Source organism: Zingiber officinale, chromosome 7A (assembly GCF_018446385.1).
Source record: "Zingiber officinale cultivar Zhangliang chromosome 7A, Zo_v1.1, whole genome shotgun sequence".
NCBI lineage: Eukaryota > Viridiplantae > Streptophyta > Magnoliopsida > Zingiberales > Zingiberaceae > Zingiber > Zingiber officinale.
In genome coordinates this window covers 30,512,010-30,584,098 of record NC_055998.1, presented here as the reverse complement: position 1 = coordinate 30,584,098, position 72,089 = coordinate 30,512,010, and the positions used below count along the sequence as shown (strand labels likewise).

Here is a 72,089-nt window from a genome sequence, read left to right as displayed (position 1 = left end):
CACCCTTACTTTTTTACAAAACCTTTGGACCAAAACTAAGAAAGTCAAAAATAGTAATTGAGAGTATATTTGGATTCTTTGTAATTTTAAAATTTCATAGGACTAAAATGGTTGTAATATGAGATATCTAGGTCAATCGGTGAATTTTAATTGAAATCTACTGATCGACTTAGAGATCTCAAATTGTAACTATTTAAGATCATATGGATTTTTAAAATTATAAGGAGTCTAACTATACTTTTTGTTATTATTTTTTGATTTTCTAGTGGTGGTCCAATAATTTTAAAAAAATTTAATTCAAATTGAATAAAAGTCTATAGGTAAGAGGAAAGAGATTTTATAATTATCAGAAGAGGTAAAATAAAAATATTACATATATTAGTATATTCTTTCATCATTATGAAAGTGTGATGGATATTTTGATCAGTTTAAAAAGGTAAGTGCTCCTTTTATAAATTGCCACGAATTCTATCTTCACGATTAATTAATTTTAAAAATTCCAGTTATTTCTTTTACTTTTATCAAAAAAAGGAAAATTGAAAAAGAAAGCCACAGGGTCCGCCAGACCACGATGAGGGATGTGACCGGTGCAGTGGAGAGGTCGAAGAATATTAATGATTGACTTCTAATGACTGACCCGTCAAGCTAATTTAATTGCGACGATCTATTTTTCATTAAAAAATCAAAAAAAACATCGTCACAAAAAAAAAACACAACCAGTAGACTCATGGCCCATCTTTGTGTAAATATCCATATGCTTGTTAATTTGCAGTCACTACCAGACTACTCTAAAATAGTGACCGATTTAATGGTGAAAATTAAATTTTGACACTAACTTATTACTCTAAAAAAAAAGATGACACTCTTGTGTCACTAATTTGCAGCTACTTCTACTGATCGACCTCGTCAACACCGGGAGCTAACTCAAATTCAAGATTACTTTATTAAAATAAGTCCAATTCTTTCTCTTTACTTTTATCAAAGGAAATAAAAATTGAAGAAAAAAAAGTCGCAAGGGCTTCGCCACAGTGAGTATTGTGATTAAGTGAAGTAGAGAGGCCGAAGGACATTGGCAATGTGCTCACTATTCAGATAAAGACTTTTACTGATCGACCTCGTCAACACCGGGAGCTAATTGAAATGTAGGATTAATTTATTAAAAAAAAGTCAAATTCTTGCCTTTTTAGTTTTATAAAAGGAAGAAAAAAATTGAAAAAGAAAGCCATGAGCGTATATGCCACAGAAAGTGAGTGATGTGATTAGATGAAGTAGAAAGGCCTAAAGACATTGACAATGTATTAACTATCCGGATAGACTTCTACCGATCGATCCCGTCAACAGTGGAGCTAATTTAAATTCAGGATTACTTTATTTTAAAAAGTCCAATTCTTTTTCTTTACTTTTATCCAAAAAAAAAAGGGAAAAAATATATAAAAGGAAAGCCGAAAGGGGTAGTGATGTGATTAGGTGAAGTAGAGAGGTCGAAGTACATTGACGTATTAACAAATCCAGATGAAGACTTCTACTCGACCTCGTCAACACTGGGAGCTAATTTAAATTGAGGATTGATTATTAAAACAACTCTAGTTCTTTCTCTTTATTTTTATCAAAAGAAGAAAAAAAAAAGTCATGGTCCCGCCGCAATGAGTAATGTGATTAGAAGTAGGGAGGCGGAACGTCATTATTAATATACCAACTATTCAGATAAAAAAAATTGAATATAATCTCGAATTTGTCATGACTGATTTGATTTTATAAAATAATTTCATCGGGTGTTAGAAAACAATCAAAGAGCGCTTACGATGGATTAGCAGTCTAAAAGTCTAGTATATGTCATAGTTAGAAATAGAAGTATAAATTATTGGTTCTTTGACTACTGACTAGAGGGGAGTGTATAGTCTTATATAAGAAAAACAAATATCATTCTCGGAACTTTGGAAATAAAATACTTGTATAAAAAAACTGATTAATAGATAAGAAAAAGAGACACGATAATTTACTTGGTTTGCAATCAAAAGATTGCTAATCAAAGACGTTTGAAAGCTCACTAATATCTTTTTCAGGCGGAGAAGCCTCTTACAGTAGTCAAAACTCACAACTACAAAGCTAAATTTAATTAGGATCGATTACAAGTGTTCTGTCTAGCTTCTGGGATCAAGGCGGTATTTATAGCCCTGATCGAAACGTCTGGAAGAGTTCCAGACACTTGGAGGGGAATAAAATTTTATTCCCGTCGTAATGAATTGTGACAGCTGATATTTTGATAAAGTTTCTGGTCCGGGTGCCTAGACCCGGACCGGGCTGAACCGGCTCGACCAGGGCGCGAGCCTGGGGCGCCGAGAACATAATCAACCTCCGGTTCACTTTTCCTCCGGGTCTTCTGCTCCAGCTTCGCTCGCTTGGGCGATTTCGGCCATCCGGAATATGGCTCACCCAAACTCATCTTTCGGCCTTCTCGAACAATCTTTTGCTCCGACTTCTCGTCCCTTGGAAACGTCGCGCGTCTTCTTCTCGTCCACAAGCGTACTCTTCTGTAGCGCCTCGTCCCTTGGACGCACCGAGCCCGTCGACTCTCTCCCGTGACATTCTTCTCGCTAGCTGCGTTTTTCATTTGACTTCCTGTGTTCTTAAGTTTCTACACACTTAGACATAAGGATATCAAAACACAATAGGATCTAACTTGACTTGGTTGATTACATCCAAACTATCACGAGGTATTTACAATCTTCTACTTTTTGATGTAAGTAACCCAAATTAAGTTAGGATAAATCAAACATAAATAACAGTAAGGTAATAAGTATAAATTTTATAATTTTTAAAAATATGTAAAAAAATCAATGTTACCCTCCCCTAGTCTTAACCTTTAATTCTGCCCTTTTGATTACATTAAATGTCACGCCCCAGAGGAGTCCCAGCCAGAGGAAAAATCTGGCCACATCTCCCCTATACACATGACAATCTGAAACATTAATACAACCACAAGTATACATCAGTCACACACGGCTGGAAAATATATACAACTACATAATTATATATTAAACAACCCACACGGTTGTACTAAAAACACAACCACGCAGTTATATATACTAAACAACCCACATGACTGTACTAAAAATAAAAACACAACGGAAAATGATAGAAAACCATTACAAACCAAAAATAAGACTGCTAGCCGGCTAGGCTTACACAACACAACAATCAAACAAAAATACCACATAACAACACTCTGAACCAAAACCTAAATTTACATTACTAAGTAAACAAAAAACATAGACCAAATAAAGTACAAATGAAAACCAGAAACAGGTCTTCGGATGTGACGTGGGAACTGGCAGACAGGATACTCCAAACGACTCCAAAATTCTACCTGCTACCTGAAATAGAAATAGCTCAACGGTGTGAGTTCAAAGAACTCAGCGGATATCAAGCTAACATGCCTAGCAAGATATAACTAACAGAAATAATCATGCGGTACAGTTTCCTGAACAAAAGTAGGAAATACAGACTGAAAAGGCTGAAGAAACTGTACTCACCAGGGCCTCCTATCCGGAATATATGATCGTCAGACCAAATACCTCATGTCTCCTGTATGCATGTCAATCATATGCAAACGTCAAAATGCAGCAACCAATATGCAACAATCACAAGCAATAAATGCAATCATGTAATATAATGTAAAATGACATGTGTTACCCCTGACGCAGTCATCCATCTCACACGCGATGGTGAGACCAAGTGGGTAGGGCTATAACAATTGTGCACTCAACTATCACTACTCTTGAGTGATCGAGTGGACAGGATGCTGTCGGAGTACACCTATCCTCCTACCCCAAATAGAACGGGGGAACGCAATGCTCTCATCTCCCTGAGACAGTCTAGAGGAGGGATCCCTGTCGGCTACGTACCACGCTGCATCACCACTACCCATGAGCGGACCAGTGGAGCATAATAGAGCAAAACTGTCACACACCCTGCTTGATATGCCACTAACCCATGAGTAGTTGTGTGTGCAAATCATGTAACTAGCGATGTGCTCAACAATAATGGAGCCGACAATCACACAGAATGCAATCATGCAAGATGATTCATGACACTAAGCATGTAAATCCTAACCATAATCACCTCCACATAATATGTACCAAATAGGAAAATAAATCATACTATGACCTAGGTATCATAGATCTAAGTACACATGCCCGACAATAAAATCCAGAAAACTAGTCCTATACTCAGTGAAGCCTAGTATGTCACTTCCTCTAGAAACTAAGGTACACATGGTAATAATCAAGAGATATAAACATGGATACATAACAAGCAACAAACAGAACATACTATAGGTATCAAATAGTGACATACCAAGGGCAAATCTAAGCATGATCATTGCTACTAGCTATAAATTACTATGCATATCAAAGTGACAATATCATAAAAGATAAGCCAAGAGATACCCGCTTCAAAATGAAAACGTATCAAACAATCTCCACGTCAAGCGACTCGTCTCCCAACCAAAATCTTGCATATCAAACATATAATTTAGCTACTCTAATATGTATCCAGTAGCTAAATCAAATTCTTATTAAACCAGGAAACCCTAATCCATTGATCAATTACCCAATAACCAATCCATCCCTAAATGATCAATCTTCTACATAATGAATAAAACCAATCCAAACAAACTCACCCAACTTCGATCATGCTAATGCTGACCCGTTATCGGAGAAGTTTGATGCTGGAAATTGGTGGTAGGAGTTGGATGACACTGCTAGCCACCCAAACAGATTCCCCAAAGCAGCACTGTACCTAGACCTATACTTAGATCAATCAAGCTTAATTCAACAACCTTACCAACTCTAGATCAGAAGTAGCTGCTGGCTTGTGATAATGGTTCATGAAGATGACCACGCCTAGCCGGTGAGTAGGAGACACTACTTCGACCTAGTCCAAACGGCAATCAGAAGAGGGAGATCGTAGTGTAGTAAAATCGAGGGGTAACCGGAACTCTTACCTGACCTGTTCTTGTAGCTTCACCAATCCAAGCTCGCTCACAGGAAAGCCGCGATGGATCTAGCTAGGGTTGCCGACGCTAGGGCAAAGGGACAGCAGTAGGTTCTACGTCGTTGACGAAGAGGAGGGAAAGAGGAAGGGGACGAGAATCGGGGCAGAGGCGATCGACGTCAATGCCCGGCGACCGACAAACGGTGCTGCAACCTCAGGTGGCAGCGGCGACATTTTGTAGATCGTGTGAGGCGAACTCAGGGCAAAATACTCGAGGCTTCTCCTTGGCCACCGGTTCTTATCCGTGAGGGAAAAAAGGAAGAGGCGTCGCGGTGGCATCGGTTGAGGAAAACAAAGGGGGGGTCGGTGTCGGGTTGGCTAGGGCACGGGACAGAGAGGAATCGACAGTGGCGCGAGCTCGATTGGATAAGAGAAAGAGGGGTTCGGCGATGTGGCTCGGAAGAGAAGAGAAGAAAGGTGGAGATCGCAGTGTTGAGATGAGGAGAAGAGATCGAGAAGAAATGACGGGCAGGAACACGACATCGAGGAAGAGGAGGAAACAAAAACAAAAGAAAAGGAAATTGGAAAAATTGTATAAATACCTAGGGTTAGCTTAATTAAAGCCTAAGTTCACTCCTTAATACCTAGGGTTAGCTTAATTAAAGCCTAAGTTCACTCCTTAATCACCACTTAATTTGGGTATTCTAAATATACTTTTCCCAAGCCTATTAATTCATCCCCGTAAACTCGTCATACGAGCTTTAATTAATTCTAGAAAATTTTTAAAAATTCCTAAAAATTCTCTTAATGTTATTCATCCATAAAACTTTATTATTCGGTTACGCTATTTTACATTCTCCCCCACTAATAAAAATTTAGTCCCCAAATTTCATTATTTACCGTCAGCAAGTGCTAGCAATACATAACCAGTATAAATGCTGAACGAAACCTAACCTACATACCTCAAGTAAACAAATGGGGGTATCGAGCTCGAATCGTATCCTCGAGCTCCCAGGTAGCCTACTCGTAGGTAACGTCAGCCTGAATGAGAACTGAGATATCTGACAAAACATGTGCTGAATCGGATACATATCTCCTCAGCATGGACACATGAAATATATCATGAATGTCTGCTAGAGATAGAGGTAGCGCCAGACGATAGACTACCACTCCAATCCTTTCTAAGATCTGGAAAGACCCAATATATCGTGGAGCTAACTTACCTCAGAGGCTGATTTGGGTTTGTTCTCTGTTCAGCATAACTCTTCTGGCAGTTCTGCGCTTCTAACATCCTCCGTCTAATAGTGCGGACTAACTCTACCTCCTGCTGAGCTCTTTGAGGTCCTAGCAGCTGAGCCTCCCCAACCTCCTCCAAGAGGGTGGGTGTCTGACAAGGTCTTCCATACAACGCTTCAAACGGTGCCATTTGTATAGCTGAATGATAGTTGTTGTTATAGGCGAACTCTACTAATGGCAAGTGGTCCTCCCAGCTGCATCCAAAATCCATAACGCAAGACCTCAGCAAGTCCTCTAGAGTATGGATGGTCCGCTCTGACTATCCGTCTGTCAGCGGATGGAATGCCATACTAAAATGGAGTCGCGTGTCCAAGGCATGTTGCAGACTTTGCCAGAACCGGGGCTCTCTATTAGATATAATGCTCAAAGGAACACAACGCCATCTAATGACCTCCCGACCATACAGCTATGCCAATCGATCTAGAGAATCGGTCTTCCGAATCGCTAAGTAGTGTGCGGATTGTTGGATCGAGAAGCGCTAGAGGGGGGTGGATAGCGCTCGTGACTATTTCGTTCGATTCGTAATCGTAAATCGTACGAAGAGTTAACAGAGTAATAAATGCAGTGGAAATTAAAAGCACATAGAAAGACGTAAGGTGTTTACTTCGTTCGGAGTCTGGTTCGACTCCTACTCGAAGGCCCGCGGTCGTTGACCGCTTTCGATGGGCAACAATTATAGAATCATCAATAGTACAAGTATGAAATGAGTACAGAAAATCTAAGCGATACTGACAACAAAATTTACAGAAATCGGAGCGTCGGGTTGTCGGAAACTTGTCGCAGCTTATCTGGAGCCTTTCGTTAGCAGAACGTTATAGATGGATCGCTTGGTACTTGTTGTTCAGAGCTGTTGGTCGAGACCCTCTTATAAAGGGTGTTCAAGGCACCTCCATCAGGCTCCAAGGTGCCTTGAATCCCTAAGTTTTATCCCGAAAATGACTCTGCGATGAAGCTTTGACCGCTGCCTTTTATCCATCTCAAGGCGCCTTCATCACTATCCAAGGCGCCTTAAACCACCTGTTCAAGGCGCCTTGAGCTTCCTTCAAGGCGCCTCCAACCCTTCTGGACAGCTGGTTTCGGCTCGCACCCGAGGCGCCTCCAAGCTCCATGGAGGCGCCTCGGTACTGTTCATCCGAGGCTATTCTTTGCACTTTGGTCCCTGTAAGATACATTAATCCCAAATATACCCTGCAACACAAAGTTAGCACATAAAACATAATAATATAAGTGAACGACAATCATCGAACTGTCCGAGTCTGACTTCGGGTTTCCGTCCGAAAACCCTAGCTCTACTCGACGCCTATTGTTCCCTCTACGGGGAACGCGTCCTCACCTACTCCACTCAGGAGATTTACCTGATGCCAATGTGATCCTCCAAATCGACTGGACTTTTGCTCGGCGCTCCATGCTTCTGGACTTTCTGCTGGACTTCCGCTCCCCAGCTGGTCCAGTCTTTCACCTGGTTCGCGACACCAGGACTTTCCACCTAGGGTTACCCCCCTAGGACTTTTGCCTAAAGCACTCGACCCACCAAGACTTTCCACATAGGGTTACCACCCCCTAGGGTTTTTACTTTGCCTAACCACAGTTAGGGCTTTTGCCTAAGTACACTTAGGACTTTCCTGCAATCTCATTCAACATATTAGAAACCAAAACACCTTAACTTTGAACCCTTTGACATAATCAAAACATGGGTTCGATCATCGGATGCTTCCCGCACCAACACGAATTTAGTTAACTGGTCAATGATTACCCAAATCGCGTCATGGTCTCGTCGTGTCCTAGGGAATCCTACTACAAAATCCATAGTGATGTGCTCCCACTCCACTCTAGAATAGGAATCCTCTGAAGTAGTCCGTCAGGTCACTGGTGCATAGCCTTCACCTGCTGGCAGTACCAATATCTCGCTACCAACCCTGCTATGTCTCTCTTCTTGCAGTTTCACCAATAGGAACACCTAAAATCACGATACAAACGGATTCCACTTGGGTGGATAGCAAATCGAGAGAGATAAGCTTCCTGAAGTAACTCCTCCATGACCGAGTGAGATTGAGGCACGCATAATCTGCCTCAAAAATAAATAATACCCTCGTTATATCAGGTGAACTCGGTCTGCTGCCCGAAAGTTATCTGGCTGTCAATGAACTATAAGTGCTGATCACCGGCCTGGGCCTCTCGGATCCTCATCCTGATCGACAAATGAGCAACCATGGTAACAAGAATACCCTGCTTTGTCTGTCCCTGCTCCTCAAGGCCCAATTCGAAAAACCCTAAATCAAGTCCGTGCCTAAAACTCGATGGTGAGCTAAAGCCCCTCTGAACTTTCGATTAAGCGCATCGGCAACCACATTAACTTTCCCTGGGTGGTAGCTAATGGTACAATCATAATCCTTCAGGAATTCCATCCATCTCCTCTGTCAGAGATTAAGTTCCTTCTGGGTGAAAAGATATTTGAGTCTCTTTTGATCCGTAAGAATCCCAAATGTAATACCCTAGAGATGATGCTGCCAAATCTTCAAAGAAAAGATAATGGAAGTTAACCCTAGATTATGTACATGGTAATTCTTCTCTTGCTCCTTCCACTGACGAGAAGTATAGGAGACTACCCTGCCATGTTGCATCAAAATAGAGCTCAAACCCTATAGAGAAGCTCGATATAGAGTATGAACTCGTCCTCTCCAGAGGCAAAACCAGAACTAGCGCCGACACTGATCTTCAATTCAGTTCCTAGAAGTTGGTCTTGCTGGCTTCTGGCCACGTGAACTTCACGCCCTTCCTGGTCAGGCGTGTTAGTGGCCTAGCAACGCAAGAAAACCCTCAAAGAACCTCCGGTAATAACTATCTCGACAAAGGAAGTTGCGAGTCTCCTGTATAGACTACAACAACTCCCAACTGGTAACAACCTCTATCTCTTGTGGATCCATGGTATACCCCTACTGGTAACCATGTGTCTCAATCCTCTCACAGAAGACAATCAAAATACGTACTATTGAATTTCACATATAAATGTTCCCGTCAAAACATCCTTAGAACTATTCGAAGATGGTGTACGTGATACACCTCGGACTGCGAATAGATTACCACGTCGTCAATAAAGATAACGAATACTGATCCAATATCCTAAGGATAACCAAATCATCAAGTCCATGATAACATCTAGGGTACTATAAGCTTAAATGATAAAACCAAGAACTTATAATGTCTGTACATCAGACATCCTTAACCATAAGATCCCTGATAATAAACACCAAGGAATAGATCATCAAATGTGAGAGCAACGCTCCATCATAAGAAAAACAACATATATGGAAGCAATGCTCTATCATAAGCAATCCTCAATATATGGGAGCAATGCTCCACCACAAACGATCCATAATATGCGGGAGCAATGTTTCACCACAACAATCCATAAGTGATCAAGACATCTAACTATCTAACTAGAGAATGCACGAGATCGCTCTACCACAGGTCACTGTGCGCAGTCAAGGGTATAACAACATAGTAAACATATTAAATCAATTGTCAACCCTCTCAATATCGTAGTGGGCCACTCACTAGTAGGGAATTAGTTGACAAGGTATATAGTCAAAGACATAATGGTAGACCCTCAACATAGGTAGAATTATCATGATACTACCAATAATACTTACCGAACACGTGTGCATATATCAGTGTGGGTATAATCGACAATACTCTTCCAATAATACTCACCTAACATATATACACATACGCTAAGAGTATAATCAACGTAATACTTTCAATAAACATAATAGACATGAGTGCACACACTGAACTGATATAATCAACAAGATACCTCGAATAATACACCAAATAGATGTACACATACTACAACACAGATTAAATCGACAAGATACCTCCAATAATACAATCAGACATGTACACCTAACCACATAGGTATAATCCATATGAAACCTACAACAATCATAACTGGACATGTAACAAACACTACCTGCAAATGGGCAGTCTATTCTAGGACTCCTACAACATATACCAATCATGTGTACACACAACAAAGATATGCATAATCAGTATATTAACCCAATCAACCAGACAAAACCCTATGCTACCTACTCTCATGGGTTAGTGGTATACCTTAAAAATTAAGCATAAGTATCAAGCAGGAGAAATAATAATCATAAATAATCCAAGGTATGACAGCCTAATCATCCAGTAATAACCATGCTCTAAGTTCAAACGAACAAATAGAGGTCAAGAAAGAAATACTTGCCATGATTCAATATTGCACGTCTATGTCGTACCACTACAGAGACTATATCTAATGGGAAAAGTTTATTATCATATATCTTTAGTGAAACAAACCAGTCATGTTCTCATATATTTAACTCCAAATAGTAGAGATACAATCAATCCATAAGATATAAGTATAAAACCTTACTAATCCCAAGGTACATCGAGGATATCTAATCATCTCCGATCAGTCCATGAGTCAGGATCCCCCATGGAACAACCTTAGGTGAGTCGACTGGTTATCGTCTTATAACCATTATGCTACCAAAAGAGGTAGAGGATTACTCTCTCTCCAAACTCCTCAAAGTAATCACCTAGTGATGCTTGGGTCTCTAATATCATCATCTGCTTCCTTCACGTGGTACCTGATCACGTAAAAGTTAAGCAACTATCTTCAACTTTCTCATGCCAGTACAAATCATGTATCTGAATGTACTCTCCCAGTTATTCACATAAGTGTTAAGCAGGTAGCTCTACACTTTTCTACATCGGTGGGGGTCACCTAGCCGATTGTACCTTTTAAGTCATCTGACCAGGTACAGATAGTCCATGGTCAAAGTCTCCATGGAATAGATACATCGATCCTTTATAGACTGACCAAGATGACAATGGTATATGGCTTAATTCAGTCTTTTCCACGTCATTACAAGCCATGTATTGAAATATGCTTGTAATATATAACTAAGCACGAATAATCCAAAAATCAAAATCTCCATAAAATAGAGTAAGTCAATCCCCTGCTGATCGGACTAACAAAATAAATAGGTCATCTACTAACTAATCAAAAAGAATACATTAATCCTCACAAAGTGACTAAGGTAATATCGATCCATGATTACCCATGTCAACAAGTGTAAATCAGTCTTCTACTAACCGATCTAACAAGAATAATTAATTATCTACTGTCGAAACAAACTAAGTTAAATCGGTACTCTACTGGCTGAGTCAGCATGAATATACAAATACTATCTATTTCTCAGCTAATAATAGCAAAGACTAGTATGTGCCTCTAACTCCTAACCACTAGTAGTAAAAGAAGCTAAAACTACTGGTGATATGATATGAAGAATACCCTGAGACTGTAATCCTTGATCTCTATTAGAGTCGACCGTGATCAGTGGTTGACCCATCACATGTAATATATTCTATAACAACTAGACAGGTACTAACAAAGAGTACTAACATATGTCATAACTATCATAAACAGCAATGCATATACTAACAGAAATGTATGATAACAATATACCAACATACCTCCTATAGTTTGGAGATGTCCTGCTACTGCTTGGTCCTAAAACCCGAAAAGGTCACATCTAGAAAACCAAAACACAAAATCAAAACACGAAAAGCAAGCCTCGTAAACCTCACTCTTATACCAAATAAATTGTCACGCCCCAGAGGAGTCCCAGCCAGAGGAAAAATCCAGCAACATCTCCCCTGTACACGTGACAATCTAAAATATTAATACAACCACAAGTATACATCAGCCACACATGGCTGGAAAATATACACAACTACGCAGTTATATATTAAACAACCCACACGGTTGTACTAAAAACACAACCACACAGTTATATATACTAAACAACCCACACGACTGTACTAAAAATAATAACACAACGAAAAATGATAGAAAACTATTACAAACCAAAAACAAGACTGCTAGCCAACTAGGCTTACACAACACAACAATCAAACAAAAATACCACATAACAACACTCTGGAACCAAAACCTAAATTTACATTACTAAGTAAACCAAAAACATAGACCAAATAAAGTACAAATGAAAACCAGAAATAGGTCTTCGGATGTGACATGAGAACTGGCAGACAGGATACTCCAAACGACTCTAAAAATCTACCTGCTACCTGAAATAGAAATAGCTTAACAGTGTGAGTTCAAAGAACTCAGCGGATATCAAGCTTGTTAGAGTGTATACTAAAAGTCTAGCTTTTTGTATAAATATTTAAGAATCACATTGGTCAAATACCTATATTTATATGTTAAGTGTAGTTTTTCAATTAATTTATATTGTAGATAACATGGTGTGTTGTGTCACATACAGAAGATCATGTTATCAATTCCTTATAAATCATAAATAGTAGCTCATGACTAAGATGGAAAGGAACAAACCATTGGAATAGTCATAGTGTAATTAGGTATTAGTTTATCTTGACTAATAAATTACACTAGTATACTTTGAGTGTATTGAGCAGGACTTTATACTGACTTAATAAAATAACAAGACCTTAGTTATTATGGAATTGTGTGCTCTTAATCCTAATATAATAACAAGCACATATATTTAGTATTTATTTCTTTGACTTATCAAAGGATGAGATTTAGCTCGATGAATCAATAGGCCCGATAAGTTAGGAAATGATATTACTTATAGTGTGTATTGTTGATTATAGAAGGAAACTATGTCCTAGTAATCAAGGTTGATAATGTCCCCAAGAGGAGCTCATAAGGATTGTCATGTTAAACCCTGTAGGTGGACTTAGTCCGACAGGATGAAAAGGTTGAGTAGTACTACTCTTGGACTAAGATATTAATTAAAGTGAGTTGTCAGTAACTCGTTTAATTAGTGGGCATTCGACATCTTAAACACAGGGAGACTAACACACTCATAATAAGAAGGAGCCCAAAATGTAATTTGGGATTGGTGCGGTAGTTCAATAATAATTCTTTAGTGGTATGAATTATTATTGATGAAATTAAGTTGGGTGTTCAGGACGAACACGGGAAGCTTAATTTCATCGGGAGACCAAAACCAATTCCTCCTCTCGGTCCCTATTATAGCCTCTTATTTATAAATTATTATACCCACCTATACCCACTTTTCTACCCACCTTAAGATAGCCGGCCAAGCTATCTTGGAGCCCAAGCTAGGGCCGACCAAAGCTAAGGGTGGAGCCAATTTAAGGTGGTCGGCCAAAGCTTGGATCCCAAGCTTAGGTGGCCAACCACTAGAAAAATAAAAAGATTTTAATTTAAAATCTTTCCTTATGTGGATGTCATGGTTTTAAAAGAGAGTTTAAAATTTAAATATTTCCTTTTATAGCTTTCTTCAAAAGATTAAGAAAAGATTTGATATCTTTCCTTATTTATAGATTGAAAGGAAGATTTTAATTTTTAGAAAACTTTCCTTTTTGTAACCATGTTCATGATTTAAAAAGAGAGTTTTAAAATTATAAATTTTTCCTTTTATAAGTTTCTATAAAAGATTAAGAAAAGATTTGATACCTTTCCTTATTTGTAGATTGAAAGGAAAATTTTAATTTTTGATAAAACTTTCCTTTTATGAAACCATGTTCATGATTTAAAAGATAGTTTTAAAATTATAAATTTTTCCTTTTATAAGTTTCTACAAAAGATTAAGAAAAGATTTGATGGCTTTCTTTATTTGAAGATTGAGAGGAAGATTTTAATTTTAAAGATAACTTTTCTTTTTGGAAATCATCCACATGTTTTAATAGAGATATTTTAATTTATAAAAGATTCCTTTTATAACCAACCATGAAGGAAAAATTAATAAAGAAATTATTTTAAAAAAAATTCTGGAAACAAATTAGGAAGTTTTAATTCTTGTGATTAAAACTTTCTTTGCTTGGAGAATTAGAGGTGGCCGACCACTTTAATAAGAGAAAAGGAAATTATTTTCCATGGCAAAGAAAATAAGGAAGTTTTATTAAGTTTTCCTTATTTGCCAAGACCAAGGATTATAAAAGAGAGGGAGGGGGTGCCTTCATGAGAGAGAATTCTATTCTATTTCTCTCCTCTCTTCTTTGGTGTGGTCGGCCCTCTTATTCTCTCTTTTCCTTTTTCTTTCTTCTCCTTGGCCGAACCTCATCATCTCGTGGAGTTTGGAAGGTGGCCGGATTTTTCTTGGAGAAGAAGGAGAAAAAGGAAGTTTTGTTTCTAGCATCTCTTGGAGCTTGTGGTGGTGGTCGAACCTCTACATCCTTGGAGGAGTTTTGGTGACCGAAACTTGGTGAAGAAGAAAGAAGGGCTTGGGTGGTTCTCATCTCGGTAGTTCCTTGGCCACACAACGTCCGAGATAAGAAGAGGAATACGGTAGAAGATCAAGAGGTCGTTGATTACAAAGAAAGGTATTACTAGTAATTATTTTTTGCATCATTCTAGTTTTTCTTTGTATGAATTCAAAACACAAGAGGCATATGATTCTAGATTTTTAGATTTGTAATTTGAAGTTGTGTTTCTTTTATTTTATTTTTTCGATCTTGTGATTCGATTGTTCTTTTTGGTTAAACCTAATGTTATTTTAGGAAATTAAATATTGAATTTCGTTAAGAGGCTTTGTCGAGGTGGTGGTGGATGCTCACATACCCAAGAAGGCCATGTGCCTCGCCATGTTTGACCTGGGAGCCGATTTCTGAAATAAATATTTAATTGAACTTGTAACATAGGTAGATTTGGATCAATAGTGTTAAGTTCTGCTTGCATTCCAAGTCTAAACCTCTAAGAACAGATAAGTTAAATTTGGAATTAATAATGTTAAGTTCCGTTTGCGATTCCGAATTTAATTTCCAAAGAACATAATAGGTTGTTAGGAAAAGTTCGACACTTGTACAAAATTTTTGTATAGTGGAACCGGTACGATCTTCCTAGGACCAATCAACAATTTGTATCAGAGCTAGGGTTTGCCTCTGTGTGTTTGGTTTTCAGTTTAATTATGCACATGTCATATATAATTTAGGTAGGATAATAGTAGGATATGCTAACTCTGTGGTTGCAGGCTCCAACTATTATGACTTATAGATGTTGTGTGTGATTGGACCCTTGGACATGTCAAGGGCATTTTATTGTGTGTGCATGATTGTATTTAACTAATACAGCAGAAGCTATATTAACCCTATGATTTTACATTTATGTTCGATCTAGACTTGATGTACATTCCCTTATGGAATATAGGATCGATGTATGTAAAATTTTATTTTTTTATGTCGCGGATCGTATCCTTGCTAGGCGTGGTGCTATTGGAGGACCAGAGGCGTAGAGGAAAAGGAAGCTCGATGGACCCGACGGCATGACCCCTAGGGCTGGCAGCACGCGAAGGACAGTGATGGAAGAAGCCATAATAGTTGGAAAATTAATTTTTCATATTTATTGCTTTTATTTACTGTGATGTGTCTGTGTGCATGTGATGTATGCTAGCATAGTCAAAAATCCTCACCTTAAAAAACTAAGTGGGAGAGGGATTAGTAAATAAATCCCACGGTCTCCATTACTGACTTGTAAGTGATGCAACAAGCTTGCGTGTTGGCTCTGAGTGCCCCCCTCCACAACAGATGGGTTTGTTGCCGATCACTAGATCAAACTTCTTTTATGGATGGTTATAGGAAATTATTTAGGAACGTGTGATCTTCTCCAACTGAAGGGGCATAATCCTATTTAATGAATTAATTATCAAGTAATGGTATACACTTAGATGCATTCAATAGTATCCTCCCCAACAGAGTCACTACTATTATTTTGCATGACCAAAGGAATACCAACTATGAATTTGTCATAAAGCTAGGTAAAACCCCCCTCTTACAAATGTTTGAATTTGTATACGTCCATACTAACGTGGCATACAAAATTCACGGTGTTTGAGATAATTTTATTTGTCATAAAGTTAGGTTGACAAAATAAAATGGGTAATACCTCCTCTTACAAACAATTGATTTTGTATACGTCTACACTAACGTGACATACAAAATTCATGGTGTTTGAGGTAATTTAAGGTTGACAAGATAATTAATGGGTAAGACCCTCCTCTTACAAATGTTTGAATTTGTATACGTCCACACTAACGTGGCATGCATAATTCCCATTGTTTGAGGTGTTGGTGAATTTAAATAATATTGTTTGAGGAATCAATGTTATTTTAAATTCAAAGTTTTGACCAAATATTTGATCAAAGATAGACCAACTATTAATTTTATTTGTCATAAAGTTAGGTTGACGAGATAATAAAATTAATGGATAAAATCTCCTCTTTGAATTTGTATACGTCCACACTAACGTGACATACAAAATTCATGGGGATTTTGAGGTGCTGGTCTTGACCAAATATTTTTGTGAATCTTAGGATTTCAAATGTTTGTCAATCCCCTAGCTATTATAGAATAGACTTAGTAGTCCTAATTATGATTGGAAACATAAAACTTGCACTCTAAGGTGGACTGTCCTCTCAGAAATGAGAACAATAAAAGTGTATTTAATTCATTAGTTGTTGAAACATGTTTAGTGGTGTTATCTACCTGTACCTGGTGTGTAGATACGGGAGTCACTGATCATGTCTACAATTCATTGCAGGGGTTCCAAGAAACCTGACAACTATATGAAAGGGAAAATACCGTCTACATGGGCACTGCTGCAAATATAGCAGTTGTTGTAGTGGGAGATGTTTATCCTCTGATAGGAATAAAACATGGATTTTGAGAAATTGTCTTTACATACCAAGTTCAGAAAGAACTTGATTTCAGTTTCTAAACTATTCAAAGAACTTGATTTTGATATTCTGTCTCTTTGGCATCTAAGGCAAGGTCATATTGACTTGAGTAGGATTCAAAGGATAATAGCCGATGAACTTTTGGGTTCATTGGTGGTGGAAAACTTTCCAACCTGCGAGTCTTACTTGGAAGGAAAAATGACCAAGAGGTCTTTTAGGTCTAAGGGGTATAGAGCCCAAGACGTGTTGGAATTGGTTCATTCTGATTTGTGTGGGTCTATAACTATCCAGGCAAGAGGTGGTTTCAAATATTTCGTCTATTTTATAGACAACTATTCAAGATACGGGTACATTTACTTGATGCGCCACAAGTCTAAGTGCTTTGATAAGTTCAAAGAGTACTAGGCTGATGTGGAATAACGTCAAGGTAAAAAGAATCAAGACACTACGATGAGATCGTAGTGGTGAGTACCTCTTGGGAGAGTTTAGGAGTCACTTATCAGAAGTCGGGATTCAATCCCAACTAACTACACCTGGTACACTCCAACAGAATGGTGTAGTAGGTAGAAGGTATATGACTCTTATGGAAATAATTAGATCGATGATGAGTTATTCAGAATTACCAAATTCGTTTTAAGGATATACTCTGGAAACGGAAGTGAACATAGTACCTTCTAAAGTCAGAACCCTCTATTCCCAAAGAATTGTAGAATGGACGTAAGCCTAATCTGAAGCATATTCTGATTTGGGGTAGTCCAGCACATGTGCTGAAGGGAGACACTGATAAGTTGGACAGGAGTTCACTTGTCTGTTATCCTAGAGAAACGAAAAGAGGTTTATAGTCCTTAAAAATCAGAAGGTCATTATAAGCACCAATGTCCGATTTTTAGAAGATGACTATGTAATGAACCGCAAGCCGATAAGTAAATTTGTTCTTAAGGAAATAATAAAGGACACGTCTAATCTAGTACCAACTATACAAGATGAAATATCATAAGAAACTGTAACACGTATGACAAATGATACACAATTACAAACAGTGTCTCATCGTAGTGGGAGGGTTGTTAGGCAACCTAAAAGATTCATGTTTTGGGAGAGTCTTTGGACTTGATCCTTAGTGAACATAAACTTGATCCCCGGACATATGACGAAGCACTCCAAGATAAAAATGCAGCATCTTGGCAAAAAGCAATGAATACAAAATTAGAATATATGTATTCTAATAAATTCTGGGAGCTTATAGAACCACCAAATGGTGTAAAAGTCATTGGGTGAAAATAGGTCTACAATAGGAAAAGAAGGACAGACGGGAAGGTGAAAACTTTCAAAGCAAGGCTTGTTGAAAAAGGGAAACTTTTTTACCGGTAGCCATGCTCAAGTCTATCCAGATTCTTTTATCTATTGCTGCTCATATGGATTATAAGATTTGGCAAGTGGATGTCAAGACAGCTTTCCTTAATGGAAGTCTTGAAGAAAACATCCATATGAAGCAACCAGAGGGGTTCATTGCAAAGGGTAAAGAGCATCTAGTATGTAAGCTCAATCGGTCTACTTACGGACTGAAGCAAAGATTCAAGATCTTGGAACATCTGGTTTAATGAAGTAATCCAGACCTATGGATTTATTCAATGTGTGGATAAGTCTTGTGTATAAGAAGTGTGATGGAAACGTGGTGGTATTTCTTGTACTATACGTAGATGACATTTTTGGTAGTTGGAAACAATATCAAAGTGTTGTCAGAAGTAAGGGTATGGTTGTCCAAGCAATTCAATATGAAGGACTTGGGAAAATGCGCACATATTCTCGGGATCAAAGGGATCACAAGAAAATAATGTTGTGCTTATCCCAAGCTTCATATATCGATACAATTCTAGGTCGTTTTAGCATACAAGACTCCAAAAAAAGTTTTCTACTTTTTAAACATGGAGTAGCTTTATCTAAAGAGATGTCTCTGAAGACATCAAAGGAGATAGAGGGCATGAAAGCAGTTCCTTATGCTTCAGTTGTCGGAAGCCTAATGTTTGCTATGTTGTGAACGAGACCGGTTTTCTGTTTTAACGTGGGCATGGTTAGCAGATATCAAAGTAACCCAGGACCGGGACATTAGACTGTCGTAAAGCATATATTAAAGTACCTTAGAGGGACTAGAGATTATATGCTAGTTTACAAGGCAGATAATTTGATCCCTGTGGGTTACACGGATTTTGACTTCCAATCAGATAGGGACAATAGTAAGTCGACCTCGGGGTTTTGTGTTTACTTTAGGAGGTGAAGTCATAACTATGGAGGAGTGTTAAGCATAGGTGCTTTTCAGGACTCCACCATAGAAGCTGAGTATGTGGCAGCCTCTGAGGCAGCCATAGAAGCTGTATGGCTCAGAAACTTCATAATGGACTTAGATGTGATTCTTGGTTTGTCCAAAATTATTACAATAAATTGTGATAATAAGTGGTGCAGTAGCAAACTCAAAGGAACCACAAGTCCATAAGGCAAGTAAACACAATAGAGCGCAAGTACCACCCAATACGAGACATTGTATAACGAGGAGAAGTTGTTGCCGCCTAGATTGCATCAAGTGATAACCTGGAAGATCCTTTCACTAAGGCTCTTAAGGCAAGGGCTTTGATGGGCATGTTGAAGGGTTGGGAATCAAATGTATGGCGGGATATATGGCAGCATAGTCTTTTAGTATAAGTGGGAGATTGTTAGAATGTATACTAAAAGTCTAGCTTTTGATATAAATATTTAAGAATCACATTGGTCAAATACCTACATTTATATGCTAAGTGTAGTTGTTCAATTAATTTATATTGTAGATAACATGGTGTGTTGTGTCACACACAGAAGATCATGTTATCTATAACGACCCGGCCCTCTTGGCCCATTTGGCGGCCCATTTGGCGACCCTCGGGTCGTCGACCGTCGGCCCTTATGTCGTCGGCCCATTTGGCGACCTCTCATGTCGTCGACCGACGACCCTTGGCCGTGCCGTTACTCACTAGGACTTTCCACCCCGGTGGATTTTTGCCTCCCCGAGATTCGAACTCTAGACCTCCAAGCTTAAGTACTAGAGTTTATGAATCTCACCAAATGAGATCATCTCACTTGGTTGCAGGATTCATAAACTCTAGTACTAAGCCTAGGTCAGAGTTCGAACCTGGGAGGCAAAAATCCACTGGCGGTGGAAAGTCTAGTGAGTAACCGTCGGTCGACGACATGAGGTCGCCAAATGGGCCGACGACTCGTTACAATAAAAAGTGTCTTTTTATTGTAATGACCGACCCTCTTGGCCCATTTGGCGGCCCATTTGGCGACCCTCGGGTCGTCTACGCCGGCCCATTTGGCGACCTCTCATGTCATCGACCGACGACCCTTGGCCGTGCCGTTACTCACTAGGACTTTCCACCCCTGGCCAGTGGATTTTTGCCTCCCCCAGGATTCGAACTCTAGACCTCCAGGCTTAAGTACTAGAGTTTATGAATCCTGGTAACCAAGTGAGATTATTGTAACGACCTGACCCTCTTGGCCCATTTGGCGGCCCATTTGGCGGCCCATTTGGCGACCTCTCATGTCGTCGACCGTCGGCCCTTATGTCGTCGGCCCATTTGGCGACCTCTAATGTCATCGACCGACAACCCTTGGAGGCTAAGTAGTAAAGTTTATGAATCCTGGTAACCAAGTGAGATGATCTCACTTGGTTACTAGGATTCATAAACTCTAGTACTTAAGCTTGGAGGTTTAGAGTTTGAATCCTGGGGGAGGCAAAAATCCACTGCCAGGGGTGGAAAGTCCTAGTGAGTAACGGCACGGCCAAGGGTCGTCGGTCGACGACATTGGAGGTCGCCAAATGGGCCGACGACATAAGGGCCGACGGTCGACGATATGAGAGGTCGCCAAATGGGCCGCCAAATGGGCCAAGAGGGTCGGGTCGTTACAATAAAAAGGCGCCTTTTATTGTAACGACTCGGCCCTCTTGGCCCATTTGGCGGCCCATTTGGCGACCCTTGGGTCGTCGACCGTCGGCCCTTATGTCGTCGGCCCTTATGTCGTCGGCCCATTTGGCGACCTCTCATGTCGTCGACCGATGATTTTCGTTACTCACTAGGACTTTCCACCACTGGCAGTGGATTTTTGCCACAAGCTACGTAGTAGAGTTTATGATTCCTGGTAACCACGTGAGATGATCTCACTTGGTTACCAGGATTCATAAACTCTACTACTTAGCTTGGAGGTTTAGAGTTCGAATCCTGGGGGAGGCAAAAATCCCCAGGGTGGAAAGTCTAGTGAGTAACGACACGGCCAGGGGACGTGAGAGGTCGCCAAATGGGCCGACGGTCGACGACCCAAGGGTCGCCAAATGGGTTGGGCCAAGAGGGCCGAGTCGTTACAATAAAAGGCGCCTTTTTATTGTAACGACCCGACCCTCTTGGCCCATTTGGCGACCTCTCATGTCGTCGACCGTCAGCCCTTATGTCGTCAGCCCATTTGGCGACCTCTAATGTCGTCGACCGACAACCCTTGGCTGATCTCACTTGGTTACCAGGATTCATAAACTCTACTACTTAGCCTGGAGGTTTAGAGTTCGAATCCTGGGGGAGGCAAAAATCCACTGCTAGGGGTGGAAAGTCCTAGTGAGTAACGACACGGCCAAGGGTTGTCGGTCGACGACATTAGAGGTCGTCAAATGGGCCGACAACATAAGGGCCGACGGTCGACGACATGAGAGGTCGCCAAATGGGCCGCCAAATGGGCCAAGAGGGTTGGGTCGTTACATTATCAATTCCGTATAAATCATAAGCAGTAGCTCACGACTAAGATTGAAAGGAACAAACCTTTGGAATAGTCGTAGTGTAATTAGGTATTAGTTTATCTTGACTAATAAATTACACTAGTACACTCTGAGTGTATTGAGCAGGACCATTTAAGGTAAGTTCTTTTTATACTGACTTAATAAAAGAACAAGACCTTAGTTATTATGAAAGTGTGTGCTGTTAATCCTAATATAATAACAAGCACATATATTTAGTATTTATTTCTTTGACTTATCAAAGGGTGAGATTTAACTCGATGAATCAATAGGCCCGATAAGTTGGGAAATGATATTACTTATAGTGTGTGTTGTTGATTATAGAAGGAAACTGTGTCCTAGTAATCTAGGTTGATAATGTCCCCAAGAGGAGCTCATAAGGAAACCGTGTACTACTCTTGGACTAAGATATTAATTAAAGTGAGTTTCTAGAAACTCGTTTAATTAGTGGGCATTCGACATCTTAAACACAGGGAGACTAACACACTCATAATAAGAAGGAGCCCAAAATGTAATTTGGGATTGGTGCGGTAGTTCAATAATAATTCTTTAGTGGTATGAATTATTATTGATGAAATTAAGTTGGGTGTTCGTGGCGAACATGGGAAGCTTAATTTCATCGGGAGACCAAAACCAATTCCTCCTCTCGGTCCCTATTATAACATCTTATTTAAAAAATTATTATACCCACGTATACCCACTTTTCTACCCACCTTAAGATAGCCGGCCAAGCTAGCTTGGAGCCCAAGCTAGGGCCAGCCAAAGCTAAGGGTGGAGCCAATTTAAGGTGGCCGGCCAAATCTTGGATCCCAAGCTTAGGTGGCTGGCCACTAGAAAAATAAAAAGATTTTAATTTAAAATCTTTCCTTATGTGGATATCGTGGTTTTAAAAGAGAGTTTAAAATTTAAATATTTTCTTTTATAGCTTTCTACAAAAGATTAAGAAAATATTTGATATCTTTCCTTATTTGTAGATTGAAAGGAAGATTTTAATTTTTAGAAAACTTTCCTTTTTGTAACCATGTTCATGATTTAAAAAGAGAGTTTTAAAATTATAAATTTTTCCTTTTTAAGTTTCTATAAAAGATTAAGAAAAGATTTGATATCTTTTTTTATTTGTAGGTTGAAAGGAAAATTTTAATTTTTGATAAAACTTTCCTTTTATGAAACCATGTTCATGATTTAAAAGATAGTTTTAAAATTATAAATTTTTCCTTTTATAAGTTTCTACAAAAGATCAGATTAACAAAAGATTTGATATCTTTCTTTATTTGAAGATTGAGAGGAAGATTTTAATTTTAAAGATAACTTTTCTTTTTGGAAATCATCCACATATTTTAATAGAGATATTTTAATTTATAAAAGATTCCTTTTATAACCAACCATGAAGGGAAAATTAATAAAGAATGTTTTTTTTTTAAATTCCGGAAATAAATTAGGAAGTTTTAATTCTTGTGATTAAAACTTTCTTTGCTTGGAGAATTAGAGGTGGCCGACCACTTTAATAAGAGAAAAGGAAATTGTTTTCCATGGCAAAGAAAATAAGGAAGTTTTTATTGAACTTTCCTTATTTGCCAAGACCAAAGATTATAAAATAGAGAGAGGGAGTTCCTTCATGAGAGAGAACTCTATTCTATTTCTCTCCTCTCTTCTTTGGTGTGGCCGGCCCTCTTATTCTCTCTTTTCCTTTTTCATTCTTCTCCTTGAACGAACCTCATCATCTCATGGAGTTTGGAAGGTGGCTGGATTTTGCTTGGAGAAGAAGGAGAAAAAGGAGGTTTTGTTTCTAGCATCTCTTGGAGCTTGGTGGTGGTGGACGAACCTCTACATCCTTGGAGGAGTTTTGGTGGCCGAAACTTGGTGAAGAAGAAAGAAAGGCTTGGGTGGTTCTCATCTCGGTAGTTCGTTGCCCACACAACGTCCGAGATAAGAAGAGGAATACTGTAGAAGATCAAGAGGTCGTTGCTTACAAAGAAAGGTATTACTAGTAATTATTTTTCGCATCATGCTAGTTTTTCTTTGTATGAATTCAAAACACAAGAGGCATATGATTCTAGATTTTCATATTTGTAATTCGAAGTTGTGTTTCTTTTATTTTATTTTTTCGATCTTGTGATTCGATTGTTCTTTTTGGTTAAACTTAATATTATTTTAGGAAATTAAATATTGAATTTCGTTAAGAGGCTTTGTCGAGGCGGTGGTAGATGCTCCCATACCCAAGAAGGTCATGTGCCTCGCCATGTTTAACCTGAGAGCCGATTTTTGAAATAAATATTTAATTGAATTTATAACATAGGTAGATTTGGATCAATAGTGTTAAGTTCCGCTTGCGATCCAAGTCTAAACCTCTAAGAATAGATAAGTTAAATTTGGAATCAATAATGTTAAGTTCTGTTTGCGATTCCAAATTTAATTTCTAAAGAACACAATAGGTTGTTAGGAAAGGTTCAACACTTATACAAAATTTTTGTACAGTGGAACCGGTACGATCTGTAGGATCGAAAAGAATTTAGATATCTCCACAATTGCATGATATTGTCCACTTTGGGCCTAAGCCCTCATGGTTTTGCTCTTGAGCTCTCCCCAAAAGGCCTCATGCCAATGGAGATATCTTTTCTATTATAAACCCATGATCTTTCCCATGTGTTTCCAATATGGGACTATATTTGCAACCTTGCAACCCCAACAATCCCCCCCTCAAACAAAGGACCATAGGCTTCCCACGTCCAATCCTCAACCCACCAGGTCTTCCTACCCCTCGGTCCACCCGACCTACTAGGACTTCCTTGCCTAGTCGCAATTAGGACTTTCTGCCTGGTGTCTGGTCTTCTTGATCCGAACATAGGAGCCCCCACTTTTCTTAGTTCGAGGTCAGTATTGTACCCACATGGCTCAATCAGACCATAACCCTTATGCACAGTCGGCGGTTAAACCTGCTGGCAGTCCGGGCTCTTATACCAATTGTAGGATCGAAAAGAATTTAGATATCTTCACAATAGCATGATATTGTCCATTTTGGGCCTAGACCCTCATGGCTTTGCTCTTGAGCTATCCCCAAAAGGCCTCATGCCAATGGAGATATATTTTTCTCTTATAAACTCATGATCTTTCCCATATGTTTTCAATATGAGACTATGTTTGCAACCTTGCAACCCCAACACGATCTTCCTAGGACCAACCAACAAAGCTAACATGCCTGGTAAGATATAACTAATAGAAATAATCATGCGATACAGTTTCCTGAACAAAAGTAGGAAATGCAGACTGAAAAGGCTGAAGAAACTGTACTCACCAGGGCCTCCTATTCGGAATATATGATCGTCAGACCAAATATCTCATGTCTCCTGTATGCATGTCAATCATATGCAAACACCAAAATGCAGCAACCAATATGCAACAATCACAAGCAATAAATGCAATCATGTAATATGATGCAAAATGACATGTGTCACCCCTGACGCCAGTCAGCCATCTCACACACGATGGTGAGACAGAGTGGGTAGGGCTATGATAACTGTGCTCTCAACCATCACTACTCCTGAGTGACAGAGTTGACAGGATATTGTCGGAGTACACCTATCCTCCTACACCAAATAGAGCGGGGGAGCGTAATGCTCTCATCTCCCTAAGACAGTCTAGAGGAGGGATCTCTGTCGGCTACCACGCCGCATCACCACTACCCATGAACGGACCAGTGGAGCCTAACAGAGCAAAACTGCCACACACCCTGCTTGATATACCACTAACACATGAGTAGTTGTGTGTGCAGATCATGTAACTAGCGATGTGCTCAATAATAATGGAGCCGACAATCACACAACATGCAATCATGCAAGATGATGCATGACACTAAGCATGTAAATCCTAACCATAATCACCTCCACATAATATGTACCAAACAGGAAAATAAATCATATTATGACCTAGGTATCACAGATCTAAGTACACATGCCCGATAATAAAATCCAGAAAACTAGTCTTATACTCAGTGAAGCCTAGTATGTCACTTCCTCTAGAAACTAAGGTACACTTGGTAATAATCAAGAGATATAAACATGGATACATAACAGGCAACAAACAGAATATACTATAGGTATCAAATAGTGACATACTAAGGGCAAATCTAAGCATGATCATTGCTACTAGATATAAATTACTATGTATATCAAAGTGACAATATCATAAAAGATAAGTCAAGAGATACCCGCCTCAAAACGAAAACGTATCCAACAATCTCCACGTCAAGCGGCTCGTCTCCCAACCAAAATCCTGCATATCAAACATATAATTTAGCTACTCTAATATGTATCTAGTAGCTAAATAAAATTCCTATTAAACCAGGAAACCCTAATCCATCAATCAATTACCCAATAACCAATCCATCCCTAAATGATCAATATTCTACATAATGAATCAAACCAATCCAAACAAACTCACCCAACTTTGATCGTGCTAATGCTGACCCACGATCGGAGAAGTTTGATGCTGGAAATTGGTGGCGGGAGTTGGATGGCGCTGCTAGCCACCCAAACAGATTTCCCAAATCAGCACTGTACCTAGACCTATACTTAGATCAATCAAGCTTAATTCAACAACTTTACCAACTCTAGATCAGAAGTAGCTGCTGGATTGTGACGATGGTTCATGAAGATGACCACGCCTAGCCGGTGAGTAGGCGACACTACTTCGACCTAGTCCAAATGGCAATCGGAAGAGGGAGATCGTAGTGTAGTGAAATCGAGGGGTAACCGGAACTCTTACCTGACCTGTGGTTGTAGCTTCACCAATCCAAGCTCGCTCACAGGAAAGCCGCGATGGATCGAGCTAGGGCTACCGGCGCTAGGGTAGAGGGACAACTGCATGTTCTACGTCAGGGATGAAGAGGAGGGAAAGAGGACGGAGACGAGAATCGGGGGCAGAGGCGGATGGCGTCGATGCCCGGCGACCGGCAAACGGTGGTGTGGCCTCAGGTGGCGATGGCGTCGTTTTGCAGATCGTGTGAGGTGAACTCGGGGCAAAATACTCGAGGCTTCTCCTTGGCCACTGGTTCTTATCCACGAGGGAGAAGAGGAAGAGGCATCGCGGCGGCGCCGGTTGATGAAAACGAAGGGAGGGTCGGCGTCGGGTTGGCTAGGGCACGAGACAGAGAGGAATCGGTAGCGGCGCGAGCTCGATTGGAGAAGAGAAAGAGGGGTTCGGCGATGTGGCTCGGAAGAGAAGAGAAGAAAGGTGGAGATCGCGGTGTTGAGATGAGAAGAAGAGATCGAGAAGAAACGGTGGATAGGAACACAACATCGGGGAAGAGGAGGAAACAAAAGCAAAATAAAAGGAAATTGAAAAAATTGTATAAATACCTAGGGTTAGCTTAATTAAACCCTAAGTTCACTCCTTAATCAACTCCCACTTAATTTGGATATTCTAAACTGACTTTTCCCAAGCCTATTAATTTATTCCCGTAAACTCATCATACGAGCTTCAATTAATTCCTAAAAAATTTCTAAAAAAATTCTCTTAATGTTATTCACCCATAAAACTTTATTATTCGATTATGGTATTTTACATTAAAAATAGAGATAAAGCAAGAATATAACTTTGAAAAAGTAGCGTCGGAGGGATAAAAAAACATGGACTAATATCTAAAAAAATAAACTTTTAAATTCTGAATAAAGACATATTTTTTTAATTTATAAATTATTTTTTAAAAAAGATAATTTAAAAAGTATTTTTAGACTAGAAAAATTCTAAAAGTTTTATAAAGGTTGAACAAACATATTTAAAGCACATATAAAATTTTTCACAAAAGATTAAAAATATTTTAAGTAAAAATAAATTCTTTTGTGTATAAATATATATTTTCTAAAAAAGTAATTAAAAATAGTTATTAACTTTAAAAAATCATGAAATATTTTCTGAGAATGTATAATACTATGTATTTTTTTTCAAAAAAAATTAAAGAATTGAATTTTTAAAAATTTTTAATGTTAAAAATTTATATTTGGATAAATAATTCATAGAAAATTTACCAATGGTCAAAAAATTTCAGGAAAATTTTTTTTGATAAAAAAAAGATAAAGTTTTACAGAAAAATAAAGTTTACAAAAAATAGTACTGCAAGATATTTTTAAATCAAAGAATATGAATTTTATTAAAAAACTTCATAGAAAATAATACAACCATCAAAAAATTCAAAATTTTTTCTATAGATGAGTAATGAAATTTTCTTTCTCAGAAAAATTTAATTTTAATTAATTTCTAATATTAATTATGCAGAACAATTTATTTGATAATTCTAAGCAAGAATATGAAATCAAATTAAAAATAAAACATGCATAATGATTTTTCAATTTAAGAATGATTTTGGAACCCAATATAGGTTCCTTCCAACTGGGTTAATCAAAAAAAAATTTGGGATACATTTTGTTGATAATTTTCTGATTTGACACTTATGATATCTAAGTGCCAGTTTAGTCTTTGATTATTTTTGAAGTTAGAAATAACTATATTTGAATATGCAGAATTCTTTAGATTCTCTATTTCTATTTTTAATTTTTCATTTTCAATTTTTATCTTGTCGAAATCCTCTCGTCGACAAGATGTTGCTAAGGTTAATTTTAACTCACTACAAAAAAATCAAGATTACCAACAAAAATACTTGTCGGCATTCCGTCGGAATATGACCCTACCGACTGATTACTGATAATATATCAGTGTCAAGAACTGATTTGTTGGAAACGAGATTTCTGACAGAATATGTTATTCCATTGGTAATATTATACCACAGATTAGGTTTCCGTCGGTAATGATGTTGGAACAGTGTTAGCCAATCGGGGCCACAATTAAATAGATTATCGATGGAAATAGGGTTTTCATCGGTATTTACTGACGGAAACTAACTTCCATCGGTAAATACCAACGGAAACCTAACTTCCGTCAGTCAATGCTGACGGACAACTTCATTTCGGTTGATATTTACCGACGGAAGTTCTCAGTTCCGTCAGTAATGTATCGAAATAAAGTATTAAGATGTTTTCATGCAGGGGAATCACAAGGATGACACATTATATCTCCATCGTGCTCATGCTCATGATGTCACATCAAGTGGCAAGCTGTAGCAGCAGATGCATACAAACATTGAAGTCTAACAGTTAATGGAAAATAATACAGCACTTTTCAAGCAATTTTTTTTCTTCTGCCCTAGTATGCGAGTACCATGCTTATAACGAGGGTGTGTACAGATTTTGCATTCACGCAGATCATTGTCTTTATTCTAAAATATCATGTAGTTATTTATACAAATAATCAATCTTCTCTACAGACAACCTAAACCTCTGACCAATTTCTTTATATTGTAAAAACTATTGGTTATTATGTTATCAGCAGGAAGCAATTCTGATATCAATTGACATATGTTATCGTAACATCTCTCTGAAAAATGATGTTCTATTTTCATATTCAATAACTTTGCAGTAGCTGATAACTGAGAATGATCAGGGGGAATGCCTTCTCACATCTCTTTCACTAGCCTTTAACATTTTATATAGTTGCTGATATTCAAGTGTTGGTGTTTCATCTATAATGGAATAATCAACTGCAGCATTCATCGCATCGTGCGAATCATTGATTGCATTGCAATATCATTAGTTGATGATTCAGGAGCAGTAAAAGTTGTGGCAGATGACGAACCACCAGAAGTTTCAATTGATTCATATAAACCTCCACGACAATACCAATTATAGTAATTTAGTATAAAACTATTTCTACATATGTGTACTTTCACGGTATCCTCATCACGGAAGACTATATTCCTACATTTCTTATGATTACATGGACACCGTAACTCAATACCATTCATACATTCTAGATAACTCTTAGCAAAGTTCACAAACTCTTCAACTTTAGCAATAAAATCATCTCTAATAAATCCATTTTCTAATTGATTGTACATCCAAGCTTTGTTCATAGACATTTTTACCTAAAACTAATAAATTGAGAATTAGAAATTAGCTTAGATTAATGTACTAACACAAAACATTGAAGTGGACTGGTCCAAACTAATAAATTGAGAATTAGAAATTAGCTTCAATCTCTGACTCAGACGATATTTCATCCCATGTCGCCTTTAATTAGATTTTGATTCTTTGTCTAGATTGGTTTTTGTCTTTGCTCTTGTCCTTGTCCTTGTCCTTGCTTTTTAATTTAGGGTAGTTATCTTTCACATGCACTTCTTCATTGCAATGGTAACATCCTACCTTTCTTCTTCTTTTATCTTGCACTTGATTAAATTTATTAGTTTTAAATAACTTTTTAAATTTCCTTACCATGAACGTCGTTTCGTCATCATCGAGAGAAGTTTCCAATTCTGATTCATCCATTTTTGCATTTAAGGCAATATTGTGCTTGGGTTCTTTTTTCAAATCTGCACATCTAGTTTCATGAACTTCAAATATAGAAAATAACTCTTCTAAAGTGCTTACCTCTAGATCCTTAGATGTAATACACATCTACTAAGGATACCCATTCAAAGTCCTAAGAAAGATGTTAAGCGCGTACCTTAGCAAATTTCAGTTGATTACCTTTTCTTTGAGATTCGTGAGTCCGGTGATGAGTTTCTTGATCCTTGAGTGAAGGTGTGCAACGGTTTTTCCTTCTTCTAATCATAGGTTGCTGATCTTGTTCAGGAGCAGATCTCGTCTCGCTAGTTTTGCCTCCGAGGTCCCTTCGTGTAGTTCTAGAAATTCTCCCAGAGTTCCTTGGCTCACTTGTAAGCTCCAATCCAGTTGACTTCTTGAGGTGGTAAAACACTAAGTAGATGAAACTCTGCTTTGCCTCTATCTTTTTCTTCCAGTTCGTGAATTTTCCCGTGAATTTCGGTGGATAGATACTCGGTCCGGCCATCTCTTGTGCTTTGGTCAGCGGTTAGTCCTTCTGAAGTGTCCTCACTCTGATACCACTTTTTGGTCTCTTGGCTGCCGACTAGAAGGGGTGAATAGCTCTGCACAATAAAATAAACATCTTTCTTGGAACTTTGGAAATAAAGCACTTGTATAAAAAGAAACTGATTAATAGACAAGAAAAAGAGGCACAACAATTTACTTGGTTTAAAATCAGGGGACTGTTAATCTAAGACGTTTGAAAGCTCACTAATGTCTCCTTCAGGCGGAAAAGTCTCTTACAACAATAAAAGCTCACAACTATAAAGTTAAACTCAATTAGGATCAATTACAAGTATTCTGTCTAGTTTCTGTGATCAGGGCTACTATACTTATAGCCTTGATCGGGTTATCTGAAAGAGTTACAGGCACCTGAAGAGGGATAAAATTTTATCCCTGTTGCAACGGATCGCGACAGTTGGCATTTCGATAAAGTTTCTGGTCCGAGCGCCTGAACCTGCTCTAGGCACTCGGACTGGGTTGAATTGGCTCGACTAGGGCGCAAGCCCGGGGCACCCTAGGTCCGGCCAGTCCGGCCGCCTGGAGCAACAGTCAACCTCTGATTGACTTTTCCTCCGAGTTTTCCACTCTATCTTTGTTTGCTTGGGTGATTTCGGCCATTCGGAATAGGGCTCACCCGAACCCATCTTCAGGCCTTCTCGAGCAATCTTCTGCTTCGGCTTCTCGTCCCTTGGAAATGTTGCGCGCCTCCTTCTCGTCCGCCAGCATACTCTTCTGCAACGTCTCGTCCCTCGGATGTACCGAGCCCATCAACTCTCTCTCGTGCCATCCTTCTCGCTAGCTGCATCTTTCGCTTAACTTCCTATGCTCCTAAGTTTCTGCATATTTAGACATAAGGATATTAAAATACAACATGACCTAATTTAATTTAGTTTATCATATTAAAATTATCATCGGATACTTACTGATGACAACTTGATACTCTTTTACTTACTGTATCCAGGAAAAACTATTTAGATAAAAACTTATGTTGATTAACACCTCGAGCTAATTTAATTGCATGATCCATTTGTTGATCTTGTCCGGAATCTGAGTCGGATGGACCGTCGGGTGAGGTGGATGAAATGTTGATCGAGTCGCGATGTCCCGGAGGGGGGTTTGCTGAGATGGCTTCTATGTTGACCAAGTCGTCAGAAGCCCTCTAGTCAACGCTACTTGTAGCCAGCGACTGGGTTGCCCTGGTCACTAGTACCCCAAGGCTCAAGGCAGATCTAACGAATATATGAGTAACAATCTAATAATATAATAATGAGATAAATGAGGGGTGAGTACGAAAAACGTACCCTCGCCCAAGGGGTGCCCTCGGATAGGACGTTGTTCGAGTTGTCGTGACCCAGAAGCGTAGATGGATAAGTCGGATGAAGAGCTGGATCTGATGAAGCTCGGGATACGCCACACAACATAGTAGTGATGTGCACTATGGTTGTAGCTCGGGATACGACACACAAATGGATCGACATGGGGGTCGGCATACAACAGCGACACAGAATCGAAACTGAGGCGGAGTTAGCACATGAACTATCAGCACATGGACTGTCGACGTGTGATGGCTGTCGGCCAGGAAGGCTACGGCAAGTGGAGGCTGCCGACGAAGGGGTTGCAGTGCGTGGAGGCTGCCGACGAAGGGGGGAGGAAGGTTGTGGTCGGTGCTGTGAGGATGAGAAGGAAGGGAAAGGCTGTGGCCGACGTCGCGAGGAGAAGAAGGAAGAGGAAGGTTGTGGCCGGCGTCGCAAGGAGAAGAAGGAAGAGGAGAGGTTGTGGTCGGTGTCGCAAGGAGAAGAAGGAAGAGGAAGGCTGTGGCCGGCGTCGCGAGGAGAAGAAGGAAGAGGAGAGGTTGTGGTCGGCGTCGCGAGGAGAAGGAAGAGGAAGGAGGCGGTCGTCACTGACGTCGCGAGGAGAAGAAGGAAGAGGAGAGGTTGTGGTCGGCGTCGTGAGGAGAAGGAAGAGGAAGGAGGCGGTCATCGCCGGCGTCGCAAGGAGGAGGAGGAGGAAGGAGGCGGTCGTCGCCAACGTCGGAAGGAGAAGGAGGAAGAGGAAGGAGGTGGTCATCACCGATGCTTGTCGCTCGAGGATGGCGGCGAGAGAGGAAGCTGCCCTCCTCTTTTTCCGTTGGCGGCGGAAAAAACCCCCACACGAAGCCCCCCCCCCTCCTCCCCTTCCCCCTTGTTCGTGGTCTACAGTACCCTAAAAAGGGGGCTTCTCAAATGACCAAACTGCCCTTCCTCCACCTCCTAATTACTACTCTTCCCTTAGGATATCTCTGTATCACAAGCCTTCCCTCCAAGTCTAGTCGAAGGAGGTGCAAGTCCGACTGACTAGACCAAGTCCAATCGTAAAATAGAATCGCTACTTGATGTGCATGAATCTTATGATCATTTATGCATGTTTGGACGCACATCTACTTGTATTTCATTAGCATATTCTATGTTTATTGCACCCTATTTCTTTGCAATGTCATACTTCCAGTATATTTTGTTCGGATATCTGCTCTTTGCTTGTTTTGATTGATAGGATGTGATTTGGAACAAAAACGAAGCCTACATGAAGTCTAGAGCTTCTAGAGTGTCACGGGCAGGCGAAGACTAAGTTTTCTTCATGTTCTGGCCGTGTGGAACCCACACGGCCGTGTGGGGGGCGTGTTGAGGCCGTGTGAATGCCACACAGCCGTGTGAAGGCCATGTGGAATTTCCAGCACTGCAGACCAAAAGTAAAATGACCATAACTTTCTGCTTAGTTGGAGTTATGAGCCGTTCCAGATATCAAAATATAGATAACTTCAAGATCTACAACTTTTATGAAGACTTAAACCAGAGAAAACTAAGTCTTGAAGGTCTAAAGTTCGTTTCTATGATACATGGCCTTGGCACACGGTCGTGTCAAATCCTGCACTACACACCAAGAGTAAAACAGGCATAACTTTGTGATCTGTTGGAATTTTGAGCTGTTCATTATACCAAATTGTAGCTAACTTCAAGATCTAAAACTCTTATGAAGATTTCAACCAGAGAAAACTAAGTCTTGAAGGTCCAAAGTTCGTTTCTATGAGACACGGCCTTGGCACACGGCCGTGTCAAATCCTGCACTACACACCAAGAATAAAACAGGCATAGGTTTGTGGTCCGTTGGAGTTTTGGGCTGTTATTTATACCAAATTGTAGCTAACTTCAAGATATACAACTTTCATGAAGACCACATCTCAAGAATACCACGTAAAGAGACACTAAAATGGATTACAAGTGCAGCACAACCTTGATGCACGACCGTGACAAATTCGCACGGCCGTGCGGTGTATCCAGAGCAGAAGATGTACACGGCCATGCAAACTCGCACGGCCGTGCCACTCAACCAGTGTAGAAGTTGTACACAGCCGTGTCAACTCACACGGCCGTGCCACTCGACCAGTGCAGAAGATGTACACGGCCATGTCAACTCACACGGCCATGGCGCGGGTCGTGCGGCGTCCATACCCTAGCTTATAAAAGGATTAAGAAACCTACTTTTGGAGGGATCTTTGGTTAAGGACTTCGCCCCTCCCCTAGGGGAAAGCCATAGAGCTTCATCCACCGCCGTCCCTTCACGATCCGTCCATCTCCGGAGCAAGGAAGCATCCCCAAGATATTAGAATCATCAAACATCTCTTCTTCCTTTTCTTCTAGGGTTTTAAGTTTGCTTTTCTTTATGTTCTGGGGTTGTTCTTCCCCCACAATAGAGTAGATCTCCTCTTCTAGGATTAGGAAGTATTTGTAATATGATAGAGATGTAGAACTATGTTGATTCACCTTGTTTCTATTCAATGAATTGTTTATGCCTTGTTCATGTAGGACCGTGAAACGTCAATAGAGGGGGGGGGGGTGAATATCGATTCGAAAAACCAGCGTTAATAAGAGTTAAGCGCAGCGGAATAATAAAGACTGAGACAAACTAAACACGGTGTTTTTTACATCGTTCGGAGCCTGTGACGACTCCTACTCGAAGGCCCGTACTCCGTGAGTACTTTCGTTGGGCAATCACTATCAATTCGAATATTACAGAGTTAAGTACAAGAATTGACAGATAAAGAAAATACCGACAGTAGAATTAAAACAAAACTAGCACTGAGTCGGAGAGCTTTTAGTGGCGTCGCAAGAGCACAGAGCAGGAGATCTTGGATTCTAAGTTCATATAGAAGCTCTACCCTTGCCCCTTCTTTTATATGAAGCTCAGGGCGCCCCGGATCCCTTCCAGGAGCCCTGGTGATACCTGGCAGGTTCAACCAGTGAGCTCCATGTGGCGACGCGCAATCAGGATAAAACTTGCCTCATGGGCGCCCAGATCCCTTCCGGGCGCCCGAACCTCCAGGCGCCCGGATCCCCTCCGGGCGCCCGGACCACCTTTCTCCAGAACAGGTCCTTCTCCTGCAAGACAAGGTTAGTCCGAGGCAAGTATAATAAATTTCCTGCAAAACAAAGTGTTAGTACAGTTCATGAGTTTGAAATGAAAAAGTATGACTTAAATTCCGTCTTTCCGAGACCGGAATCTAGTCACGATCTCGACTTAGACATCCGAAATGGATCTAAGCCGGATCGACGCCTAATGTTCCCTTCCCGGGAACGCGTCCTCACAATCACTGCCTTCCAGTGACTTACCTTTACTCACCTGTCAGACGTCCGGTCAGCCCTTCGACTCGTCTGGACTTCTCGCCAACTATCTGGTCAGCCCATCGACCTAGCTGGACTTCTCGCCAAGCGTCCGGTCAGCCCGTCGACCCGCTTGGACTTCTCGCCAGCTATCCGGTCAGCCCGTCGACCTGTCTGGGCTTCTCCTGCACACTTGATCAAAGTGTCAGATAACAACAAACTAACTTAGCCTGATTTGTCATTCATCAAAACCTAGGTTAAATCGTTAGTGCTAACCGCACCAACAATCTCCCCCTTTTTGATGGAATAATAACCTGGTTAAGTTAGTGAAAAACATATGCAAGAAAAAACAAGCATTTAAAGGGTTTTTAAGTTAGTTTGTATTTTCAATTCTGGTTTAGCTAACTTAACCACCTAACCCTCCCCCTTTGACATTCATCAAAAATAAGCATGGATTAAGTACACATAGACTTCAGACAAAGAAAAAATGTCAAGATAATCTGGGGGAGTTTAAACTTTTTGAAAACTTGTTTGAAGCATTAGCTTTTAGCTTTTAGAAAAACAACTTTCAAACATAAGTGTATAAGTTCTAAATTTCAAGATCAAGTTTTAAATTTTCAAGACACGTTTCAAGTTTGAAACGCTTTTCAAACATAAGTTTTCAAAATCAAAATTCCAAAACTAAGTTTGAAAAATCCAGTTTTCAAAACTGATTGAAATTAATTTTTCAACACTAAGTTTGTAAAAGATTCAATTTTCAAAATTAAGGAAAATGATTTTGAACTTTACTTTTAGTTTTCAAAAATAATTTTGTAGAATTCTTTTTCCAAAATCAAATTTTCAAAGTTCAAAAGTACTAGTTTCAATACCATGGTTTAAAATACTAGAAAAGTTTAGTTTTCAAGGACTAAGTAAAAAGGATAAAAAAGTTTGTGATTTAAAACAAACAATTGTGAGTTGATTTAAGAAATTTTTCACAATTTTACACAGGTTGATTTTGAAAATTGATTTTTAAGCTTTGATTTTCAAAATTAAGTTTAAAATTTGATTTGAAAAACTGAATTAGTTTTATTTCTCTCCCTGAACCTGACATAAAATTTTGAAAATATTTGTTAAATATATTCAAAGTAGAAAAAAAATTGAGATAGAATTTTATAGAGAGATTTTAAAGAGAAGATTAAAAAATAATACTTAAGGAGATAATTAAAAACCTCCCCCTGAATTTGATACTTCTTTAATTTATTAATCCTCCTTATTTATTACTCTCCCTTAATATAAAATTTTACAACCGTAACATATTTTCGTACCTAAGTGTTTTAGGCGATTGTATAATTATCTTTATAAAATTGTTCATTTAAATTTGACTAAACATAATTAACGTTAGATTCAGTTGAAATGAGTTAACCTTTAGTGTAATGTTAAGTAAGATAAGTTGTTATTAATTCAATAATTAATCAATATTAATAATTTATTGATTAAATTTTGCTTGATTCAATAATTTAATATAATCTAAATTTTGTATTAATTGATGAAGGTGTTAGTTATAATTTAACTTTTTCATTTACTTCCTTTTAAGTTGGATTAACTTAGTTTAAAGTTGGTAGTAATTTGAAGTTAAACTCGTTATTAAACAAGGTTAAGTAAGGTTCAATTTAAGTCAAACTTTAATTATGTTTTAAAAAATAATTAATATTTTAAAGGTTGATAAAAAAATTACTTAGAGTAATTTTAATATTTTTACTAAGGTTAAACCTAGGTTCTGATCAAATCAAGCTTAGTTCTCAAATAAAGTTAAACTTAAATAGTTAAGTTCTACTTATTAATTACATAATTAAGTTTAAAGTTAAAGTTAACGGAATTTAAGTTTTTAAGTTAGGTGTCTAAGTTTTAAATGAATTTAAAATAATTATAATTATTATTTTTAAGGGATTTCTAACAGGATTTTAAAATGATTTTTATAATTATTTAATGACAATTAATATACGTTCAATTCAGTTTTGATTTTAGATTAAAATTAATATCAGTGATTAATTTAGGTTTAAGTTTTAAGTTTAAGTTAAATTTTTAAGTTTTAATTTAAGTTTTAGTTAGGTTAAATTAAGTTGAAAAGTAATGTTTAAATTAAGTTTTAATGAGTTTTAATTTAAGATCTAGTTTTCAGTTAAGTTAAATTAAAAAATAGTTTTAAGGTTAAAATGATATTTAAGATTAAAAATAAGTTTAAGGTCAAAATAATAATTTTTAAAGTGAAAATAGTCTATAGAAATAATTTATTATTATTACTATTTTTTTTTAAGTTAAAAGAATTTTATTATAGTGAAAATAAGAAGAATTTTTCAAAATGATACATAATTTTTAAAATAGTTTTAAAATTATTTTTAAAATAGTTTTTAAATGATTTTTAAAAGTTTTTAAAATAATTTTTGAAATAATTTTTAAGTTAAAATAATTTTAAAAATATAATTTTTATATTAAAAATAATTTTAAGTTAAAATAATTTTTAAATTAAAATAATTTTTAAGTTAAAATAATTTTTATGTTAAAATAATTTTTAAATAACAATAATTTTTAAAAGGTTTTAAAAGAATTTTTAACAGTTTTTAAAATGATTTTAAAAGAGTTTTTAAAATAATTTTTAAAATGTTTTAAAATAATTTTTAAAAGAATTTTTTAAAGTTTTTAAAATGATTTTTAAAAGAGTTTTTAAAATAAAAATGTTTTAAAATAATTTTTAAAAGAATTTTTAAAGTTTTTTAAAATGGTTTTTAAAAGAGTTTTTAAAATAATTTTTAAAAGAATTTTTTAAAATTTTTAAAATGATTTTTAAAAGAGTTTTTAAAATAACTTTTAAAAAATTTGAAAATAATTTTAAAATAATTTTTAAGTTTAGAATAAAATTTTTAAGTTAAATATAACATTTTTAAAGTTAAATTTAAAAATATTTTTTAAAGTTAATTTTTAGTTTTAAAATATTTTTTTAAAGTTAATTTAATTTTTAAAATAATATTTAAAGTTAATTTAATATTAATTTTTTTAAAAATTAATTTAGTTTTAATTCAAAATTTAATTTTTAATTAATTCGAAATTTAATTTTAATTTGAAATTCAAAATTTAATTTTAATTTGAAATTCGAAATTTAATTTTAATTTGAAATTCAATTTAAAATTCGAAATTTCATTTTAATTAATTTTAATTTAATTTGAAAATTAATTTGATCCTTATTCATCTCACCCGATCTAGATTATCAATCAGGGAATCCTATAATTTTGTGAGATGAATTAGATTTAATTATAGAGTTTGGTTTAACTTTTGTTAGATTCAGGTTTAGCTTTGGTCTCAACAAATAGGCATTCTTCGGATAAACTTCTAAGCTTGGTGAGTCACTTGGACATCATTAGAAGTAGCCAACCTTTCGAGGTTTTCCGAATAGTCCTGTATCCACGGAGCTTAGTATTAAACCTTGGTCTAACTAGTTAGGATCCATTTAAGGGTAGCTTCGGTCAGTTCCACTTGGCCAAATGCACCAGATCGAAGCCATATCTTTCTAGACATGTGATGCCCAAGCTTCCCTAACGTACTATCATCCAAAAACTTCACCAGTACCATGATTCAAGTTAAACTTGGTCTCTTTTTAACTAATCCTAATTACCCTGCCGGGTTAGTTTGTTTGGAGGTGCCAGTTATTTTGGAGGTTCCCCTATTCTGGAGCCTCCCCCTAAATCATTGGTCTTTAATTTAAGATTTTTGTATAATTAGAGTTGGTTTTAGTTAAGTTGTAATGTTTAATTTGTAATTTAAATTTAAGTTTTTAATTTTGAATTAATTAAATTGGTCAAATTATCTTTCTTTAAGAGAGTGTATTTAATATTTGAATGTTCTTTCAATTTCAATTTTATTGGGTTAATTGGATTATCTTTCTTTAATAGCTTATTTTTAAAGTTTAAGTTTTTATTTATTTTTAAATTTAAATTAACTAAACTGTTTGAATTATATTTTCTTAACGGTTTATCTTTTAGCTTTTTATTAATTGTTAATTTTGAAATTTCTAGATTATTTTTGTTTAATATGTTATCTTTAACATTTAATTTTAAGTTTGTTAAATTCCGTTTTGATTTTATCAAAGTGTTTGATTTTATCCTTATATTTTCTTTGCCTTTTAAATTGATATGGTTAATTGAATTTATTAGATTAGTTTTATCTTTAAAGTTTAATTTCTTATTAATTAAATTATCTTGGTTTTGGATAGCATTTTCTAGATTAATATTGTCTAGATTAAATAATTTATTAATTTTATCTAGATCAATATTGACCTTGTCATCTTTTTTGTTTGAATTTTCAAATTTGTTTAGGTTTAAATTCAAATTTTTAGATTTATTAATTATTTTCAGATTTTCTGTATTTTCTAAATTAATTATATTTATTTTATCAGAAAATATCCTAGAGGTATTTTTGCAAGTATTGTCATGTACACTATTTTCACATATACTTTCAGACATATCCAAATTAACAGGCGCATATTTTAAACTACTACTAGCAAGGGTGTTTTGGTAAATATTACTAACCTTGAGCGCAACCCCTAATTCAGCAGGCTTCTCCGTTGGATCTGACTCGAGTCCGGATTCGACTTTAACTTGATCTTCTAGCTCCATCGGCATCTTGTGAAGCTTGATCAACTGGGTCCACAGCTCATATGCATTCTTGTACTTTTCTAATCTGCATAAAATATTGTTAGGTAAAACATTACAAATAATGTTACTTACCTTTTTGTTCAGTTCCGAGTTTTGAGAAGGTTTCCTCAAAATTAGCATATAATCGATGTCTACGCTTCCTAAGAAGCATTCCATTAATTGCTTCCAGTAGTTGAAGTCTTCATGATCGTAGGGTGGTGGTTCGCAGGGGTTCCGTCCTTCTAGAAGAGTCATAATTTCTTGCACACAGAGAAACAAACAAAAGATCCCAAGACTTGGTCTTGGATTAGCAGTGCTGAAAAAAAATAATATTTCACTATTTTCGAAAAAACTAATAAAATATTATTAAAATATTAATAAAAAAATATTATTTCAAATTTTTGAAAATGTAATATCTTGTCAATACTAAGCAATGGTGAAGAGATGACGATGTATTTTTCAAAAATGGTTTTGGAGGAAAAAAAACGAAAGGCGTAAGGTTTTATTTTAAAGACAAACGATATCTAATTTTTCTTTCAAAAAGTCCCCCCTTTGCCTGATTGGTGGTTGCACCAAATCAGAGCGGTACCTGCTCTGATACCACTTGTAGGACCGTGAAACGTCGATAGAGGGGGGGTGAATATCGATTCGAAAAACCAGCGTTAATAAGAGTTAAGCGCAGCGGAATAATAAAGACTGAGACAAACTGAACACGGTGTTTTTTACTTCGTTCGGAGCCTGTGACGACTCCTACTCGAAGGCCCGTACTCCGTGAGTACTTTCGTTGGGCAATCACTATCAATTCGAATATTACAGAGTTAAGTACAAGAATTGACAGATAAAGAAAATACCAACAGTAGAATTAAAACAAAACTAGCACTGAGTCGGAGAGCTTTTCGTGGCGTCGCAAGAGCACAGAGCAGCAAATCTTGGATTCTAAGTTCATATAGGAGCTCTACCCTTGCCCCTTCTTTTATATGAAGCTCAGGGCGCCCCGGATCCCTTCCAGGCGCCCTGGTGATACCTGGCAGGTCCAACCAGTGAGCTCCACGTGGCGACGCGCAATCAGGATAAAACTTGCCTCCCGGGCGCCCGGATCCCTTCCGGGCGCCCGGACCACCTTTCTCCAGAACAGGTCCTTCTCCTGCAAGACAAGGTTAGTCCGAGGCAAGTATAATAAATTTCCTGCAAAACAAAGTGTTAGCACAGTTCATGAGTTTGACATGAAAAAGTATGACTTAGATTCCGTCTTTCCGAGATCGGAATCTAGTCACGATCTCGACTTAGACATCCGAAATGGATCTAAGCCGGATCGACGCCTAATGTTCCCTTCCCGGGAATGCGTCCTCACAGTCACTCCCTTCCAGTGACTTACCTTTACTCACCTGCCAGACGTCCGGTCAGCCCTTCGACCCGTCTGGACTTCTCGCCAGCTATCCGGTCAGCCCATCGACCTAGCTGGACTTCTCGCCAAGCGTCCGGTCAGCCCGTCGACCCGCTTGGACTTCTCGCCAGCTATCCGGTCAGCCCGTCGACCTAGCTGGGCTTCGTGCCAGACATCCGGTCAGCCCGTCGACCTGTCTGGGCTTCTCCTGCACACTTGATCAAAGTGTCAGACAACAACAAACTAACTTAGCCTGATTTGTCATTCATCAAAACCTAGGTTAAATCGTTAGTGCTAACCGCACCAACATTTCATACTTGATGAATTATGTGCGCGACATAGTTATATTTCTTTGCATGCTTTGTCGATTGTTTTGGAGGATTGTTGATCACGCAAAGGGATGCCCTAGAGTATATTGACCAAGGTACCCTAGTGACAGGGGTAACCCTTTTCGGACGTCTAGGACATTCCCTTAAAAGGAGAAACAATCCCTTAGGAATTGCTGCTCTTGTAGAGAGAATGCTCTAGATCATATACCCGAGGGGCCCTAGTGACAAGGGTAACCTGTTCACGGACGTCTAAGACATTCTCTTGAAACGAGAGACAATTCCTCCATAAGGAAGTAGGTAACCATACTAAACCTCTACCCTTATCTTTATTGTTATTTACTAGATATGTATCCCAGTGATCTACCGAGGCGCCCTCGTGACAGGGGAGTTAACTGTTACAGGATTTCATAGGAATCATCTCTACATGATACTTAGGGATACCGACCAATCTAACTTCCTGCAAGAGCATGGACATAGAGGATAGAAACTGAGCAATCCACGTAGTATCTCCTAGTATTATAATGAAACCGAAATCCTAGAGTCCCTTTCCCAAAGCTCAATTCCCTCCGAGATCAATTCTCTCTCTCCTCTCTCTTCTTCTCAACCTTCTTTCTCTCTTCATTCACGCTCGTTAGTTTGCAAGCGCCAAAGCCAACTTTTGACCGTCTAGATAACCTACTTGCGACATCTCTTGTGCTTAATCAACAGTCCCTGTGGATTCGACAAATCTTTTATATTACTGACGATGAAACCGTACACTTGCGATTGCGTAACACTACTGAACGCAAACTCATATCACTGGGCTTGTTTTATAACATCGGAACATCGAACGAGTAGCTGTAGCGATGCTGAGTAGGTGACTAAAATAATACCGAGCGAGCAACGAAAAATAGTGTCGAGCGTTTGTCAAGCAATCGACCGATGGATGCCTAGCAGGAGATCGAGCGATATCGAGCAGACGGTCATGCGATGCTAAGCCGAGTGATAGAGCAAATGCTGAGCGGGTGATAGGGGGCGTGCCGAACAGGTGGAAAGACGTGGGCGGTGTCGAGTGCGTGATCGAAGCAATGTCGACCGAGCGACAACAAACCGTGGTTGGGCAAATAAAAAATGTCAACCGGGTGACCATAAAACGCAATCAAGAAATCAAAAAATATCGACCAGGCAATATGGAAATGTAGAGCGGGTGGAAAGATGATAGGTGAGCGGTGTCAAACGCGCGATCGAGAAAATGTCGATTGAGAAACAGAGATAATGTCGTTCAGATGGAATGGGAATGGGCGAGCGATGTCGAGAGCGCAACCAACAAAATGTCGACCAGGCAACAGAGATAATGTCGTTCGGATGGAATGAGAATGGGCGGGCGAAGCCGAGTGCACGATTGAGAAAATGTCAACCAAGCGAAAATCGTGATTGGGCCATAGAGAGAATGAGGGACAAACAAAGCCATGAGCGCGACCGAAAAAAATACCGACTGAGCAACAGTAAATCGTGATCGGGCAATAGAGAGAATGATGGACGAGCGAAGCCATGAGCGCGACCGAGAAAAATATCGACCGAGTGATGATAAATCGCGACCGGGCAACCAAAAAATGTCGATCGGGTGATCAAAGAATGCAACCACGCGATCCAAAAAATGTCGATCAGGCAATAGGGAGAATGCCAAGCGGCTTGCAATCCAATTGCGAGCGGTGTCAAGCGCGTGATCAAGAAAATATCGACCGAGCAACAGTAAATCGCGACCGAGCAATATAGAGAATGATGAACAAGCAAAGTCGTGAGCGCGACCGAGAAAAATGTCGATTGAGCGACAGTAAATCACGATCGAGCCATCGAATAAGGCCGACCTAGATCAAAAAATGATGAGCGGGTCAAAAGACGATGGGCGGGCGATAGTATGTCGCAACCGGGCAATCAAATAATGTTGACCTAACAATCGAAAAATGCTGACCTGGCAATCGAAAAGTGCTGACCTTGCAATCGAAAAATGTTGACTAGATCAAAAAATACTGAGCGGGTCGAAAGTGCTGTGCTGACCTGGCAATCGAAAAGTGCTGACCTTGCAATCGAAAAATGTTGACTAGATCAAAAAATACTGAGCGGGTCGAAAGACAATGGGCAAGCGGTATCAAAATCGCGGTCGAGAAAATGTTAACCGAGCGACAATAAATCATGACCGGGAAAAATGTTAACCGGTACAAAGTAAACAACTGAGCAGATAGCCAAGCGATACTGATCGATTGACTAAGAGAAGGCCAATCCGATGATCGAAAGAATGCTAAGTGGGCGCGAAGCCTGTATGCTGGATAGACATAGAACCTGAGACCAAATGAGAATGGGAGCATAGCCCGTGAATCAAGCGCGAACGCAAGTAGAGCCTGTGGATGGAGCACGAACGGGAGCAGAACAATCAGGCAGTTATGCGAATGCCATACAAGGAGGAAAGCGAGTATCGACTAAGCAGCAAATGTGGGGCAAAGCAATGAGTGAGATGCGAGGGATGAGTTCTGGGCAAAGCGGCAAGTGTGGTAGGAGCGGTGAGTGCCGGGCATAGCAGTGATTGAGGCGCGAATGGTGAGTGTCAGGCAAGTGAGTCACGAACGATGAGTGTTGGACAGGGCAGCAAGTAGAGTGTGATGAGTGTCGAGCAGAGCGGCGAGTGAGGCGGGAGCAGTGAATGTCGGGCATAGCAGTGATTGAGGCGCGAATGGTGAGTGTCAGACAAGTGAGTCGCGAACGATGAGTGCCGGACATGGCAGCGAGTAGAGTGTGATGAGTGCCAGACAAAGCGACGAGTGACGTGAGTGTAATGAGTGTCGGGCAGAGCGGCGAGTGAGGCGAGCCCCTGACTAGAGAGTAACCTGACCGACTAGTAGTTGAGCGTGAGAGCCTAACTGAGAAGTCGTTGGTCGTGAGAACATGCTCACTTATAACTCACCCTAGGGCGAGAGTCTGGAACCCAACCGGGAGGTCATTGGTCACAAGAGCATGCTTGCTTATAACTTGCACTGGGGCGAGAGTCTGGAGGTGTGAGGGCATGCTCACTTATAACTCGCACTGAGACGATAGTTTGGAGCCTGACCGGGAGGTCGTTGGTCGTGAGGGCATGCTCACTTATAACTCGCACTGGGGCGAGAATCTGGAGGCGTGAGGGCATGCTCACTTATAACTCATACTGGGGCGAGAGTCTGGAGGCGTGAGAGCATGCTCACTTATAACTTGCATTGGGGCGAGAGTCTGGAGGCGTGAGAGCTTGCTCACTTATAACTCGCACTGGGGGTGAGAGTCTGGAGGCGTGAGAGCATGCTCACTTATAACTCGCACTGAGGCAAGAGTTTGGAGCCCGACCGAGAGGTCGTTGGTCGCAAGAGCATGCTCGCTTATAACTCGAGCTGGGGCGAGAGTCTGGAGACGTGAGAGCATGCTCACTTATAACTCGCACTAAGGCGAGAGTCTGGAATCCCGACCAAGAGTTGATCTGGAGGCCTGACCAGTACTTGATCTAGAGACCTAATCAAGAATTGATCTGGAGGTCTGACTAGGACTTGATTTGGAGACCTGACCAGGAAACAATCTGAAGGCCTGACCAAGAAGCAATCTGGAGGTCTGACTAGGACTTAATCTGGAGACCTGACCAGGAATTGGTCTGGAAGCCCAACCGAGAATTGGTTTGGAAACCCGACCGAGAATTGGTCTGGAAGCCCGACCGAGAGATCATTAGCGATACTCTGATCCGAGACCAGTGGTGATACTCTGGTCCGAGACCAGTAGTGATAAGTTCGACCCCGAATGGGGGAGGTGAAGCCCTGAAGTCCATAAAAGCAGAGCCTGTAGCAATATGAGGGAGGAGAGCCTTTATCATACCTGACCGCGGAGTGGTGTCAACCGACTGAGGATCTGTCTCGGTCCCTCAACTCCAAAATGCCCGTGAAGTCATGGAGAGAAATAGTGTCGACCTCATGACTCTCAAATGTCCGCGGAGTCAAGGAGAAAATAATCTAAGCCATGACCGTCAAAGGAAGTGAAGCCCCTAACCATATAAGGGAGCAGAGTCCATAGCATTAAAAGGAAGCAGAGCACCATGGGTGAAAGGAGCAGAGCCCGTAGAGGTAAGAGAATGCAAAACAGGTGGAGAATGTAGAGCATATATCAGTGATAGAGTGCAATGCCTATAGCAGTAAGAGGATACAAAGCCTCATGGTGAAGGGTGCAGAGCCTACAGTAATAAGAGGCCTATAGTGAAGGGTACAGAGCCTGTAGTCAAAGATCGAGGAGAAGAAGGAAGAGGAGAGGCTGTGGCCGACGTCGCGAGGAGAAGAAGGAAGAGGAGAGGTTGTGGCCAACGTTGCGAGGAGAAGAAGAGGAAGGCTATGGCCGGCGACGCGAGGAGAAGAAGGAAGAGGAGAGGCTGTGGCCGGCGTTGCGAGGAGAAGGAAGAGGAAGGAGGCAGTCGTCGCCGGCGTCGTGAGGAGAAGAAGGAAGAGGAGAGGCTATGGTCGGCATCGCGAGAAGGAGGAGGATGAAGGAGGTGGTCGTTGTCGGTGTCGGGAGGAGAAAGAGGAAGAGGAAGAGGAAGGAGGCGGTTATCGCCGGCGACCGTCACTCGAGGGTGGCGGCCAGAGAGGAAGCTGCCCTCCTCTTTTTCCGTTGACGGCGGAAAAAACCCCCACACGCCCTCCTCCTCCTCTTGTTCGTGGTTTACGGTATCCTAAGAAGAGGGTTCCTCTCAAATGACCAAATTATCCTTCCTCCACCTCCTAATTACTACTCTACCCTTAAAATATCTACGTATCATGTCATTATAAAAACAAACAAAAAAAAGAGTATGATTTGTCATTATAAAAACAAACAAACAAAAAAGTCACGAGAAATTTAACTCGTCCAATCGAACCAATATAAAATTAATTAATTATTAACGGAACTGTTTTTAATAGTTGACTAATTTTGCACATCAATCGCCTGCTATTTCGTTGTCTGCTTTTTGTTAGTGATCAATCAAGTTGCACAGTCCACTTCTGTCTGATTCATTAGTGATTTCGTTTTAATTGAATTCTAAAATTTAAAATTAAGACCGAATAAATTACTTTTTTTAAAAAAAAAAAAAGGAAAAATTCAAATTAACAATATTGTTCTCACTCCCATCTATAAATGTCCATGCATATGCTTGTTAATTTGCAGCTAACTTAGTTTCTTTGAAAATACTTTCTTAGTTTACCCGTTCGAGCAATTCCTAGAAAATACTCAGCTTTTAATTCCATGTCGAATAGTACGATCAGTGCTGGAGTCTCCTCCGCAGCAGCTCCAGCCCCGGAACAGGGGGGTGAAGACTCGAATTTCGAAAACATAAGCAGAGTCATCACCTTAGCCTGCATGCTGCTCATCTGCCTCAGCTTCCTCACTGCGGCCACAAAGCATCGGCTTTGGCACGCCAATTCCCCAATCGACAAACTGCACAAGTTCGTCCTTGACCAGATACTGGATCAGCTGATGGACTTGGCCTCCATCTATCTGCTCACCTCGAAGGGCATCTACCTCGTGTGGGGTGTGATCTTGATGATCGCCAATGGCGCTATCACTTGCATCGCCGTTACCCACACCCTTTCCGACTCCAGGTCCAGCTTCATGAATCTCTTCTTCATCGGGCTGCTTAGCTACAATCTGATCGGGCCTCTCCGGGACATCGAAGATGCTGATCCCTTTTCCCACTTCGTCATCAACCTGTGGATGATTTGGGGGTTGATCATTCTGAAGACAGTGGACAAGTTCTTCAGCTTTTGGGTTGCCAAACGCTCGTACGGATCAGCAGATAGGACCAACATCATCTCTGACTACATGCGATTTGAGTGTACGCTGAGCACTGGCACTCTCGATCCCGTCTCCATGCGAGGTTATAAATACATCGTGAGCGGAGAAGAAAAAGTATCATTCCAGACAAAGATAACAGATGACCGCCAGGTGGATATCGACATCGCAAACAGTTTGAGCGATAAAGTGGTGACGGTGGAGAGAGTGTGGGACTGCAGAGATCAGCTGCTCGGACGCAAAATGGACTCAGATGGGAAATTCAAGGACATATGTCTCTCCTTCGCCTTGATGAAGCTGCTGAGAAGAAGGTTTTAGCAACAATCTTAATTTATAACAATTAATCGTACATTAATACAGTTGTTATATCAGACTAATTTAATTTGTAGCCTGCTACACTTGACTCACGCTCTTCCACGTAGGTTTCTCGATTACCCTGCTGAGGAACTAAATGACGTATCCAAGAGCATGACATTGGTCTTACAGGGGCTCCTTAACCTTGAGTCGGAGGACAAGTACAGGGCCTTTCGGGTGATCATGACAGAGTTAGGGTTCTTACAAGACCTCTTCTTTTCCCAGTATCCTATTATTTTCGGTTGTGGATTTCCGATCTACAATTATCTTCTGTCTCTGTTGCTGTTGGGAGCCACTGGTTGCCTCGCCAACACAGCTTATTCTGACACCCACGATCTGGGAGGCAACGATATTGATCTTTATATCACTTTTGTCCTCGTAGCCATGATCATTATCATGGAGATCACTGAAACAGCCACTTACTTGCTCTCCGACTGGAACAAAGTGACGTTACTGATCAACTACGTAAAGTTTCCATGGCTACAGAAATCATCTTTTATTAACACGGCGCTTCGATTCTTGTGCAAGATAAAGATCATGCAACCTGTGCGCGATAAAATCGGACAGTTTTCGCTCCTTGAACAGTACGGCAAGTTCTCGATCAGAGCTAAGCTGTGCAATAGCAGAGCAACCTTCGGCAATGGGGTCATGAAATTCTGTCGTGCATCTGTTAAATTACCCGACGAGGCGAAGAGAATGATCTTGGATCAGCTCCGTCAGTTAAGCCGAGGCCCCCTCTCCAACGGTGAGTCGTCACTGCGTCGAAATGGGATGGAAGAATTGGGCTGGACCTGCAAGCTTCAGGCCAGCACGCAGACGATTCTGTTATGGCACATTGCCACTTGGTACTGCGAAAAAAAGGGGCAATCGCAACGGTCTCTTCCGTCGTCGGGAAAGAAAGAAGTCGCCACCGCGCTATCGAATTACTGTGCGTACCTCGTTGTCTTTGTTCCGGATTTGCTGCCCGATCAGGGCAACAAAGCAAAAAGAATTTTAGACAAGTTGGCGAGTGAGATCGACAGGAAGGGGGCCAGAGATGAGCTGCACATGTTGGATATCATGATGGGGCTCCTTGAATCAAACACGATACTAGGGATGGGTGCAAAGTTGGGGAAGAGGTTGGTGGAATCCATCAGTGATGAGAACAAGAGATGGGATGTGTTGGCGGAGTTCTGGGCAGAGTACGTCCTGTACCTTGCACCGTCGGACAACGTTCAAGCTCACCATGAAAGCCTTGGTTCCGGAGGGGAGTTCATTACCCATCTGTGGGTTCTCTTGTATCATGCAGGCGTTCTTGAGCGTCCAGAGATACCTTAGCTTCAAACACCTACCCGTGATACATTGTACCCTGAACCCTAAATGCTTGATGTAGCTGAATTAAGCAGACATGAATCTTATCATTTATGTAATAAATGTATCTATCTAATTAATCAAGTGTGATATAAAGATTTCTATTGAGTAATATAAATATTTAATGTGAAATTGAAAAATAAATAATTTTGCAATAGAAATCATTTTACCGTAACTCCTCTTTTCTTCCTAGAGATGAGATCCTCTGTCTTGAAAATGACGTGTACCCGTGTCCCCTCATCGATCGAACGGTTATGACATTCTCGTGATGTGCACTGCATCCTTGAGATGTGATTTAGTCTGTCCGATCGGCGAGGGGACACGAGTACACACCATTTTCGGGACAGAGAATCTCATCTCCTAATACCTCCAACTTATGAAACTCCATTATGAGAATTGGTGTCCTCCGGGTTATAGTGCAGTGGTAGGATATCCAAGTTGTCATCCAGATACTCGCAGTTCAAGTCCTAGTTATGATGAATTTGTAGAAATTTTTCCTCCAAATGAAGCACGCAACTAAAGGACGCTGGGCTCCTGGACTGCCCGCTGTGAGTGTTTCCCGATTTATCCTGGTGGTCGGTGGAAAACTTTCATGGGACCGAACCGGTCACTCCAAACTCGACGTTACCCAGCTGATTAATTATTTTTTTTTTCCAATTATGAGAATTGGTACTAAACTCAATTATGAGAATTAGTCATTTAAAGAAGGCCATAATCAGCAAAGAGCGTGAGATATTATTGAAAATTAATTTGAAGAGCACCTTATCAGGATGTAACAACTCTATGCTTTAGAGAAATAAAAAAAAGAGAATAATATCCTCTCACCATCATCCATCAAGATTTTGATGGAAATATATTCAAGAAGATAGCCAATGAGACAATATCAAAGAAAGCATGATTATTCATAACTCTATTATGGGAGTGGAAAAAGTGAAAAAGATTCGACTTTAAACTGTAAGGGCTAAATTTGAATCACTTTGCATGAAGGAGTGAATTTATGTTCGTCCATTTTATAAGTTTTTTTACTATTGTCAATCAAATGAAAAGAGACTTAGAGAAATCATACTTGATGTTTGCGTAATTAATAAGATATTACGCTCTCTTAACACAAAGTTCAATTATGTAGTTGTTGCAATTGAAGAGTTCAAAGATTTAAAGACCATAACAGTTGATGAGTTAAACAAATCATTACGGACTCATGAAAAATTATGAACCGTGAAAAGCAAAAGCAATCAAAACATATATTACAAGCAAAGATCAATCTAAAGATCAAATGAGGTGTTTCTAGTAGAGATTGAGGTCAAGAACGAGGCAAAGATTGAGGTTCGGTACATGGTCGTGGTCAAAGAAGAGATAAGCAGCCTTCTCAGTCTGATAGAAACTTTGCTTTTGCATGCGAAGATCTAATTCTACAGGAGATCTATTTCCATTTGATCCTGAAATTGATAGAACTTATCACAAAAGAAGAAACCTGCAAAGACAACAAGGAGAACAAGCATCATCTGATATAGAAAATAAACCTCTTAAGGATTACACAGCATAGTACGCTCGTGGGCTTCAGTCTAGCATAATCAGGTCCTCAATTGAAGCCAATAATTTTAAGATAAAACCTACAGTGATTCACATGGTATAACAAAATCAGTTTGGAGAAGAACCACATGAAGATCTGAATCAACACTTAGAGGTATTTTATAAGATATATAGGACAATGAAAATGAACAGAGTCCTAGCTAAAGCAATGAGGTTATTATTATTTGGTTTCTCCTTGAGGGATATAGCCAAGTTACGACTTACTTCTATGTTTGCAAATAGCATCACATCATGGAAGCAGTGCGAACAATTATTCCTTGATAAATTCTATCCAACAAGTAAAACTGTACACATGTGAAATTTGATTGCGAGTTTTAGACAAGCCAACACAGAGTCCCTGTATGAAGCTTAGGATAGATTCAAGAATATGTTTAGACTTTGCCCCCACCATGGATTTGAGAAATGACTAGTCATCCACACATTTTATAACAACATCAACTATCATACCAAAGTGTCCCTCGATTCTACTTCTGGAGGACATTGATGAATAAAGGACTAGATGAAGCTGTGGAAATAATAGAGAGTGTGACTCTTAACCATCACCACTGGGTATCTGAAAGAAGTGGAAGCTCCTTTTCTGGAAACCCAACTAAGTCATCCGAGAAATTTGATGTTGATGCAGTGACACTTGTGTCCGCAAAGATCGATGCCCTAACAAAGAAGTTGGAATCAATGGAAACAGACATAGTAAACACCATTGTAGGAGTGTATGATGCATGTGGAAGTACGGAGCATGACCAAGAAGCTTGTCCACTTGGGATTTTATCTTCTCAACTTGAAAATTTTGAGAAATGCGATGCCATAGCAAGCTTCAACCCCAAGCAAGGAAATATGTACTCTAGCACCTATAATCTGGGATGGAGAACAAGGCCAACCCATAAATCAAAGGCAAGGTTGCCAACCGGGATAGTCACAAGGATATTTTCAATAACAACATCCATCACAAGACTATCAATAGTCAAGAATCAAAAAGTTGATTGAAGAGGTTCATGCAGTTCAAATGGAAATGAAAAACAATATCAAGCAGCTCACTTAAAGAATGGACAACACTGAAAAAGACTAGAAGATTCAAGATAACCAAATTTCTCATATCTCTTCTTCATCTACAAGAGCACCCAGTGGTTTTCTAGGAACAACATATGTGAATCTGATTGAACATTGTAATGGAATTGAGCAATGGACGGGGCAAATCTTGAGAGACTCCCAAGTGATTGCTCCTAAAGGGATTGATAATTTAGAAGAGCTCTCTCCTCCCTCACCTAACCTAGCTAAGATCCAAGATGATGAAGAGATTAGCAAAAAGCTTGAAAGAGACTATTCCACCACCACTCCAAAGTCAAACAGTCTCTTTCCCATAAAAATTAGCTATGACAAAGAAGGATGAAGAATTAAGCAAAATTTTAGAGAGAATTAAAGAGCTTTGCATCGAGGTACCATTGATAGATGCAATTTATCAAATGTTAAAGTTTGCTAAATTTTTAAAAGAGATAACTGTTGGATCGTGAAACTCGATAGAGGGGGGTGAATATCGATTTAAAATTTCGTCGAGTAAACGCAGCGAAAAAGTAAAAACAATGCTAACAAAGTTTGATTTACTTAGTTCGGAACCTTTGACAACTCCTACTCCAAGGCCTGCACGCAAGGGTGCTTTCGATGGGCAATCCACTAGCAATTCAAAAATTATTACAAACTAAGTACAAGAATGCCAATGAAAAACTAAAACAATACCGACAAAGGAAGAAACTAAAAGAGCAGCGCGTTGTCGGAGTTTTCGCAGCGTCGCAGAAGCACAGGAGAGCGGATTCTGAGTTGTGTTTTTAGCTCTAGCCTTGACCCTTCTTATATAGGAGGTTCGGGGCGCCCACAGCCCTTCGGGGCGCCCTGAAGTGACGTAGCCGAGTCAACCAGCGAACTCCACGTGGTACAACGACGTTGGGGATAAAATTTGCATCCGGCCGCTTGGGTACCTCCCGGGCGCCCGGACCTCCGAGCGCCAGGGTACCTTTCGGGCGCTTGGACCTTGATTTCCAACAGCTTCCTTCCTGCAAGAAAACGTTAGTCCGAGGCACTTATATCTCCTGCAAAATAGATTATTAGCACAGTTCATAGTTTAACAAAAAGAGTAATAATTAGATTCCGTCTCTCCGATACCGGAATCTAGTCACGATCTCGACTTAGAGTTTCGAAATGGTTTTAAGTCGGATCGACGCCTAAGTTCCCTTCCCGGGAACGCGTCCTCATAGTCATTCCCCTCCAGTGACTTACCTTTACTTACCTGTCAGACGTCAGGTCAGCCCTTCGACCCGTTTGGACTTCGTACCAACTATCCGGTCAGCCCGTCGACCTAGCCGGACTTCGTGTCAAACGTTCGGTCAACCCGTCGACCCATTTGGACTTCGTGTCAAACGTCCGGTCAGCCCGTCGACCCGTTTGGACTTCGTGCCAGCTATCCGGTCGACCCGTTGACCTAGCTGGACTTCGTGTCAGACATCCAGTCAGCTCGTCGACCTGTCTAGACTTCTCCTGCACACTCGGTCAGAGTGTTAGATCAAAAACAAAATTAACTTAACCTATTTTGTCATTCATCAAAACCTGTATTAGACCGTTAGTACTAACCGCACCAACAATAACAACTACTCGAAGAAAAAAAGAAGGACATGAGACCATAACATTAGCTGATGAATGTAACACACTAATTCTGAACGTGTTACCACCCAAGCTACAAGACCCTGGAAGCTTCTCCATCCCTTGCAAGATAGGAACCACTATTTTTGAAAATGCTTTCTATGATTTGGAAGCAAGTGTTAGCCTCATTCCCTATTTTATTTGTAATAAGCTAGGTCTAAAAAACATTAAGCTCATCACTATGACATTGCAATTAGTCGATTATTCATGCAGATACCCTATGGGTATAATCGAAGATGTGCCGATAAAGGTGAGTGGGTGTAGCATACCCACTGATTTGGTGGTGCTTGATATGGAGGAAGACCTGAAAATTCCAATCATATTGGGATGACCATTCTTTGCAACTTCATGAGTTGTGATTAATGTTAAAAATCACAGGCTATCTTTGGTGATATATAAGGAAAGGTTAGAATTTGAATTGTCTGAATCTTCTAACTATGTCAATAATAGGGTGGATGCTCACCAACTAAAAGAATGAAATTTTCATTCTCATGAGAGACCGCTAGATGTTGTTCCTAGTCCGACAATAGAGGAATGAAGACTCCTAAACAAAAGTCAAAAATATGTCTGCCCTCTAAGGGCAAGGATGAAGGAATAACTTGAAGCAACAACCTTAGGAGGGGAATCCATGCCTCTAAGGATATAATTTGTATTAACAGAGACGAGATCGAGCTAAAGACTTAAAACAAGAGCTTCTTGGAAGGCAATCCAAAGATTTCTTTTCTATTTAATTTGATTTTTAATTTTATCTATAGTTTGTCTTAACAACTTTTAATTTCATTTTCAAGTTGTGTGTAGCCTCTGCGAGCTGGCCATTATAACCTCATGGGAGTGGAGGTATCAACAAAGTTAAAAAGGAGAAAACTTAGCCCTTATACACCTTAAAGAGCCAGCCGTATGACCTCACACGACCATGTGAAGCTAGTAGAGAAGGGAAAGGACTTGGCCATGTCATTTGACACAATCGTGTGGTCCTAGTAGAGAGAAAGAAGAGGGCGGCCATGTGACTTCACACGATCGTGTGAATCCAACCGAGAGGAAGAAGAGGGCGGCCGTGTGAATCTACACGACCGTGTGAAGCTGGCAGAGAGGAAGTCAACCCTGGTCGTGCCAATCGACACAGCTGAGTGAACCCAACTGAGAGGAAGAAGAATCATATACAAAAAAACATATATATCTATAAAATCCATCAATGGGTGTAAGTGAGGTAACCGCAAAGTTAGAGGCCGAATTATATTATAGTTTCAAATATATGTAAGTTAGAGAATTTATGAATTTTTTAGTTCATGTGTATTAAGAAGTGTCCTAATTTATATTATAACTATTTTTATAGTTGAAAGATAGTAGAATATCAAATGTGCAAGATGGTAGAATAATGAATATTACATTAGGACCCTTCTATAAAATAAAAATGTACATTGGTTACTATGTTAATGGTCTCAAATTCAATGTGGCACAATGAGATTCATGAAGATTAACATATAAATTTTGGTGTTTGTGTCAAAGAATCTAGGGACAACAGTAACACTGAGTTTGATTATTATGATAGATTTGACAAAATCATAGAAGTTGAATATCTTACATTACCTATAAAAAGGTGTGTATTGTTCAAATGCTCATAGTATGATCCGACCACAAGAACAGGGATTGAAATACATCTAAATTATAATTCAGTTGAGATTAATGCAAACAAAAGGTTAAATAAGTTTGACCCTTTCATTTTTAGGATATAAGTGGGTTAAGTTTTCTATCTTGAATACCCTATAACAAGAAGAAGATCTAGTGAATGATTGTCTATTTATCAAATGAAGACTTGCTAGACCATCGAAATGTTGAACACCATCACTGCTCAAAATCATGATGCATTTCATAATAATGAAGTGGAGAGATATTCAGTTGATTCATAACTTCAATTCACATCTCAATTACTTATAAATATTAATGTCATTTATGAGGATATAGATGATAAAGAGATGTTTAGCAGTGAGGATCTTGTTAAACTTGTTGGGTTGCAATGGTTACAAATAAAGTTTCACATTAAAAATACATGGAAAGGATCATGAACTTGTAAGGGAAAGATATTTCCATTGGTATGAAGTATTTTAGGTAGAGTCTAAGAGCAAAGCCATAAAAACCTAGACCCAAAGTGAACAATATCATACAATTGTAGAGATATATAACATTTTTTTGGTCTTAACAATTGGTATTAGAATCCGGACTACCAGAAGGTTTAACCATCGACTATGAATAAGAGATATGGTCTAATCGATCCATGTGAGTAGAATTGAACAAAGAAAGTAGGGGTTCTCATGTCTGGATCAAGATAACTAAACACTAGGCAGGAAGTCCTATTTGTGACTAGGTAAGGAAGTCCTAATAGGTCAGTTCGACCGAGGGATAGTAAAGTCTTGGTGGATAAAAGATCATATGACATCAAACATATATGCTTGAGGGAGCGATCTTTCGTTTAGGGGAGGGTCGTTGGGTTGCAGTGGTTACAAACAAAGTCCCACATTGAAAACACATAGAATGAATCATAGACTTATAAGAGAAAGATATTTTCATTGATATGAGACCTTATGGATAGAGCCCAAGAGCAAAGTTATGAGGACCTAGGCTCAAAGTGGATAATATCATATCATTGTGGAGATATCTGAATTCTTTTGGTCCTAACAGAACTAACAGAGTCTAACGATAAGGACATAGAAACAGCTGAACTCTTGTTGCCTTCTTCAATTTGAAATTTGACAATAAGTTCTTCCATATTCATCTCTTTTCACTTATATTTTAGGTAGTTCTAGCCTGAAGTCCTTCCAGCCAGGAGGCAGTTTCTCAATGATTATTGCCACCTGGAATGTTTCACTCATACCTTCCGAGTGGATCTTGTGCAGGATCACCTGAAGCTCCTGGACTTAGCTGATCATCATCTTAGAGTCAACCATCTTGTAGTTCAGGAATCAACTCATAATGAATTTCTTGGTGTTAGAACCAAAAGAATTCAAATATCTCCACAATGGTATGATATTGTCCACTTTGGGCCTAAGACCTCATAATTTTACTCTTTGACTCTACCTAAAAGGCCTTATACCAATGGAAATATCTTTTTTCTTATAAACTCATGATTTTTTCCATGTGTTTTCAATGTGAGACTAAGTTTGCAACCTTACAATCCCAACAATCTCCCCTTAAAACAAAGGACCACAAGGTCCCTCTCAAGTATTATGTCACTCTTGACCTACTCAGGGCCTTCCCTCAAGCATCAGGTCACTGACCTACTCAAGGCCTCCTCTAACTTGTTCAAGGTTTCACCCACATGATACAATCTTAGATCTTAACTCTCGCTCATGATTCTTTTGGTGGTTAGTTTGATGAAGGGCAACCTCGCTCTTATATCAATTGTTAGGACCAAAAGATTCAAATATCTCTACAATAGTATGATATCGTCCACTTTAGGCTTAAACCCTCATGATTTTGCTCTTGGGTTCTACCCAAAAGGATGCATACCAATGGAGATATCTATTTCTTATAAACCTATGATATTTCCTATGTGTTTTCAATATGGGACTATGTTTGCAACCTTACAACCCCAACACTTGACCCTCACATCCTTCGTCTTATACTTCTTGTCTAAGGATTCTTATAGCTCCTTAGCCGTTCTCTTTGTGTTGTACACAACATACAGTGAGTCGGCAAGACAGTTGTGTTAGGATCTTGAGCACAAAAATAACACAAGCATAACAAAATATTATCAAGATCTTTTTCAGAAGATTCATTCGAAGGAAACCGTATACTAGTTAAATTGAGAGTTCTACCTTTATTGCGTAAACATGAACTCCCGACAGTAACTTTTCTTTGGATGTAGATCTCAACGCGATCAAGTGTTCATGCCTCTATGGTATCCACACAAACACGTTCTCCCATTCATCTCACGAACTCACGACTTGGAGAAGAAACAACCTCAGTTGTACTAGCAACCCCTCAAGGATGTTTCAGCCAAGAGGAAGAAGAGGAGGAAGACTAGAAAATAATTCTCTTTACGAAAATGAATTCAACAACCTTTTGTACTCATCCAAGGAATATCAAATATCTTTTGGCTTTTAGTCTTCCTTTGATTAATGATCCATTAAACTCTTTAATGGAAGGAATACAAACTATCTTTTGCCTTTTAGTCTTCTCTTTCAATGCATAATTAATCTAAATTAATCATCATTTTTATTCTTTAATGAGTAGATTCATTTGAGAGTAACTCAAATTAGACTTCATCTAACCCAATGAGTCGGATTGAACTCATTAACCCAATAAGCATAATCATCTTATAATTAGCTCTTAAGACAAATACTAACAAGTTGAGAATGTAGTTTCATCATAAGAACTCAGAATCAACCCATACCTCTATTGTATTGATGGTCGGAACATCAACATCCTCGATATTCTTGAGAGAATCCTCGGTCAGGAACCAACGTTGATTGAGCGTGATCAAATAGAAGAACATCTTCTACTGTCATCTCTTGAAGTTCAACCGATTGAACTTTTTTGGTATTTCCCTATGATTTATTGAAACATTTTTAATCGGAATGAAAGGGGTCTTCATGCGTTGAGCCCGTTACATCTCAACCATTTCCATGATCATCTCAATAAAAATGAATTATATTTTAAAATCCTCTTCACCATATTTCCTTTCACATATATCTAACAATAACTAGCTATCAAAATTACATGGACCGTCAAGTATTCTAATATATAGTTTGATTCAGAATTTTCACTTTTTAATATATTTTCTCCATTTAATATTCTTATTATATTTATTTTTTAGCATAATTATTCAATTATAAATTCACATCTTATTGTTTAGTTTAAATGGTCAACCCAAATCAATTTTGGAGGTGAAGAATGTTAATTTATTTATGTATCACGATAGAATCTACAATAAAGTTATACAACATAAAATTATAGGTATCACCAATAAAAATAAAATTCAAAAGGTCAAATAAATCTAAAGACGGTAACGATCATTGAGTAATTCAGAATATCTAATTTAAAATATTTCTTTCCATTTTAATTCTCATGTAGAACTCATTCGTGAAGATAAATTATTTATCCTCAGTTGATTTAATTATTTTAATATATTTTATTATTTTAATTCTATTTTTTAAAATAATTATAATATAATTTATTTTATTTATTTATTCTGTATGAAAATTAAAGGATAATACTCACGTCTATGTACAACGAAATAAACTCATATTTATATAGTACAAAAACTAATTCAAAACTTACAGTAAACTAATAACATCATCATTCAAGACCGATCAAGTCTTCATTTCGCTATCTTGATTGTACACAGCACTGATTACAATTATCGAATAATATTTCTTGAATCAACCTAAATAAAAATCTAATAAAATAAATACCTCATAAGATTTCTTTAACCGATGGAATAACAGAGATGTTTCACTGATAAGAAATGCTTGCACCAATTAAATCCATATAAATAGGATTTATAAATGGACTAAATATTTATGGATAAATTTAGTGTTTAGTTTGGTAATAATTTATTTATATTCAATTAATATATATATAATTAATTAAATAAATAAGTTTAAACAATTCGTTAAATTAAATAAATAAATTTGAATATATGTATTCGTGAATAATGTTCACGAATGATGTTCATTAATAAAACCTTTAGTAATATAATAAGTTTGAATTATGAAACTCAATAATCAAGGAAAAAATTTTAAACAATTAAATAAGTTTGAATTGAGAGTTCTATAACATCTAAACAAATCAAGTTCTAATAAAACTTAAGTCAAATTTAAATTAAGAACTCGATAATATCTAAATAAATTAAGCTCAAATTAAATTTCAAATAAATTCAAACTCATAAAAAATAAATTGAGTTAAACTTAATAATTATTTTAAAATTTTAATTTATTTTAAACTTGGCTCCACTCGATTTTAACTACTTCGATTACTTTTTTTTTAATACGAAAAGATATCAACAAATAAATAATTACCAATCCTTTATCTTAAATTGATCGTTATCTGAATGAGGACATCTATGGAAAAATCAAATATCCAACTATGGCTTTTCCTCATGACTCCGGCGACTCGCAGCAGTAGCCGCTGTCTTCTCGATTGACTCCAGCAACAAGCCAACAACCAGCGTGACGGTGACGCTTACTGCTGTGCTTACATAGGAAAGAAACAGAGAGGAGGACAGCAGCCAGTCCGGTTAGCTGTTGGTTCCGGTCTAAAGGTTTGTTTTAAATAAGCAGCACAGCAAAACTACGAAGAGTTTAACTTCTGAATCATAAATATTAATCAATTATTAAAAAAAAAAAAAACTTCGCCTCGTTTGCTTTTTCAAGTTTTATACATCTCTTATTCCAATTGACAATTTTTCTTTTGTAAATCCGGACCCTTTTTTGAATCACTAAATAGTCGATCCATCAACTCAAGAACCACAATCCCAACGAGATGATTATGCTGCGCGTGGAAACTTTTGAGTATTCTCGGACGCTTTGTTGACTTGGATTGAATAGTGTGTCTGGATCTTCCGACAATCTCGCTAAATCAAAAGTCTACCGCGTTGACAAACCAAGCATTTGCACATGGAGCCATCTTCCCTTCCACCGCGCACTAAACCTCGACTCCATTTCCATCATGAACAAAACCTACATTAAATTACATTGATTGGCTTTTTCACTTTGAACAAACTCATCAAACCAAAAAGTCTATCACGGACAAAGGAACCAAACAGAGCCCTCTTTTCCTCAGCTCTACGCATTCACTTGTCCTCTCCCCAAAATCAAACCCATTCACGACTTCTTTCATCTCTGGATCGTTCCCGCGCCCAACGCCGTCCTGCTGCCACAAACACCAAAATGAAATCTACGAAGAAGAATCTAAAAGGAATCGAATCATTAGATTGCGTACCAGATCGGTGTCCCTGTTATCATCTTTCTTGCTTGAGGTCGCACTCAGATTATTAACCTTTAATTTTAAACAACACAAAAAAAAGATGAGTTTTTTTTTTTTCTTCTTTCTTCTTGTTCTTCGAGATTGGAGATTGAGCGTTGTGATGATTCACCTTGGGGCTATTGACAGGCGAGCTCGCTGTGTCCTCCAAGGCATCGTCTTCCAGTAGTCTCCTCCCCTTCCTCCTCCTCAGACTCAGGTTCTTGTATTTATCAGACACCTCGATGCACGCCGCCGGCGCCGGTGGCTGCCCCGTCTTCCTCGAAACGCAGGAGGCCGCATCCGAGATCATGGAATTGCCCACGGCGACGCCGGAGGAAGATCCACCTGCCGCTCTCCTCCTCTCCTCCGATGCCATGAAGTCCTCGAAGTAGGTGGTCCAACCACTCTCCTCGTCGCAGGAAGTGGATGAGGCGTCGACGGGTGAGTTGTTAGAGTCCTCCATGTCAAGGAAAGGCCCTTGAGAAACTTATATATATATATATATCTATCACACACAGACTACTGGTTGGAATTGAGGGCTTGAAGACAAATTTAATGCTGGGAATGCGACGTGCAAAAAGAAGACGCAAAAGGGGATGTTTTGATAATTGGACCATCACACTTAACCCAACCCTTATCTCCAACTCTTCTATTCTTTCTCTTCCGCCATTTATGGTCCACAGTGAGGAGCTTTGTGACAGTTTATACAGTTAGGCTGAAGTTTCATGAGGTGGTAACTGATTGCCGAAACTTTAGAGGTCATTCACCGAGAGGGGGAAAAGATGTCCATGTTCTGAGTATTAAGTATCAAACAATATGCCAATCATAATCATAACCGCTATTTCGTTGTCAAATTAATTAATGTCTCGTTGCCATTTGCTTTCATAGAAACATTGAAAATCACCAAACGATGAACAATAATGATTAATGAATAAAATAGAGACATTGATTATCACTCGACATCCATTCCATTAACATAAATGAATGCATGCTCATCTCGACAATATCTTAAGCATGTCTTAGCTACACATAATACAGCTTATTTAGCTTCAGTAGATTAATTATGAAGAGAATATTTGATGTCTTAAGGATTTCATAATAGAACAAAATGGTAGTGACAGATGAACAGCTCTCTGTTCTTTTGTTTACTTGTGGTGGCATGGCCATACAGAGCTTATGATCGTCTCATATTCGTTTTTCTCTGTATCGATCCTTTCAACTTTATCGCATGTCTCCGAAGAGAAGGTTGTTGTTGGATCACTTTCGAGAGACAGAAGAATCCTCATCGACCTGTAAGAACAGTTCGTGCACCGAGTCGAATCGAAACCATGTGTGCTGCTGGTGCAAAGTGCAGCCAAATTTATTCTGAAAGTCGACCTTTCCTTGTGCAGGAGGGCAACTCTTTCCTGCATGCTCTCCGAGCAGCCATGATCGCCCACATGTTCCTTTTGCAGGAGCATTAAAATGAACAAAGAAAGTTACTGATGTGATCCGGATGTTGATGGGTCCATTCCATCCCTTCAATTTTGAGCGACGGCTACAGGGAATTTGAATTCATTTGACAGGGTTGATGTTTCTTTTAGCAATGATTTGATCATTCGGCTTGTTCTTGAAGCAGCAATGTTCAATCAGTGTTTCAAAGAGAATTGTCCCAAACTTCAGTTGAAGTCCAAAACCAGACCATGCATGCCATTTACAAATCGAGCAAATTCATCAAGGTTGAAAACTGGAATATGTTTGTTTTTTGGGGGTTGAAAATTCGACTGATAATATCTTATTCAGAGAAGAAATGGAAAGAGGACCAATACATTGAATTCCCTTAAAAAAAAAAAAAGTGGATGTTACAGTTTGATAGAGGAATTATTTGCAATATGATATTGGCGAGGCCTTCTGTGTGTTGATTCCCACAAACTTAACTGTGTTTTTTTAATTAAAAATAGATCATACTTGAGCATCGAGTTTAAAACAATAAAATTAGCTTAAAGTTATTCACGTAAAGAAAATAAGTAACTTATTATTATAATTTAGGTTGTCAAATGATGAAGTAATTAAATGGTTCAGGGGTTTTCCTTGAATCCTACGCCTTTAAAAAAGTACATTAAATTAATTATATAAGAATGAAACTAACATAGATGAGTCTTTGGCACGGTTCTAGAGATAAACTATATAATCACTCAAAATTACTAATCTATTCTTTTTAGTGGATCTCCTTAATGATTAATGACGCTTTCAGTTGAGGTTGTTGTTGCTCCTCTATAGGAGGTACTATCTATATTTGCATCCTGTATAATGATAGGTATAATTATCATGATCATTATCAGTTGCGACGCTAGGAACAACAATACATTTCTTATTAAAAACAATATTCCTTGATTAAGCACTCCCACTATCTTCAACATTCTTAATGAATAGTAATCTATTGTTAAGTATAACTTCTTTCATTAGCTATGTATGACTTGGCCCAAACATGGAATTAAGATGCCTAAATACTAAGGTTCTTTCTGTTCCATAGCTTATATGAGGTTTTAGCTATTGCTTTAGGAACTCAATTTGAGGATATTAACTTTTTTTCGAAAGTGATTTTGATTAAGAAAAGAAGAAGAATGATTTACTTTTTTTTAGAGTCTTATTTGTCATTATATCATTTAATTTGAAAGTATTGGTATAATATATTGATGAACTATATTATATTTTTACAAATATATTACAAAAAATTTGTAATATTGTTCACCTTATTTATCATATCTATAGTAGTACACCATTTTAAATTTGATAATTTTAATTTTCTTATAAAGTTAATTTTTCAACTTGTACATTAAAGGTCTTGACAACATCTAATGATTAAGAGTTCTCGTTCTTTTTATATGTTTATGAGTTAATTAAAAATAATCTCTATGAATAAAAACAGTCCAAAGTTTAACATATTATTTTCTTGTCTTATGTGCTATAACATGGTCAAAATAATTTTATTTTAGATTGATTATTTTATATAAACTTAAACATTAAATTTAATTTATTTTAAAATATTAGATATTAGTTTATATATAAAAGGACTAAAGTAGAGGTGCAGCACCATGAAGCGGTGCGCCGCTCAACAATCATCATTGATCAGTCAAACATTAGTCAACATTCGATTAATACTAGACATTGGCCGATCAATATGAGACATAAGCTAGTCAATGTTGGTCATTACCGATCGAATATATAAATAATATTTATTTTTTTTAATAAATTGTTAATAATCATACAAATGTTGTAATTATAGATTCTAAATCAATAAGAACAATAATAATCACAAATTTCTCGTAAGAAAATTATATATAATATATATGCACATGATCATGAACACAGTATAAGTTCATGTAAAATTAAGTATATAATTAAGAAAAAAAAATAGTTTGGAAAATGTTATCTTTCAAGAAAATCAATCCGCATGATGTTTGAAATCTCCAATTTAATCTAGGAGAGATTAGTCGACAATCTACCACACGTAAATTTTATTTTAAAAAGAGAATTTAGAACACTGACTGGACGAGAATAAATACATTTATTATATTTCCACACGGGATCTCAATCTATTTATCTACGATATTTTATTTTAGTTTATTATACTAATAAAATGAAATAATTTGATGGTAGCTCAAACTAATGACAATAATGAAAATAATTTTTAATTGATTTTAATCAATTAAAATTTATTATATTTGGTACACAATTAAAATTGACATGAATTAAATAAGAAAAATAATATTTTCAAATATATTATATTACTATGTTTATAATTATTATGATTATATATCTTATTTAATCTTTCTATTAGTGTTTTGGACAATTTGTATAAATAAGTCTATTAATTTTAGTAATAATATTATCAAAAAATTTTATATTATTTCTTTTCTCTACCTTTTAATTTTTACATGATTTTTTTCTACCATTTTCTATTTTCTTAATTAATTTCTCTTAATTATTTTTTTTACCGTTGCTTTCTCTTTTGTTTTTTTTTATCCAAAAACAATTGTCTTTTCGTTTTTTATTTTTAAAAGTTCTTCCTCCTTTCTATTTATGAAATCTGCATACTCACCAGATTTCTTCTCAACCTCATAATTTTCACCTACCGTCTCTTGTTTCTTTTTCTTCCTTTTTGAAATTACGACAGTCGATGCCTGGTATTTGGTGTCGCCGCCGCCTCTTCTCTACCGTCGCAGAGTTGCTGCAATCGACACCTCCAATGGACAGCCTTGGCTATGTCCCTTCTTGTGTTGTCGGCGAGCTCTAGCCAGCCGCCCCTTTGCTGCCGCTTCCGTTGGACAGCAAGGTTCCATTGCCAAGTATTATTTTCAGCCATCGAAAATTCTTCCAGCAAGATCTATTACTATCAAGGTACGAGTTCTTTATTTTCGATGTCAAATACTCAACGACATCAAGGTGGCCAAAAGCAAAGTTTAGACCGATGTCAAATTTGTCATATCATTGGTCATACTAGTATTCATTGCTCTAGAAGATTTGATTGGTCTTATAGTCAGAGAAGATGTGAAATTTGTCTCAGAGTTGGACATATTGGTATTCAATGTCCTAAAAGATTTGACTCAAATTTTGCTAGTAGTCAATCAACATTGGGACAACCAACTATTTCACAAGGAGCGCATGCATCTTCAAATCAACCACCACCTTCTTGGCATTCTACAGCTCAGTCATCTCATTCTGGAACATTCTCACATTCTATCTCTCCTAATATAGTTTCATCAACTCTTGAGAACCCAGGATGACATCCGGATTCTGGAGCAATTCATCATGTTACACCAGAATATAATATTCTCACAGAAGTTTCACCTTATGATGGACCCGACATGGTACAAATAGGTAATAGCTCAGGTTTGCAAATTACTCACATTGGAAACACATCTTTTCACTCATACGGTTATACTTTTCACATGCACAACATTCTTCATGTTCCTTCTATTATTAAAAATTTACTTTCTGTTTGTCAGTTTGCTCTTGATAATAATGTGTTCTTTGAATTTCATCCTCCATTGTCTTGTGAAGGATCCCACAACAGGAAATATTCTACTTCGAAGAAATATTAAAGACGGTATTTATCATCTTCAGCCCACCTATATTAATGTGTTTGTTGGAGAACGCACTGATAAATTCTCTTGACACACACATCTTAGTCATCCATCTTTACGTGTTGTTCAGAATATCATTAACCAGTATGGTTTACCAATTTCTCTAGCCTCCTCTTCTCATTTATGTGAAGCTAGCATGAAAGTAAAATCTCATAAATTACCTTTTATGTCTTCTTCTCACACTTCTAGTTTTCCGTTAGAAATTATTCACTCTGATATGTGGGGTGCTGCTCCTATTCTATCCACTACAAGAAATTGTACATTTGACAACACGTTTTAGTGTCGTCAAATGTAAGGAAAATACGTCGCTAAAGTTTTGGCAACGCAAGAACGCGTCGCCGAGATAGGTCACAGATTATTCGTAGGCAAATGTCAATTTGACCTTTGGTGACGCGTTATGTACAACATTGCCAAAGGTGCAAGCATTTCATGACGTGTTTTATACACGTCGTAAAAGGTATTGGTACAGCGGGACCAGCAAGAGGGGAGGAGTGAATTGCCTGTAAAATAATAACTACCCTCCTCGTACTTTCAACTCAAAAATTAGCAACAATAAAATAAAAAATAACATAAAAGAAGGAAAAGGAACTTAGCAATTGACTTGGTTACAACCAAGAAGGTTGTTAATCCAAGGCGATTGAACGACACACTAAAAGTCTCCTTCTCTGAAGGCGGAGAAACCTTTTACACATTTAGAGAGCTCAAGAGTTGCTAGGAATTGATTGCAGAGTTGAATTATTAATTCCTAGCTCCAGGGGCCTATATATAGCTCCTAGAAATTCTATCTCGAGTCTTGAAAGCGCCTCCAATGAGGTTGAGGGCGCCTCCTAGAGGATATATGGATAAAACTTTATCCGATTACAAACGGTCAAATTGATCACGTTGAAGGTGCCTCCAAGGGCATTGAGGGTGCCTCCAAGGTTGTTGAGGGTGCCCTCAATGCCATTGAGGGTGCCTTCATCAACTTGATGTTGGAGGCGCCTCCAACGACTGTTGAGGTCGCCTCCAGCTATTTTTCCAGCTTCTTTCTTCTTCTTTTCAATTTTCGAAGTTCCGATTACTTGGGTGATTGCGGCCAACCAAAATAGGATTCACCCGAACCCAATTTCCGACCTTCTCCTCGACATACTTCCATCCTGGCTTCTCATCCCTCGAATATCGCGCATGTTCTTCTCGTCTATCGGAGTACTCTTCCGCGGCTCTTTCGTCCTTCGGACGCACTGAGCCTGTCGACTCTGTTCCCGTGTCGTCCTTCTCGCTAGTTGCATCTTTCGCTCGACTTCTTGCGCTCCTAAGCTCCTGCACACTTAGACACAGGGATTAAAACTAAACAGGACCTAACCTAACTTAGCTGATCACATCAAAACAACCACGGGGTTTAACAATCTCTCCCTTTTTGATGTGCATCAACCCAAGTTCAAGTTAGGGTAAACCAAACAAGTAATTTAAAGAAATTACAAAACTAACATTTCAAGCATAAAGTTTGCAATTAAAAATAAATTGCAACACTAAGTATAGAATGAATTTATCTATTCAAATTCAAAATTTAAAAAAATGACTTAAAATTTTTTTTAACTCCCCCTGAACTTGTACTAACTCTCCCCCTTTGATCACATTAAAAAATAGGGGGCAAATTTCAAAGTTAATGAAGTAAAGAAATTGTCTAAGTTAAAACAAACTTTTAACATTTATTTTTAAGTTAAAAAAAATTCAAATAATTGACAAGAATTTTAAAAGCATTAACCGATATTTTATGCTTTATCAGATTATCAATTAAATATTTAATTCGATAATCGGCTTCCAGGCTGTGGCGAGGCACTAGACCTTCTTGGTTATTGGATCATCAACCACTTCTAGACAAAGTCTTTTAAGGAATTTCAATATTTAATTTCTTCTGAAAGCCTTGATTAACAGAAGTTTTACTCTAGATATGATTTTGGAACCCAATTGAAGTTCCTTCCTATTGGGTTAGTTAAAACTTAGGGAGTATATATCCTTTAGGCATTTTTCTAAGTTGACCTTGGTGATGTTTGATATACCAATATAATTTACCATAAATTCTAACTTTTGATTTTTGAAATTTATTTAAGCATGCATGATCATTTTTAAAATTTTCAGTTTCCAATTTTAACTTTTTATTTTCCAAGTTTAAATTATCTAACAGTATTTTTAAATCAGCAATTTCTTTTTCTGATTGGACTAAGTCTTTAGTAAGTACTTTGATAATGCTAAAAGATTGTTTAGGGGTTAGAGCACGTACCTTACTTACCTCTATTTCTGATTCTCCCCCTTCATCGTAGCTTTCTTCTTCTAACGATCCTCTCCCTTCAACTATGCTCATATATGAGTTGGTTTCTTCTTCCGATTGATGGTTGGCCATTAGCGCTAGTCTCGAGAAGACTTCGACTTCTGATTCGGAGGATGATGATTCATCCCATGTAGACTTCAGACTCTTGCGTTTAGAGGACATCGGTCTTCGAGACTTCTCCTTGTCCCTTTTCTTTAATTTTGGGCAGTCATTCTTGATGTACCCTTCCTCATTACAGTTGTAGCATCGGACCGTCCTTTTGTTGCGTTGATGTTTTCTCATTTGCGGTCTAAATTTATTAGTTTTGATAAACTTATTCAACTTTCTTATCAACAGTGTCACTTCAGTTTCATCGATTGACGCTTCGGAGTCGGGATCGCCTATCTCGGCTTATAGGGCAACATTGAGGTTTGACTTTTCTATTTGTTTCGGTTCTGCAATTCGAGACTCGTGAAGTTCGAAAGAAGAAAATAAGTTTTCTAGCGTACTTACCTCAAAGTCCTTAGAGATGTAGTAAGCATCTACTAAAGACGCCCACTCTGGAGTTCTTGGGAAGGCGTTGAGCGCATACCGGATAGAATCTCGATTTATTACTGATTCTCTGAGATTGGTCAGTTGTGTTATCTGCTTCTTTATTCTTGCTTGGAGTTGCGCTACCTTTTCGCCATTGTTCATCCGGAGATTTGTCAGCTGAGTCTGGAGGATGTCACGCTTTGCTAACTTCGCTTCTGAGGTGCCTTCGTGGAGCTCCAGGAATTTTTTTCCAGAGGTCTTTGGCGGAGTCGTAGCTTCCGATCTGACTTACCTCCTGGGGTGGCAGAACACTAAGTAGATGGAATTCTGTCTTTCTATTAGCCACGAAATCGGCTTGCTCCTTCTTCGTCTACTGGAATTCTTCCTTATCTTTTAGGACTGAAAAACCATATTTCATAATTAATAAAATATCGAAATCCATTTTAAAGAATACCACCGTTCAGTGTTTCCATGTCACGAAGTCTCCGTCAAATTTTGGGGGATGAATACTTGTTCCGGCCATCATCTTGATCTTTATTGCTTCAGACGGCGATTAGTCCTTCTGAGGCTGTCTCGCTCTGATACCACTTGTTGGTACAGCGGGACCGATAAGAGGAGAGGGGTGAATTGCCTGTAAAATAATAACTACCCTCCTCGTACTTTCAACACAAAAATTAGCAACAATAAAATAAAAAATAACAGAAAAGAAGGAAAAGAAACTCAGCAATTAATTTGGTTATAACCAAGAAGGTTGTTAATCCAAGGCGGTTAAACGACGCACTAAAAGTCTCATTATCTGAAGGCGAAGAAGCCTTTTACATATTTAGAGAGTTCAAGAGTTGCTAGGAATTGATTACAGAGTTGAATTATTAATCCCTAGCTCTAGGGGCCTTTATATAGCTCCTGGAAATTCTATCTCGAGTCTTGAAAGCGCCTCCAATAAAGTTGAGGGCGCCTCCAAAAGGATATGTGGATAAAACTTTATCCGATTACAAACGACCAGATTGACCAAGTTGAAGGCGCCTCCAAGGGCATTGAGGGCGCCTTCATCAGCTTGATGTTGGAGGCGCCTCCAACGATTGTTGAGGGCACCTCTATCTATTTTTCCAGCTTCTTTCTTCTTCTTTTCAGCTTCTGAAGTTCTGATTACTTGGGTGATTACGGCCAACCGAAATACGACTCACCCGAACCCAATTTCCGACATTCTCCTCGAGCAGGCTTCCGTCCCAACTTCTCGTCTCTCGAATGTTGCGCACGTTCTTCTCGTCCACCAAAGTACTCTTCCGCAGCTCTTTCGTCTTTCGGACGCACCGAGCCCGTCAGCTCCCTTCCCATGTCGTCCTTCTCATTAGTTGCGTCTTCCGCTCGACTTCCTGTGCTCCTAAGCTCCTACACACTTAGACACAGAGATTAAAATCAAACAGAACCTAACCTAACTTAGTTGATCAAATCAAAACAACCACGGGGATTCAACAAAAGGTATTACCATTTGACGACGTCTTCCATGCGTCATGAAATATTTTCTATAGTCCGATGAGTAGATATTTTCATAATTATTTGGCAATGCAAAACTTCTATCATCAGAAATAGTATATATTTGACGACGCCTCCAAAGCATCGCAGAATGTTATATATATTTTAATTTATTTTCAACAAATTCATCACCAAAATACATTATGAATATTATTTTATCTATTAAATCTGAATATCAAATAAAATAATTAAATATAATCAAATTTAATAGATGTGTAATTTCCTTATATTAATAATCAAATATTTTTTACAAAGATACACAATTAGTCAATGTCCAAAAACATAACATAGCATAACATAATTATTCAAACCTAATTAGATAAAGTTTTTTTTAAAAAAAATACATAATCATTACAGGAAATACTAGAGGAGGTAAAGTCCTTGCATGTAAGTGGAGGCTGAAAAGAGAACCCAAGAATGACATGTCAAAATTGTTGCAATAATTCTTCAAATTTTTGCTTGGGCTGAAACCATGAACCTAAAATTTGTATCATGATATTGGCATCTTTAGGTTGATATGCATTATCGATAGTAGAGGCAGACACTTCCCCTTCTAGTTCAGTTGATCGAAATTCCACCATTTCATCCCTAAAGAAAAGAAAATATTAATATCTTACTATTTTATTAAAAATCTCTCCCCTTTACTAACTAATTTTGGTGAAGCCTAAAATGCATTTACGTTAATGTCCTTTTTTCTATTTACACTAAAAATAATTCCAAGGTTTATTAGTAATTCCACAAGCGAAACAATCAGTGATCTAGAGTTCAAGACTCAGATACAGCGTATTATTATGAATTTTTCTCATCATTAATTTTCTCTGGTTGTTTTATATAAAAAAATATAGTTCTCTTTAGTCCCATATTTTAGAATTGACAACACTATGATCAAAAAGTTTCTATAAATATTTTAGGCCGACGATGTTAAAAAATTTACTTTTTTAAATTTTTTTTACTAAGACAAGTATAATATTAAATTAAAATAATTTTTTGCATAGGGAAACCCGTTACAGTAGTTTGTTGCTGGGATTCTCTAGCGTCATATGGGTCTGACGAATCTTACCCAAATAATTAATTCTCCGACGAATCTTATCCAAAAAATTAATTCTTGGTTTATAAGGGTGACACTAGAAAATCCAAATAATTTGGATTTTCAAAGACCCAAATAATTTATATATTATTATATTATATACACAATGTGTGTACGATCACACTAGTATAAAATAAAAGATGGTTGCATGGTTGCAGCAAAAACAAGAACGTGGGATAAACACTAGACAAGAAAAATGAAAAAAACAAAACAAAACAAGAACGTGAGTCATGAAAGAGATAAACATCAGAATTAAAACACCATAAAACAGCATCATGCAAGGTTCTTAGCCAGCAAAAGCAAGTCTATAGGATTGAGTCGTTCAACAAGTAAATGCTAAACAAAAACATTATCAAGAAGCTACGATCTATGGTCATGTGTATGCCACCAAATATTCTTGAAAAACTATGGATGTTGAGAGAATTATCCTTCATCTCAGACCAGGAGTAACAACTATATTTACTGAACATAACACAAATAAAAACAAAAACATTTATGACACAAAAATGTACCTAAACAGTGGAGCAAGGTAGATCTGCGCAATGTATAGGTTTTCCATGATAGCATATTTGTTCCCTTGCAATGGATAAAAGGAGAGTTACCACAATAACCTGTCATGAAAGCAACACTCATTGTGTCCTGCAATAAATTGTGCAGGGTAAATTAGATTCAGTAGTAGCTGAATTGTGCTAGCTCAAAAATTTTTATTTAAACTTCTAATTACAGGTTACCAATGAGCAAATAGAAAGGAAAAAGGGAATGAATTGCATGTCACTATCCAATTTGTAATCACTAGCTAATGTGTCATTATCTTGTGAATATAAAAAAAAACATGTGAATCTAAACAAATTAGATATGGAATGTCCACAACATGATGAGAAGTGAGAAAAGAGAACTATGTTTTATGTACAAGAATATCAAAATATACTTCTTCTCTAAGCCATTTATTTTCTAATAACTAACAAGCAAGCAACTTATCCATATGCGTTTCAAAGCAATTTCC

The 72,089-nt window shown here is 38.3% G+C and overlaps 2 protein-coding genes and 1 non-coding gene across 6 annotated transcripts; 1 reads left to right on the top strand and 2 right to left on the bottom strand.

Moving 5' to 3' along the window:
- Nucleotides 1-46,955: 46,955 nt before the first annotated feature.
- LOC122001267 lies at nucleotides 46,956-49,407 on the top strand. Its single transcript, XM_042555922.1, has 2 exons — nucleotides 46,956-47,888; nucleotides 48,000-49,407. Exons 1-2 carry the CDS (start codon nucleotides 47,032-47,034, stop codon nucleotides 49,246-49,248), a joined length of 2,106 nt encoding a protein of 701 aa, XP_042411856.1. The 5' UTR covers nucleotides 46,956-47,031; the 3' UTR covers nucleotides 49,249-49,407.
- Nucleotides 49,408-51,157: 1,750 nt separating this feature from the next.
- LOC122003251 lies at nucleotides 51,158-51,267 on the bottom strand. Its single transcript, XR_006117901.1, has one exon. It is a non-coding gene; the product is annotated as a small nucleolar RNA R71 (small nucleolar RNA).
- Nucleotides 51,268-59,993: 8,726 nt separating this feature from the next.
- LOC122000039 (vascular-related unknown protein 1-like) lies at nucleotides 59,994-61,020 on the bottom strand. 4 transcript variants are annotated; one of them, XM_042554616.1, is made up of 4 exons: nucleotides 60,650-61,020; nucleotides 60,496-60,552; nucleotides 60,305-60,426; nucleotides 59,994-60,233 (listed from the first exon to the last, which is right to left on the bottom strand). In XM_042554616.1, exons 1-4 carry the CDS (start codon nucleotides 60,980-60,982, stop codon nucleotides 60,221-60,223), a joined length of 525 nt encoding a protein of 174 aa, XP_042410550.1. In that variant the 5' UTR covers nucleotides 60,983-61,020; the 3' UTR covers nucleotides 59,994-60,220. The 4 variants fall into 4 exon arrangements, with proteins under 4 accessions (XP_042410550.1, XP_042410552.1, XP_042410548.1 ...); XM_042554618.1 differs by having other exon boundaries at nucleotides 60,305-60,423; XM_042554614.1 differs by having other exon boundaries at nucleotides 59,994-60,426.
- Between the last annotated feature and the right edge of the window lie 11,069 nt (nucleotides 61,021-72,089).

Excerpts from the sequence above, each read along its gene's own strand:
- LOC122000039 (XM_042554614.1), bottom strand. The coding sequence starts at position 60,982 with ATGGAGGACTCTAACAACTCACCCGTCGACGCCTCATCCACTTCCTGC. Across the intron at positions 60,553-60,649 it reads CGCCTGTCAATAGCCCCAAG|GTTAATAATCTGAGTGCGAC; the intron begins GTGAATCATCAC and ends TTAAAATTAAAG. Across the intron at positions 60,427-60,495 it reads ATAACAGGGACACCGATCTG|CAGGACGGCGTTGGGCGCGG; the intron begins GTACGCAATCTA and ends TGTTTGTGGCAG.
- LOC122001267 (XM_042555922.1), top strand. The coding sequence starts at position 47,032 with ATGTCGAATAGTACGATCAGTGCTGGAGTCTCCTCCGCAGCAGCTCCA. Across the intron at positions 47,889-47,999 it reads ATGAAGCTGCTGAGAAGAAG|GTTTCTCGATTACCCTGCTG; the intron begins GTTTTAGCAACA and ends TCTTCCACGTAG.